The following is a 70921-nucleotide window of genomic DNA, read 5'->3' as shown; positions in this document are numbered from 1 at the left end:
GAGGAAACCGGAGATCTCGGAGAAACCCCACGCGGTCACGGCGAGAACTTACAAACTCCGTACAGAGATGCAGCCGGAGTTAGGATCGAACCGGGGTCTCCAACGCTGTCGCTCTAAGACAGCAACTCTACCGCTGCACCACCGTGGCCGCCCAAAACTTGAAGTTTGCTGATACACCATCATATCTCAATCTGCTAAGTATTAGAAGAAAATAAACTTACCATTAATTTACAAGAATTTCAACTAATCTTGAACTCAGCGATGTGTACTCAGCCTTGAACATTGAAAAGGTGGCCTCTTTGTGGGCAGTTACATCGCATCAGTGGTGGAGTGAGAAGAGTGGAAGTAGCACTGCGTTTTCTCCTCAACGTGAGTTTATGTTGATGTCAAAAACTGAATCTACAACTTCGAGAACCATCGAATTCAAATGTGGATTTTCAGATAAAAGAAAGTTTTGAAACCAAAATGTACTGGATCGCTCACTAATCAAATCTAATTATTTATGTTTGTTTATCTGGTGATTTTAACTGAACAATAATGAACTATGAACGTTAATGAACCTAGAGTATCAAAGAAATCTTTTTGATGCTGGAATCCCAAATGCAACCTAAAATGTGCTGCATACTTGGCTGTTAAATAAAAATGTCCAGGAAGGAACTGCAGATGCTGGTTTAAACCGAAGATAGGTACAACATGCTGGAGTAACTCAGCGGGACTGGCAGCATCTCTGGAAAAAAGGAATTGGTGACGTTTCGGGTCGAGACCTTTCCTCAGTCTGAAGAAGGGTCTCGACCCGAAACGGCAGCCCCTTTCCTTCTCCAGAGATGCTGCCTGTCCCGTTGTGTTACACCAGCATTTTGTGTCTATCTTAAGTAAAAATGCCCCAATGTTTTTTGCAAAACGTTATTACAATATCAAAATGGTTAAAACTGCACAAAGATTTATCTTCCAAACTGCCTTCTAATCTTTAAAACAAATCTAAAGGTAAACATTGTGCGTCCATCTTTGCGATGTGAATAAATAAGAAACGGTTGTGTACACTGAAGATTCCTTGTATTTTCATATCCTAAAATAAATCACTGCTCCCAATTGATCCAGGTTTTTAGTTAGAGTTGGGTGCTTTCTATTTTAGATGGTACACATTCCCTCATCAGAATCGAACAGATTATCCAAGAAGACATCACTCTTCTGACACTTTTCTGATAAGTATTCCTGTCAATAAACGATATGATTACTTATTGAACTGACAGAAAAAAAAGTTCAGAAAAATGTCCCCTGTTTAACCATTTTACTTTATTGGACCAGACCTGGTGATTCAGATCAGAACACATATAATGCTTGTGCCTTAATAATCATCTCATAATCTCACAATTAGAAAAACAAAACACTGCAGATGCCGGAAATGTTCAACAGGCTGGCATAGAAACATGGAAACATAGAAACATAGAAAATATGTGCAGGAGGAGGCAATTCGACCCTTCGAGCCAGCACCGCCATTCATTGTGATCATGGCTGATCGTCCCCTATCAATAACCCGTGTCTGCCTTCTCCCCATGTCCCTTGACTCCACTAGCCCCTAAAGCTCTATCTAACTCTGTCTTAAACTCATCCAGTGATTTGGCCTCCACTGCCCTCTGTGGCAGGGAATTCCATAAATTCACAACTCTCTGGGTGAAAACGTTTTTCTCACCTCAGTCTTGAATGACCACCCCTTTATTCTAAGACTGTGGCCCCTGGTTCTGGACTCGCCCAACATTGGGAACATTTTTCCTGCATTTAGCTTGTCCAGTCCTTTTATAATTTTATTGTTATTGACTTTGATGGGAAATATTGTTAGACTGACTAATTTCTTTTTTGTTATGAATTCACGACAGACCATTTGAATGTTCTTAGTTACAGAGAAAAAGTTGGTTATCAGTTGAATCCGGAAGAATTATGGACTACTGGAATCTAGTTCTGTTGCTGTAGGAAGATAAAGGATTTCCACAGGCTATTTCCAAAGATTATTTTTTGCCTTTCCGAAGTAATTTCCTGGTTGCTCAATAGTATAGTCAATGCTGTAAGTGGTTCTATTATCTCTAGAAGTGCAAATTGATGGGTTTCATAGATTTTTCTTCTTTTTCTATGTGATTGCTTGATCTTTCACGTCTACCTGAGTGAAAATACTACTCGTGTTTTGGAATTGGATCGAAGAGATTATATTCCCTGTGCAATTATTCGTACATGAAGATCAAGCCAACATTTGAACATTCTTATCCTTAGTTAGACTGGATTAGCCATCCCAAATATTTCTTTAGGGTTAGTTGGTTGGATAATGGTTGTGTATTCTAGAGAGAGAGATGGAACATACACTTCTTATCTCCTCATCCAATTTAAACATCCTCTTTTGAATAACATTGGGTTGTACTGCAGTTGCGATAACAACACCCAAATAAAACAAATGTTTTCATTGGTTGATCGTATTAAGCTCTGTGGCTGCTTTGAAAGTAGTGTATTGCTTTGTGGCTCTTACACTAGTTGGAGGCTGATATAAACCAACCCAAATTATGTTTTTATAGCAAAACTGCCAACTCTCTATCCTGTCTCAATGTAGGCTTTAAGGTCACAGTGTTTTTGAATACATTGATTGAGGAAGATGAGTCAATGTATGGGATAGAGATAGAACACTTGGTTGAATGGTGCCGCACCAACAACCCTCTCACTTGAGATTCACAAGACAAAGGAATTAATCATTAACTTCAGGAAAGAGGTTTGCAAGAAAGACTACATAAGTTTTCATTGGGGATGGATGAAGGAGAGAGATAACAGGTCCAAATTCCTGGACGTTAATGTCTCTGATAACCTGTCCTGGGTCTAGTACTTAGATGTAAATATGAAGAAAGCATATCAGTTCCTCTATTTCCTTAGAGGGTTAAAGAGATTTAGCATGCCAGTAAATGCTCTAACAAACTTGTACAGATGTGCTGTATAAAGTATTCTCACTAGTTACATCATGGCCTGGTATGGCAATTGCAATGCCCAGGAATGCAAGATTCTGCAGAGAGTGGTAGACTCAGCTTTTCCATATATTAAAAGCATCAATAAGAGGTCCTGCTTCATGAAGAGCAGCATCTATCATCAAGGTACCCCACCATCTGGGCCATGCCCTGTTTTCACTGCTATTATTGGCAGGAGATACAGATGCATGAAGTCATACACCAATGGATACAGGAACAGCTACTTTCCTGATCCAACCCGCACAGGCCTAACCCTACCTCAACACTATTGACCACCTCTTGCACTACCAATGACAGTTTTATTTCCTACCAGTGTATTATTTTCTACATGTGTTTCACACCAATGTCTTGTATTTTTCTCATTCTTCTTTCCTTGAACAGTATTCTCCATTTAAGAAATGTTATGTTTATTTTATGTATAATTTATGTTTTTATGCCTGTATCTATGTGCTTGTGATGCTGCCTGAAGCAGGATTTTAATTGTACCTCATTGTACTTGTGCATATTAATAATAAATTTGACGACTTCATTTGATTTCATCATTGCATTCTGCATGTTTTTTACAACCAACAACTTGGATTTATCATTGAAAATGTTGAATTGTACCTCAGAGGAGCTTTATCCAAACAGAATCCTGTTAAGTCATGACAAAAGGAGGTTTTACTGCATGGAAAAAAACCCTTAGTCACAGAGTTGGACTTTAGCTGTAATAAAAACAGAATATAATGGAAACACTCAGCATCGGACAGTATCTGTGAAATAAATTGTCAGTTTCTGATCCAGGACCCTTCATCAAATGCTGCCTGATCTGTTGAGTGTTTCTAATATATTCTGTTTTATCTCAGATTTACAACATCCTGTTATGTTTTTTTAACATTTTTTTCAGGCTTTAAGCTATGGTTTTAAATGAGGAAAGAGGTGAAGAACTAGAGAGGTTTCAGATAGATTTTCCAGAGCTTAGGCGATGGCAGCTGAAAGCACTGTCACAAATGGTGAAACATTTATATTTAGGGCTGGCCATGAAGTCCTAATTGGACTGTTACAGATATCTTGATACTTTAGGGTTGTAGATTACCACTTGGATGTGGAGGAATAGGATGGTGGAGAGATCATAGAAACATAGAAACATAGAAAATAGGTGCAGGAGTACGCCATTCGGCCCTTCGAGCCTGCACCGCCATTCAATATGATCATGGCTGGTCATCCAACTCAGTATCCTGTACCTGCCTTCTCTCCATACCCCCTGATCCCTTTAGCCACAAGGGCCACATCTAACTCCCTCTTAAATATAGCTGATCTGAAATTATGGGTGAACAATGTTCATTGCTTTGTTCGCAGCATAGGGCGGCACAGTGGCGCAGCGGTAGAGTTGTTGTCTCACAGTGCCAGAGACCTTGGTTCGATCCTGGCTACAGGTGCTGTCTGTAAGGAGATTGTATGTTCTCCCTGTGACCTGCGTAAGTTTTCCGGTTTCCTCTAAAGACATGGAGGTTTGTAGGTTAATTGGTTTTGGTAAAATTATAACGTTTCCGTGGTGTGTAGGATAGCACCCGTGTACAGGGAGATCACTGGTTGGCGCGGACTCGGTGGGATGAAGAGCCTGTTTCTAAACTGTATCTCTAAAGTCTAAAGTCTAAAATTCTAATGTATCATAGAATAATTTAATGGTTGCAATATAACAACAGGCCATTTAGACCATCAGGTCCATGCCAGCTTTCCACCAGATCAGCCCACCACTTCCACCCTCCCACCAGCTCCATAGCTCTGCAATTTTTTTCCTGCAAGTATTTATACAATTCTCTCTTGAAAGACTTAATGGAACCTATCTCCACCACATCCGCAAAAATGCATTCCAATTTCCAACCACATGCTGCATAAAAGTTGTTTCTCCTCATGTCACTCTCAGATCCCTTCTTCTTTAGTTTAGCCCACCACCAATGGAAACAGGCTCCACATTGCATCCAGAGACCTCATTATTTTATACATATATCTAACACATCTCCATTTTGACTGATCCTCTCTCAAGAAAAATGCCCCTGCCTTCAGGTGGAAGCTTGAAAGCCCCAAAGACCAGAAAGATGAGGAGAGTTACTGGTGATGACAAACTCAGAGAGGGACCAGTGTTAGAGGGACCAGGATATTGCCTCCAGTGCCTTTAAGGTCAGTTGCAGGTGTCGCTCCTCCCCAACCCCCTCCCAAGATACAGAGGCGGTTGGGCGAGGAATGGGACATCGGGTCACGGGCCTGCAGCAGCCTTATCTTACCAGGGTTTACCTGTATCAGAGGCGCTCCAGAATGTCCAACATGTGGACCAGATTTGGCCTTGGACTTTTCTTTGTAAACATCATTAAAATATGGCGACTGTGCATTTGTGGGTTGTGCAAAAGAATTTCACTGTGCTCTGCATATGTGACAATAGAGAACCTTTGAACACTTGAACCATTGAACCATTGAACCCCTCTAATATATCCTTTTAACTGCTGTGCCTCATCTCAGGAACCATTCTCGTAAATCTTTTCTGGACCTTCTCTAATGCCTTCACATCCTTTGTATAATGTGGCAATCAGAGCTGAATGCAATACTGTTTGAGATCGTACCACCATTATGTAAAGGTTCAGCTTTACTTCCTTGCTTATATAATCTATACATTGACAAAACCCACAAGTGCACGTCTTATTATCCATTCACTCAATGTGTGCCCTACTGGTTTCAAACATTGTGCACCTGTACTCCCAATTCCTTCTATGTCTGCCCTCCCTTTTAAAATAGCATCCCTTATCCTATATTTTTTCTCATTCTTTATCTCACATTTCTCTTATTCTGCCTGGTGACTGCCCATTCCATTAATCTGCAATATGTTACTATTATCTTCTCAGTTGAAAAGTGGTGCCTGGGATAACCATGAATCAACGTAAGTCTGCAAGCACAGTGTGATGAATAAAAGGGACTGAGTTTGCAGTAGAGTTTTGGATTACCTCAAAGCTATCTAGGGGTAAATGTGCAAGTCCATCTTCAAGTTTATTGGAAACACAGGAAACTGCAGATGCTGGAATCTGGTGCAAACAAAAAACAATCTACTGGGGAACTCAGCGGGTTGAACAGCATCTGTGCGGAAAAGGAGCTGTCAACAATTCCGGTTGAGAACCTGTGTCAGGACTGATAATGGAGAGGGAAGATGGCCAATATCAAGGAGAGAAGAGGAAGGTTGAGTCAGAGACTGGTGGATGAAAGGTGGACCAAGGAGGAATGTGGGATGATGGGCAGAAAGAGCCAAATGGACTGAGTTTAAGCAGTACATGAGGGAGGTGAAGGTGGATTGACAGGGGTGCTACAAGTGCTAATGTGGGAAGGGAAAGATAATAATGTGCAAGTCCATCTTCAAGTTTGTTGTAAACACAGGAAACTGCAGATGCTGGCTGTGTGCGGTTGGGAATAGAGGGAAGGAACAAAAATGTGGTGCAATGTGTGTGACAAAAAGAGGGAATCACTGAGGCAGTTTACCACTCAGCGGGTAATGAGAAGAAAGTTCATCATCTGTGCTTGAAAGGTGAAGCTGTCAGGGCAATTGCACATGGTTGATGAAAAATAAGCCTGTGGGCTGCAAGGAATACCATTAGATAATTTCTGGAGAGGGAAAAAGATGGTACCCGATATGCAATTCCTGACTGAGTTTTCAGCTTAGTTTATTTTATTTTATTGTCACATGTGCTGAGGTACAGTGAAAAGTTTTTGTTGTGTGTTAACCAGTCAGCAGAAAGACCACACATGTTTACATTTGACCAGTTCAGTGTTTCAGCCGGTTCAACTGAATTGGCTCCCACCTGAACACCTCTTGACTTGGTCTGAATTCAGTCACATTGGGCAGGATCCCACAGGAAGATGGAGTTCATTTGTTGCCTCCATCACACTCAACCAACTGCAGTTGTTTTTTCTTTTGCACGGTCCCAGTGGTGAACATAATGGGATGTTTTAAATTGATCTGTTTGCTGTGCATTCTAGATCTCTGAGGGCTGCTGATTATTTTACCTTGCTTGATGTGAAATTAATTATTATAGGAGATGGCTTAATTAGAGAGAAGTGAAATATTGTCATAAAGTTTCGACTAAATTTATTTGTAAAAATAGAAAATGCATGAACTGCTACAAGGTAGGCAGCAATCTTATTTCTATACATGTTGCCATGCCTGCTGAACAGCTCCAGCACTCTTTGTACTTACTTTCAGATTTAGTCTGTATAATGTTCCTTTTTGTACATGTTTTTCTCTGGTAGTTTTCCATTGGATTTATAATAGATCAGGATGGTATGAGCTGCCTTGAGTCCTACCGGTCACGGTTTGTCTTTTGGTGAATGTTAGGGTTGGACTTGGAATGAAGGTGTTGACTTTCACCACAGCTTCTTGCTGACTTGCTCAGCATTTCCTGCATCTTCTACTTTGGAAAATGTTGCATTTTATCTCCTTCACATTTGACCACGTGGATGGGAAAATTACCAAATTAAGGGCTGCTTTGCTTGATTTTCTTTCTTTCCCGCTTACGTCGCAGCTAAGTATTACAATTTGCTCATGGGTTTCTGATTTTCATTCTTCCACAGTATCTATTTACTTTTTCAAATGCTTGATCCCTCTGTGAGCTCTGTGATTCTGAAGATTAGATCTAAGATATTTTCAAATATACGTTTGAAGCTTTATTGGAGGGATTCTATGACAACCTATCTGTATCAAGACTGAATGCCATGTGTATTCTCAACTCTTCTGACATATTTTCACCATCTAATATTGTATCACCCATCAATTTACTACTGAAATCTTTAATATTAACTCCGTTGTTTGATTGGTACCAAGTACAGTTAAACACTTTGTTTTAAATTCTGAAATTGTGCAGATTAAGGATCGACATGGCATTTAATGTTAATCCCTTGTTACCTAGTGATAGTTAAAGGACATTTCTTAGGCTTTAATACTCTATATGATAAAGGAGCTAGTGCAATACTGTTGCAGAAACTTTAGCAACTAATTATAAAAGTTTAAGACATTATGGCGTGTCTGCAGAAGGAACCTGGAGTTGATGGTGTTCATAATGCATCTCAGATATGGCTGCAATACAAAGATTGTGCTTTTGTTGGGAAAGCTACCAAAGATGTCATAGCAAGTTGCTACATTGCACTCTGTGGGATTGGCATTCTGGTTGTCGATGATTAGGTTAATGCACGTTGATTAAATGAAAATGTTCCTGAATATTTGAGGCTCCTTGAGTTTTCTGCAGCTGCATCCGTTTAGGTTAATGGAGAATATTCCATCACAGTCCTTTCTTTTGCATCGTAGGTGGTGGAGGATCTTTGTGGAATCAAGAATGATTACAAGAGCAGTATTTTATCATATAATAAATGAGGCTGAGTTTCATGAAATAAAGAATATTACCTTGGTTTATTTGTGCTTTGATTTTCCTGTCAAGGTTAAGTGGGATGAACCAGATGTTGTAGCATCAGCCTCTGGTAAATGAAGACTTGGAAAAAATCATGTACAAAATTAAACTCCCGCCACAAGCCCACATTATGCTCTAAAATGTCAATTTTTTCCTGTTTCATTATAATATCAATGTGGCATATGCAGAAAATAAAGAAACATGTTTTATTGATTTGGATCAGCGAAGTGATGTCGGCTAACATTCCCCGCTGTTTGGATATTAGGAGAAAGATATATAGATCATTTAGAAGGAGATTGTAGCCTCGAGTCTATTTGTAAATGATGTTCCTCTGTAGTAACTGGAAGTACTACTGAATGGTTAGGATTTAATAAATTCCAATTTGATAGCCAGAACCTAGATTTAACCATGAAACTAAATGGATTTGGGGTCCATGAAGTATAACTAGACTTTGAACAGCTATGAGAGAGAGGGGGACATTTTATGTTCTGATCTACGTTTTGGAAGGTCCTCCTATTTCAATACACATATATAAAGAACATGGAACTTAGAACAGTACGGCACAGGGACATGCTCTTCAGGCACAATGTCTGTGCGGAACATAATGCCAAGTTAAACTAATCTACTCAGGCTGGATGTGATACATATCCCTCCATTTCCTGCATACCAACATAATGATCTAAAAACCTTTTAAACGCCACTAATGTATCTGCTTCCACCACCACCACTTGCAACGCATTCCAGGCACCCACCACGCTCTATGTAACACCTCTACACATCTTCTTTACATTTTCTTCCTCTGACCTGAAAGCTACACCCTCTAGTCTTTGACATTTCCTCTCTGGGAAAGAGGTTGTGATTGTCTACCCTATTTATGCCTCTCAGAATTTATTGTACTTCAAACACGTCTCCTCCTCAACCTCTGACATTCCTGAAACAACAAAGCCATGTTAGTTCAACTTCTCCTTATAACCAAAATCCTCCAATTCAAGCAGAATACTGCTACAACCTTTCCTGCACCCTCCCCTGAAACCACATACTTCCTGCAATTGGGTAATCAAAACAGCACACAATATTTCAAATGTGGCCAAACCAAAGTTTTATACAGCTGCAACATGACTTTCTGACTCATATTCAATGCCCCGACTGATGCAGTGTATCTCATATACCTTCATCACCGCTTTATCTACCTGTGTTGACACTTTCAGGGAGCTATATCCTACTGTAGCCCTCGTCAGCTTTTTCCACTGTCTGCAGCTCCACCAAATTTGGTATTGTCTACAAACTTACTAATGTACCCATCTACTTTCATGTCCTAGTCATCTATATATACACCATGGGGGAGTATCAAATGCATTATTTTAAAAAATCCATGTAGACAACATTCACTGCCTTGCCCTCATTAATTACCTTTATTGCCAGCTCAAGAAACCCAATCAAGTTAGTAAATCAAGACCTTTTGTAGACAAAGCCACACTGACTATCCCTAATTAACACATTCTCTTCCAAATGTGAGTAAATCCAATCCTGAAGAATCTTCACCAAATAGCTTTGCCTGATAACTTCCTGGATAATATCTACTTCTCTTCTTAAACAAAGTAAAAACATTGGCTACTTTCCAGTCATCTGTGACCCCGCCTGTGTTTAGAGGTAATAGAAAGATCTTCATCAAGGCCCCTCCAATCTCCTTTCTTGCCTCACTCAATAGCCTGGGATAGATCTGATCAGGCCTTAGGGATTTATCATCATGCTTTTCAATGGTTCCAACATCATCTGCTTCTCTATCACACCAAATAATAAAAGGACTGGAAAGAGTGGACGTGGAGAGGATGTTTCCACTAATGGGAGAGTCTAGGACCAAAGTCTCCAAATAATAGATGGAGATTTAGAAAGGTGATAAGGAAGGATTTATTTAGTCAGAGAATGGTGATTCTGTGGAATTCATTGCTGTGGAAGCCAAGTCATTGGGTAATTTTTAAGGCAAAGATTGACAGATTCTTGAATGTACAGGTGTCAGGAGTTATGGGGAGGAGGCAGGTGTATAGGGTTGAGATGGAAAGATAGATCAACCATGATTGAATGGTGAAGTAGACTTGATGGTCCGAATGCCCTAATTCTGCTCCTGTAACTTATGAATTTATGAACTCCAACTTAGTAAACCCACACAGATCTAACTCATCCATGTCCTTTTACTTGGTGAATACAAGTACAAAGTATTAATTTAGTACCTTGTCAACATATTCTGAGTCTCTCCTTTACCCCGATTATAACTGGAAACTGACTAATCAATTGCTTTCAATGGGTTTTGCCGATGTTTAAACTGTAGGTAACTGAAGTTCCGTAATTACAATTAGCTGTATAACTCTTCATTTTATCGAGATGTGTCACTAAGAAATATATGTGCACTGTACAACGCAGTGCCAGTCTTAACGTTAACACATGTGTTAACTCTATATTGCGATTTTTTTTACAAAGAACCAGTTTTGTCATTTTCGGGAGAATCTGAAAATTAACATTTTACTGTGTTTTTATGACATTTATAAAGCCAATGCTCTACTTCGCTCGTCGAGTCGAATGCCATCAGGCACCTTACTTTAATTGAAATTAGATTATTCACTTAAAATAATAATTTTAGAGTGTGTTAAATATTATTAGGCTGAAGATTAAATGACGGATCTCTGTGAAAAACGTTGAAACCAGACTGAAGCATCGCCACAGTCCTTACTGTATCAGTCTTCGCAAACAATCGAGACATAAAAGACCGCAGATGCTGGAATCTTGAGTAAAAAAAACCAAATTGATGGAGGAGTCAGCGGATCAGGTATCTGAGGTCTGCACCGAAAATGCCGTCTGCCTGTTTTCCTGCATATATGCTGCCTGACCGGTCGAGTTCTTCCTACATTTTTTTCCCCGCCAGATATTATATATTTTCTTTGTAAAATTTACCATAACGTGTGCTGGTGATTGGATTGAGATTTAGTTTAATTAAATGCTACAAAGTATGATTTAATGTGTTTCCCTATGAACAAGAATTAGTCTTATAGTGTTTCAATAAACATTTTAGTTAGATTATTTTGCATATAATGAAAATAACAAATCTAGGCCTACTGTAGATTTTTTTTAAATCAAATTACTGCAAGATGTTAAATGATCTCTTCAAAGTTGAGATTGGTTACAAGGAAGTTGGATCAATAATTCAAATTGCGATAATTTAATATTTGCAAGAAAGTGGACCAATTTTTAATTCGAGGTAGTGTTCGGTGCGATCTAGTCAAATTTGAAATCTTGATGTCGTGTGTTTGGTATTGAGCAGACTTTCGTTCGTGTTAAACAAATCGCCATTCATATATTTATATATCATATTAAAATCAAGGTGGGAGCCTATGATCATTAATTGTCAGGTTCACGACGGTGAAAAGCAATTCTGAGATAGGTTACTTGCATGAATCCATACTGGAGTCCTGACATAACAAACTCAAGCACATTTTGCCGACGATGCGCCTTTTCTGTTCAATCCCTGGCCTTCAATGCGGTACATGTCCTGCCAAGTTATTGCCTGCAAAATCTAGACTTGCCAATCACAAAAAAAAAAAACAATTTTTTACCCCCATCCCAAATTTATTTCTTCACAGCAGTATGGAGAGAGGGAATCTTAAAGACTCCGGTAACACGCCTAACATAGGCGGCTTGTTTAATTCATGAAGTGGGTCGGTGGAGGTGCTTCCCGCTGGCAGAAGCACCTGTTCAAGGTTGGCTTCTTGACATTCATTTTCAATTTAAATCCATTTGCAAGCTTTGATTGTGAGTGTGAACCGGTTTGGAAACATTGATTTCGTACTGACTCCGTACTTTTATTTAGCCTTTCAAGCAACCTAAGGAGAGCTTTAATGAGGTCGGAATAGTTGAGCTTAATGAGTAAGTTGAGCCTTTTTGGTTGAACGGAGATGTAGGCTCCTGCTCTTAAAGTTATTATTAAACAAACACAAAACTAAACAGTACAGAGTGGGGCGTTGCAAAATGTTACAACGCTTAATTTCCGCCCATCTCTTGTGTAAACGCACTGACATTTCAGACCACGGTCTTTTGACGATCAATGCAAACGATGAGGAATTTAACTGGATCCGGGCCTTGGGTGTGGGCAGGCCACTGTGTTCATGCTGTAAGTTCGCATAAGGAATGAAGACAGTGTAGGAGGGTATGACAATGAACAATAGGGAATAAATGGCGCTAATAGGGCGAGCGGAATGAAAAGGGATGCGAGGGGAGTAAATAGAGGATTAACGTAGAAAGATCGGTTTGGACGCGGTGGGTCAAAAGGCCTATTTCCTTGCTCTAAGCCTCTAAGAACCTTCGTGACCACAAAAGCGCTTTGCAGCCAATGAAGAAACTTGAATAGTAGACATTGTGATGTGGAATATTCACAGGATGTTCCTTAAAATGTCCATATCAGACGTGACGAGGGAAGGATGGATTTGATCGTACCTGACATCAAGGCAGTCAGTGAAATCCTAAAGCTGTTTGTATATGGTAAGGACGGATTGACTGCGCGCTAGTTGTTAAATGACAAAGTGAACCAAGGGCTTGTTTCATTGACCTTCTTCAGTAGGAATATTCCCCTAATCAGGCATTGCCTGCATTACAATATTCGGAATGCCGTGTTTGTTGTAAACGTCTGTTAACTCGACACATTCTCTTTTTAATGTGATAGCAATTCCAAAAATAGGTCACACATTATTTGGAAACCTGACTCTTGTTCATTCCAAAATAAAGAAACAAAGTCTCCTCAGATTCCTCCTTCTTTAATTGTGTGCAATTTAAATCATCCACTACCTTAGTCTCCCCTTTATATAAAACAAAAACTCGACCCCCGGACAGATATTCCACCAATTAAGCATCCTCGTATTCGCCACACTCGTTATCCGTAACTACATTTTGTTATTATCGCCGAAGGGCGCTGCGGGAAACATTTGTAACTCCGTGAATGGCATGAAAAAAAACTTCCTCTTAATCGAAATACAATAACACACATATATAAGCCATGATAAACATTGCAATACCAAGATATTAAAAATATACAGTGTAAATTACAGCATCCCAGGGGCGAGCTTGTTTTCAAAGTTGTATTGTGTGTTGGAGTACGAAAGGAAAGTCAATTCGTTGCTGTTTGTGGACTTCATCTCGGTTACCTCAACAACTTAGAGAACGTCAAAGTTCTTTTTGATACCGGGTGCTTAAGCAGAAATCTAGATAGTTTCCGCATTTAGCGATCGAGCAAAGCTGAGCAAATTCCTTACACGTGGGTTAAACTATACCTATTAAAATAAATTTGCAAATAATACCAAATATTTTTTATACGTCTTTGTTTAATGTTGAATATCGTTCATTTAGCTCAAAAGCTAATGCTGGTTTTGTCACCTGTTACAGTTTGTACTTTAAAAACGATGTGTTATGTGAAGTGAAATAATCCGATTGTAATGATAACCCATAAAGTAACTTCACATTCAAACCATAAACGTGGTGGTTTCCTCCATTCTGCCAACGATACATATCTCATATAATCATAACATGATAAAACTATTTTAATGTTGTTTTCGGCTGTCACAACTTGCAAACCTTAATATCCTAATGGCGTGTCTGCTGGTAATGCCACGACAGTAGTTCTGAAACTCGCAGCAACCTCAGATACTCACTCGGGTTTGGAAGAAATGGAAACGAAGTTGAACTCGGTGACCCGGGAAGCTAATATTTCTACTGAATGAAATCGGCTATATTTTGCCATGTGCGGCCACGTGAATACAAGTGCTTGCAGCTGACGTTTTAAAGGAATCCCGAATAAGACTTTTATCTAAGGAATAATAATTACTTGTGATGTTCTGAATTCAGCCAGAGTGATTGTCGCAGGGCGGGACTATGTAATGCTTTGCATTTTATCGAGAGCATCATATTAGTGTGTTACCGAGTAGAACTAATATCATTCACCTTCAATTGAAACTAAATAATCTCATTAACATGTACATTGTCACTCACCGGAACTAACTGGTATTGACCATAATATAACAACATTTTGTTTAATTAATGATAAACATTGCACGGTGGCAGTTATACCATGACATCTTAAATGAACTAACATGACAATTTGAGATTGTAATGGAATCCGTGTTTTATTACTTGTCTGTGCAGTACATCGCAATAAAACTGTGGACCCAGGTTTCAGATGGACTGATCAATGTATGATTGATTGATCAGAGAGAACAGTCACTCTGATAAGAACAATCAGCAAATGATTTGGCCACGCTGGATGTGTTACCGATTCTGCAAATAAATCTTACTTTCCATCGAATTCTCAAACAATTCTGTTCAGTTTAATCCCCCCTCCCCCCGCAAAAAAAAAGATTAAAAGCAATGATGTCGCAGTATAGAATTTCTTTTTTTTTAAGCATTCATTTCGGACAGGTTTTTGTTTGTATTTGTTGCAGGTTTTGAAAACCATGGAAAGTTGTAGTTTCTTATTTTAACCGATAGGGGACACCGTTGTACCACGCTCGAAGAGTTGGAACCGCGATCCCCAGTCTAACATACTCAGACACACCAACTTTCAAAACACTTCACATTTCGTGTGCATGTTGGGAAGTTTGGATGTGCTATTGAATGTGTCGGTGCTGAAAAAATATTCAAATCACATTTCCATTAAGGAAATATGTATCCATCGAGGCCAGCGATTAACCGTACTTAACAACTGACAAGATATATCCTATCTGAAGCAGCATAGCATTCACTTGCCTAAATGTTTTTAGAAAGTTGCCAGAATTGTTAGTAAACATTCAGCAATATAGCCGACAGCAGTGCTACTCGCCGAGGCTACCTTCGTAGTGCCCCCACCCAGCAGGAGCACAGCTCTGCTGGAATGTGGAAGTAACTTTTATTTTCTCGAAATAAAATGTCTAACATGTCTGAAAGGTTTACCCTTTGATCCCCTGATTCAGTTTTGCAATTCACAAGCCAGAGTAATTCGCAATATTTTTTTTCGAGAAAATAAACGCTTAGATTTTTCGAGCTGACTAAAATGTTGCGAATTAATCTGGCTCTTGTGAATTGGAAAACTAAATCAGAGGATCAAAGAGAAAACCTTTCAGACATGTTAGAAATGTTCTTCTGTTTCAAATTTGTTTGCAACATATTCAGAGGAACAAATGACAGCAATTGACATATCCCTTGTAAATTAGACTTTCCTCGAAATAGTTTCCATAGCAAATTATTAGCAGCGTCGTTAGCTATCTTTCGAAAATAACCCCTTTATTTTCTGGCAACATTTCTCGGTATTTGGAGCCACACTTTGTTGTGCCTGTGTACATTCGTTCCAGCATTTCATGCAAAATTCTCTCGGTGAATTAAGGATTGGTCGGCAGACCGAGCAAATAACCTGATCTTGTATTAACTCGCACTTTTATTAACGATGCACAAACGTAGATCCTTTTCCCAATCCCTCGAAAGTCAACAATTGCAAATGGATTAATAATTGATTGACTTTCCGTTCTGTTCTTTTTTTTTCTATTGCTTTGGGACTAAGGATAAAAAGTAAATACAGTCATAAACTTTCTAACTGTATAGGGATGATTTTTTTACACATTGTGAAGAAAACTGATTTTTTTTTCCTTTTACTTGTTATGTGCCTGGTTGTTTTTAAATATTAAGCAGATTTTTCACTTGCGGAAGCCATGGATCTAGCGTAACTGGAAATAGAGTGCGATATTCCCCTAATTATTTTCACAAAATTACAAAGAAAAATCTAACGGTACATTTCTATTCATTTCCCAAATGCAGGGAATACTTTAAAATATCAGCAGCATTTTTTGACGCGTTGATCTTTCCTATGACTACAGTATCATTTTTGTTAAACTCCTAATCTTTTTCTCCGCATGTGTACGCGCACCAATGTACCACGCAAGCTACTAATTCCCATCAACATTAAACTTGATTTCCAACTTCAACTACCGAACTCCTATTAAACGATATGCCCATTCCCCCGAGCAGCAATGTCTAAAGCAAACCCCACAGGAACTCGCATGTCAATTGATAGTACTGAAATTTTAAAACAGAAATTATAAATTATATGTACACATCCACAGTAAAAGTACTGTGAAAATCAAAGTCCCAGAAGGGTTGAACCAAAATCCACAGTAGGTTAAAGATTGTATCCCTGAACTGAAATAATTGCAAAGAACTTTCATGACACAAGATTAAAGGAACAGCAATGCATTTGAATATGAAAGGGGGCCGTTGCTGTTGCAAATCTAGGGAACGTTCGTTTACAAGTTATAAAATAGGAAGGGGTTTATTTTTGTTGTTTTATGATTTTAGTCACAATGGTTACCACAAGTTTGGTATTGCTGAGGATTTTTTTAAAGTTGAACGTCGATCAACTCACTCCATTGTCTCTATTATGGACAGCAACTGTACAACTTTGCCTCCAGAATCTAATTTCTAAGTATCACTTCCCTGCTTAAAGCCCTGCGTAACATGTTATTCTTTTGAATCTAATGATATTGGATAATAATTTGAAGGACTTTGGATAACTTTTACTACGCGGAAGTCAAAATACATTGACCTAAATTATTTACCACTCTTATAAGCATTGCCCGGTTTTAACTTGAATACACCGTCATGTTCCTTTCCAGTAAAACATAAGTAGTTTTTATTTACGCGAAGATACTTGTAAACAAGAAAGCCACCAACTTGAACTGATATTTAGTTAACACACTCGGTATTAATTTCCCGCATTTTTGAAAAAAAACAGTGTTTTCTAAAAGAATAACAGTCATCGATAAAATTCAAAGCTCTCTACCTTGTAGAAGGGCCAACGAGAACATCTCCTTGCCCTTGTTGGTTATTTTACAATGTTGTGCGTGAGCTAACTACTTTATAGTAGAAATTTGGACAGAGTAAAAATTATTCTGCAAGGTATTACCAGATAATTTAGTTGCGACATCACGCTCACTGTACGGATAAGATCTGTTTGATCTGCAAAACATTTTACACGGGTGTCTTTTTTCGTTGCATACCCCGTAATTTACACTTTGCGTTGTAATCATTGAGGCACATTGGATCTGTGTAATATACCGGGCCACTTCATTGAATATACAGGAGACATTTCATTGAAAGGTAACAAGTGCCATTTAGAAAAAAAATCTTACGATAACTTTATCGTTAGTTTCGAAAAAAATAAAATTGGATTACATTGCTGAAAATATAGTCACAAAGGCTCCATGGACAACGGTACATGGAGTTTAGATTAAGATAAGAACAATATAAACATATGTACGAATAATTGATCTTATTAAAGTGAAGCTCAATCTCAGGTAACTTTGTTAATATACGTTCTGTTTCCCAAAGTCAATGGCAGTGCAACGTGATACGGGATTTCCTTTAAAACCTCCTTTTCTCTGCGCTCGTTACTTTCTTCCCATTGTAGTCAAAGTTTGACATGAGACATCTCTGTTGTAACGGTGAGAGCACCCTTCACCTTCTTATTGTTTATCTATGTGTCCGAGTGTGCGTGCAACCGTGTGTGTTAAAGTGGTTAAATATGCATGTGTGTCCTTTGCCATGTGAGTGGATGGGTTTTCTATAAGTTTCACTTCTCTCGCTTGTTTGCATCGTCTGTATGCATGTCGGCACATTCCAGCTGTCGTGCACATAGACATAAACTTATTCCTAGTTTATATGTTTTATTTTGCATATATGTGTGTGCGCGTGCGCTTATACCATGCCCATTTTATACCAAGAGTGGATTTCAACTTTTAAAGTATCAATGTGTATTTAAATAACTAAGTCTCTGGCAGGTGGCTGTATGCGCCTTAATGATGTGAACAGGTTCTGCTTTCAACCGTATTATTCTAATTCGAAGTTCGATTAATTGGATAAATGTGAACGTTTGACTCGACGGTACGTTTATTCATGCACAATTTGATTTTTAGTGAAAAAGCATTCTCGGGATTTTATTTAGGACCCCCGCGAGTAACTCCGTAATAGGTTCATTCTATTGCACAGAATGTGTCGGTGTAATCACACGTTTGTGTATTCACAGCCTTATCTAGGATTCGCATCTCGTTATAATTCCGTGCCTTAACTCCTGTATAGGTTAGTTTGAAATTGTAGCTGCAAGCCCTTGCGTTTAACATAGAAGTTTACTAAGGATGTTAGCGTCGTCGCCTTTGTTCGTGCATTAGCACAAATAAGGTTCTAACAGTTCTGACGGAGTTTCGATATAGTTTTGGAGCAAAGCGTGTTGCCGCGCTCTTGATTTGTATCGCTCATCAACTGGGAACAAATAACCCGTTCATACTTTTACTCCTCAAATAAAACGAGCTCTTTAGTCAGACAACAGGTTCGTATTGGTTTCACGGATTTAACCTATTCGGATTTCTTCCCCTGAATATCTGAATTATTCTGGGTCTGGTGCTAAAGACCAGCTGTTTGGGTATTTCATGGACGGGGTCGAAGCGGTTGGGAGAGCAGTTTGAATAGACCGCGATACTTATTTATAGACAGAAGAACGTCGAACAAGTAACCAAGTAACTCGTTGTTCTCAACATGACGTGAGTTCCAAAACACAACACATCGACCGGTACCGGCACCACAATATCGCAAGTTATAATATCTAAAATATATCTCCGCTAGAGGTTTGTAACGGTTAAAAGGGGTTATTCCCGTTCAAACGTGTTATCCTGCTTTAATAAACCACATTGTAGTTTTATAACAATGAACTGTGTATTGTTACTGCATAGAAGTAAAATATTCTTGCAAACATCCTCAAACTATGATTTTGCTTTAGATTTGACGGTGCCTGGCCGTGTTCATCGTGCCAACATGTTTCCAATAACAAATGTCCAATATTTGATGTACTGGCAGCTACAATTCTGGATGTTACTCCTCCCCCCTCCCCCCCCCCCACCCCCCCACCCCCCCCCCATCCCTACCCTCTTCCCATGCGCCCTCCATCCACCCCCACACCCACCCACACAAACCGCTGAGGAAGAGCCCGGAAACATCCCAACTTCTATACTCAATTGTTATATGGTTATATTATATTATCATCAACTTTTAGACAGAGTGGGGCTTGATTTCGAAATCCCCCCCTCACCCTCCTCCCGTTCACCACTCCCCACACTACACACTCTCTCACACACACAGACACACCCACGGGCGAGCATTTCATTTTGCATCAATTTTCTATTTCAAGGACAAAATATAGTACGTTTTTAGGGAATTGCATATTGACATTCAACCATTCATTTGGAACTGAAAATAATTCAGGTTCATCATACTCATGATGAAAGCGAACAAGACAGGGCAAATATCGTGGTGTAATAGCTGTATTGAAATCCAGCTGACTATACTAACGGTTTAGGAATACACATCTTTTGCACAATCTGCCCTTGAAGTCTAAAATAATTTCTTCCATTCTATCCGAGAGAATCTAAAGCATGTCAAAACGTGGATGGAAGTAACATTTAATATTATTTTGTAGTTGGCTTTAGAGCGCCTGCGACTGCCGTTGCGGAGGTTATGGGATTTGGGGGTGGATTGGTTGGAGCACGGTGTTTTCAAACAGTCTGTAAAATCAAATTACTGGATCGATTACCGGAGCCTAATTCAATAATTCATTTTAATAGTGAAATACGTCCGAAACTTCCCTCAGCGTTAGATCTATGAGCTAATCCGATTACTCCGGCTCTCTGCATTTACGGCTTCATTTCACCTCTTGGTATGAAACTAATTTAAAAGTGGGCATAAGGAAAATGGGACGAAATTCGGCGAAAGCGATCGCGTTCAACGTTTTCTATAGATTGCACAACTTTAAAGTTACGATTGCATTTACCCTAAGAACTGAAGATAATTTAGAAACTCATAAACAAGTATACCATTTTTAATTTTGTATGTATGGATATACGGCATTTACTAAATGTTGTTATTATTTGATATTTGTTATGGTTTACTCGTTTACATATACCGTAGAGTGCAATAACACAACATATTTCTAGTATATAAAATCTACAACCTCAGAACCACAAAATAATTTAACCTGCTGCATGGATGTTAGCACTTCGCTAATGTAGTTACCACTTTCCTGAAGTTTAGCATGGAATTCGGTATACAGCAAAATTATATTAAAAAGGGAAAAGACACCTCTCCATTGCCAATTAGTTTTTCCCAAATAATCAGCATATTGGATTGTTAACATTTCGTGTCAATGGTAATTTATGAGAAGGGATAAGTTGGTTATAGATGTAAATGATCTGACTTCGAAACCAGCAAACGGGGTAAACGCCGCCAGGTAAAATCGAACTGCTCTGGAAGGAAAGGGTTCGTTGATCACCATCCTATCTGAGACACTGGCCAACAGAGGGCAGTCACGCTCCTTCCTGATCAAGCAGAGGCAACTATTGAACAATGCTCCCAGATCTATAGTCAAATAAAACATTTCACCCGATCAGCACGTTTGTGGTCAGAAAACACTTCTTCTTTCTGTCAAATTTCTCTTTGTATTGATAAGATAATTTAGCTGAATATATTCTGTACGCGTGTAACATTGACTACAACGTGGAGGTGAACTGGTCTACACCCAGCTTTTAACTCTAAAAACAAAGCTGATTTGTCAAATATTGTACCCAATTCAAAAAATAAGACGCTGCTAGCCAAAATTTAAAATGTAGGTGTGTGGATTTATATTTAAAAGATCATCAGAGAAACCGATCGGTTTTGCATTGCGAGAGACGAAACACGTGCAGAATAATTGATTCTATTTGAAACTGGCCACTGTGACATATTAGTTGAAATGTCTTAAAGAATATCTAGATTGGTAAGAGATATATATATATATATATATATCATTATATATACATAATGTATGCAGATCAATTTTAACCATTATATATTTACGCATCTGCATCATTATTATTAATTATAATTAAAATGATATGTAAGATATCCTAAAATAGGTTAACATTTATAATTCAAAAGAACGATTTAGTAATAAGAACATAGATGTGTGCGCGTCACATAGACCAATGTAAGGTGTAATGGTACAAATAAATCTCTCCACGCGCACAAAAAAAATAAAAAAATGCAGTACGGAATAAAGATTGTTTTAAAACAATGTATTTCTGTTTCTAGGAGTGTTTCTTCATATCTATTGAGATGATCTTGAAACGATTGTTGTGTTTATAGATGTGAATATTATACTTATTGTCTCATTAGAATAATACTGTAGTCCTGATACCGGTTTAGTGGATAAACTATCCGTTCCCACCATCCGCTCAGAAAATATAATTTCCCCACAAAACCACCACATAAGACTTCAAGGTTGTGCGATCGCTTGTTTTATGTAAGTAATAAAATATTACTTTAACATAAATATATAAGGGACTCTGCGTTGCTTCGTTTATCTTCACAAGACACATTGAAATGTACCAAAAACAATCTTTTCAAGAGAAGGGTGGGGAGGGGGGAAAGCATAACGGAAAAAAATTACATCCCACATATAACATCTAATCAATTAAAGCTACAGAAGAAACAGTTTCCAAAACTTCTTTTAAAGAAATAAATACATTGAGGCAGGCCACGTGAAAATGATATTAAAATTCCCTGGGCAGCATTATGGAAAAATGTATACAAGGAAAAAAAATCATTCAGATATTGTTCATCTTCTTCAGTTCAAAAGACAAATTTATGCAACATATATACATAGTGGTATAAGATGTGCATGGGTAACCGCTCTCCATAAACCTATGCGAAAAGGTTCTAACAAAGTACTCCACGTTCAACTTCATTTCACTAAACGAACAGACACAAAATTCAGTTTGTGTCTCAGGATTATTTCTGCCTGTACCAACCTACCTGACCTGGTGTTTTTTTTTTACATTTTTAAATGTTTCTCTAACACTTACTAAATTTTATTGTCTTTAGGAATCGCTATAACTGCGGTTAAATTACAATCATATCACCACATCAAAATATCTCAAATATGTACACACCTTTTCTAGAATTTTGAATGTTTGGATATGTTCTTTGTAAGAAAGCGCAATATACTGATACGTTTTAAAGGTCTTTTTTGTTTCATTTTACCCGACTGTGGATTGTTTTATGTTAGATTGTAGACGCACGTTTAATAAGTACAATGTTTTATACTGCAATATATTCTTTCGAAAAAATGTGGCAGGAACTACAACATTTTGACTCTGAAATTTTATTTATTCATTATTGTACAGTGCTAATTCGGAGGCGTAAAGACGCTAGCTAGCATATTTGTAATAGTCCTCTCGTATAAAAGGTATTGCATTTCTTGCCACCGGAATTAGTTTTTTTTTATTAAACATGGGGATAAAACTTTAGTCGGTGATCTGTAATACTTTATAGCGCCTGAAATGTATCGATTTATCGTTCATTTATTTCCTTCTTTGTGTCTGTTAATTGATCCTGTTTGCTATTTCGCAGCTCCCAACTTCAGTTCCCGGAGAGAACTGTATGGTTGGAGCTGAGCCCCTCTCTGTCTGATTGACACAGCCTATTTTCTCCTCACATACACTGCCTTTCGACTTGTACAATTCAGCGCCCGGGAGAAATGTCTCCCACTCTGGTGGGATTTTCTTTGAAGCAAACCCGCAAGTGTCTCGAACGGTGGCGAGTCCCGGAGAGCAGTGTATTGGAATTTCCCTTTCTCCTCCCTATACCTTTTTCTTGCAGCAATCAAAACTGCAGCTCGTGGCCAAATCCTCTTCTGCTTTCCCATACGCGTGCCACACACACACATTCACACACACTCACTCACTCTCTCTCTCACACACACACACACACACTCACTCTCACACACTCACACACACTCACACTCACTCACTCACTCACACACACACACACACACACACACACACACACACACACACACACACACACACACACACACACACACACACACACACCAAAATACACACCACACATACGCGCACACACACACAACCCTTTGCTCCTGCCTGTCACAGTGGATCTATACATTAAGAATTATAGCAGCCTTTCTGGTCCCATTCTATCCTAGGCAGTTTTGTGTCTCTTCGCCACAGTTTTGTAAAGGTATGTATATCAGTGCCTCTGTTATTATTTATATACTCACTCCATTTGCCCGCCAGCTCCATCTGTACAGGTCAAAACACACCATTAACATGTGCTATCGCAACGATAGTCCGGTGTTTTAAGCTGTTCGTTAAGAAAAGAACAAATAAAAGGAACAAAAGATGTGAAGGGGAGAGCATTCACTGTACAGAAGTCTGAACCCCATGGTGTGACGGCGGGGTGTCCCTCGCCCCATATACATCCTCGGCTCCGGGGTGTGCTCCTCCGGGAGGAGTCATTCGTTTCTCTTTTTGTCTTCTGTTACAAAACCAAACCCTGACCACCTCTTTCTCCAGCTGCAGACTGTCCGCCAGAGAAGTGATCTCCGGGGCCGAGGGCTTCGGGCACTTCAAAAAATGGCTCTCCAAAGCTCCCTTGACGCTCACCTCGATCGAGGTCCTCTTTTTCCTCTTTCTGCCTTGGGCAGCGATTTTGTCGATGCTGGTGGGGCTTCCGGACGACGAGTCGGCCTCCTCCAGCCACTTGTTCAACAAGGGTTTGAGTTTGCACATGTTTTTAAAGCTCAGCTGAAGCGCTTCGAACCTGCAGATGGTAGTCTGCGAGAAGACATTGCCGTAGAGCGTCCCAAGAGCTAGTCCCACGTCGGCTTGGGTAAATCCTAGCTTGATCCTCCTCTGTTTGAACTGCTTGGCGAACTGTTCCAAGTCGTCCGAGGTAGGGGTGTCCTCGTCCGAGTGCTCGTGACCCTGATGCTGGTGGTGCTGCTGCTGCTGCTGGTGGTGCTGCTGCTGCTGCTGCTGATGTTGCTGTTGGTGATGTTGACCGTGGTCCCCGTGGTGATGCTCCTCGTGGGCTTCCCTCAGCCCATGGTGCATGCCTTGGGTCGATGCCGGGTTGATCATGCCATTGACCGTGAAGCCCGGCTGCGAGTAGATGAGACTTTGGCCGTTGGATGCCATGCTGGGGATGTGGGGTGAGGTGGTGTTGCCCCATGCACCGTGGTGGTTGCCGTGCTGGTGCACCATGTGAGGCGGCCGGTGGTGCAAAGTGCCCCCACTGTGGAGTTCGTCCCTCCCCGTTTGCACCGTGGGCTTGATGTCTTGCTGGCCGAGGGGACTGGCCGCCACGCCGGCCGACCACGGAGATCCCTCGGCGTGTGAGAGAGCGGTTAACCATTGGTGAGCGTGGCTGAGAGGGTGCCCATTGCTTTGCATGTAATCATTCTGGACCAGTTTCTGTGCATCCCTGTAGGCTGTCCCTTGTTGCATGCTCCCCGGCTCGGCGGCGTGCACGATGGAGTTGGAGGTGAGGATATTGCCGCTCGTAATGTAATGATTTGATGCTGTGGTCGCCATGACTTGCTGAGCCGGAGTGATCTGACTTGTTAAACGAGCCGAGCCTTTGACAACTTGCACCGAGCTCGGATCATTGGCAGCAGCGCCGAGCTAGGAAAAGCCGACGCTGTGTACGCGCCGGCCCCGGGCCTCCCATTGGCTGCTCGCCGCATGATTGATGTGAGCTGCCATGGCAACCCCGGCCAGGGAGCAGCATCCCCGGCATGCGATTGGTGGGCGGGCGGGCCCGGTGGGGGATTTCTTTCATTGCTCTCTGGACCCGGGGCAACCACGCAGAAGGAGGCAAAGGGGGAAGCGCAGGGGAGGAGAGAGAAACACACAGAGAGCAAGGAAACTAAATAGCTGCTGCTCTCCCAAAGAGGAATCAAAACAAAAGCAGCAAAGTGAACAGCCCGGGAGCTCCGGCGCCGTGTGCAGTTATTACACAGCTTTGCAAGTGTTATAACTCCGTGCAAATGGGAAATGTAGCATATCTGGGTCGAAAAGGGGGATGCAAGTGTATGAAATACTTCGAAGCAATAGGAACGCGGTAGAAAATGACTTGGAGGAAGGTGCCAAACATCTCCAGGGGCCCCTGCCGTTGTTGTTTCCAGAGTTGTTGCCTTGTTGGGTTAAAGGAAAAATATCTTCACAAGTGATCTTTGCTTCTTTCTACTCTTCTACTTTCTTGCATCGCGTTTCGCTCGCACTGTAAAGTAAGACAAGCGACTCCAGCATGCACCTCCACAGGCTTCCCCACACATATCAACTATTTAAGCACTTTTTCCCAGCAATCAGACCCATCCATTTTCTCCACAGTTGCTGTCTGACCGGCTGGGTTACTGCAGCACTTAGTGCTTATCTCCTTTATTTTACCCCAGGTTACTTGACTTAAGTTTTCACGTCACAGTGACCAGCTTGTTATATTGGGACAGACGATCCGACTCTAAAACAATTCGCCGCTGTAAGGGCTCCGCCGGAAAAATCCAAACCTGCTAATTCCGGGTCTTTAAACTCAAACACATACCAAATCTAGTGCAAAGTATTCTCCGTCCCATACACACTTGTTCGCGCACCTTAACGTGAGAGCGGAGGCGGCCTTCGCTGTTGCTGTGTGTCAACCTCGATTTACTACCTTGCCCCTTCCTGCGGCGGGGAGCGTCCGAAGTTTGCCCGTCTCGGAGAGGGTGGCGATTCGCATTCCGCCAGCATTAAGTGCTCAAGGGAATGTGTGCGTTCCCCAGTCTCCCCCCTCCCCCGCCCCTTCCCGCAGCTGGACTCACAAGGATCGGGTCTGAGAACGGGACTTGAAATGGTTACTAGATCCACATTAACATCAGCCACAAACAGCAATCCGGTGCGCCCGCTTTAGGGTGAGGGTAGCGGACAGTCCGGGGAGCAGCATCCTCCAGCCTCGCCGTCCGCTTGTGGACAGTGGAGTCCATTATGGTTTGAACAGAAATGCAGCCCAATCCTTTGCTAAATTCATCCGATTTAGCCGACCACGTCCAGGGCATTCCCCCCGGCCGGGCACCGTGTCGGGCATAAAGCCGGGCGACTCCGCGGATTGTTCTCAGGCCGTTCTGCAAAGGGTTGCGCCGGAATCGGCGAGTGCTTGGATCACACTTCGCCAGTGACAGAACAGGCAGGCGCTACTTTGGAGCGCTCCCGAGGAAGACACCGATGCCGCGCCATACACTAACACTTGCACTTTCAATTACACCGTTGAACACTTCCCATTTCCGGTGTAATTAGGTTTACCAATGACACTCCCGAGCTGTCACACTTTTTGTATTGTAATCAGAGGCAGTGATGCTGAACCTGAGCGAGACTCAATGGGATAACACAGGACTCCGTTCTGCTGGGGGATTTGGACTAGTCTTTCTGCTTTGTCCACCCCGCCCCCATATATATCCAGTGTAAACCTGGAGCAAAGACCAAATCCCATCTAAACAGTGAGTGGGGGAAATATAACACCTTTGAGGTAATATGACTGTAACTTAAACTGTCTCATAGACGTGGGCATGCATTTTTTGTTTGTATTGCTCCCTGACTTAGGCTCAGTGCATTTATTAATCTTAGACACTAAACGAAGATTTGCAAGTGAGGCAAAAGCGTTTCACTGTATCTCGGTACACGTGACAATAATAAACCTGAACCCAAAACTAAAGGGGCGGGGATGAATTGATACAACGGCGTCAGCGTAGCTATGCTGCTTTCCAATGATGTTAAAGTGCAGCCGATCGGGACGTCCTTACCTATCATGTTGGCGGCTTCGAGGGAACGGTCTCAAGCTACGTGGCGCCCCCTCCCTCCCCCTCCCACCATCACCTCTTCACCCCGCGTGGAATTAACCAAACGCTCAGACAGGGGGATTCTTCCAACGACTCTTTAGCCTACCAGGAATTGATTGAAATGCCATGGGTGGGGGGGGGGGGGGGGGGGGGGGAGCTTCTGTCCTCAAGAAACTGCACTGATCTCAAGGCTGGGAGCGGAATAGCATGCAGGTGACGCTCTCACCTGTGCAGGAGACTTTTACACTTCCAACTCGCCGGTGTCACAGGGCTGCTTCATGCTGGCACCTGTCTGGAATAGCTAGCTACCATAGTTTAATCTGGACACGGGATTAAACAATAATGGGAGCTATTCAGCGGTATACACACAACCGAAATGATAAATACTCGTTTAACATCTGACGATAGGACTAGACTGAAATATATGTTTATCTTGTGCTTTTCCATTCAACCCCCCCCCCCCCAAAAATATATTTCTAAACTCCTTTCTACATGGGCTTGCACTGTGATAATATATACGGTGCTGGACTTCGTGTTCGACTTTACCAGGCTGATACGAACCTGCAGGATCATAAATCCGAGACTGTACCTTGGGAGTTAGGAAGGTGGAACCTGTGTGAGAAATAGAACCTGTAATCTCAGGCCTTCGCAATGGGTTTTTGTAAAAACATCCAAGCAGCCTGTTTGACTAGCTGGGAATTTAGCAAACCTTGTTTGGAACCTTTTTAATGCTAAGTAGTGAGATGGTGCCTCTATTTGCTTTCTTTTAACATAAAGAATTAGCTGCCTGCAGCGAGGAGCTCTGTGCGTGTGTCCGAGCATATATTTGCAGCGCCTCTTTGTTCCTCAACTCAGTGTGTGGTGGGGCCGTCACTATAACTCGGGGCTGCAGCTGTGCACCGCACCATTTAGATAATGATTTGAGTATAAAGGAAGTAATACAAAAGCATCCTAAATCTGACACCGAGTGTGAGACCAAGTCTGAACATGAGACCAAAACTTGCTCCTGCCAAACCCGCCCAGATCTGAAAACGGAATATGAGTTTGAAACGGGGGCACCAATAAATGTGAGTTAGCAGTTGGGCCGAATGCGTTCGATATCAAACTTCTTAGCTCCACATCCGTTTAATCCATAAACTCGGTTATCTAGTTAAATGCTCATAAGATCATAAGTGATAGGAGAAGAATTGGGCCATTCGGCCCATCAAGTCTCCGCCATTCAATCATGGTTGATCTATCTCTCCTTCCTAACCACATTCTCCTTCCTTCTCCCCATAACCCCATAGTTGATTTACTGTCATGTATTTTGATTACAACAACATCACTCGTTATTCTCTGCGGTTTTATAAAGTGACTCTAAATGCTAGAAACAAGAAACTGCAGAGGCTGGTTACCAAATAAAAAACAGACACAGCGTGCTGGAGTAACACATGAGTTTCTCTACGATTTTATATTCCTTTAAATCCTAGACATTTGACTCGATTCGCTGCAAATGAGCGTGGCAGAAGGAAATGGCCCCTTCCTGAATGGCACGGGTTGCAAAGTCAGAATTTAAAATCCGTATTGGCAGATCAATGAAAGTTAATGTCCTCGGAGAAAGTTCACTGCTACCGTCTAGAGGAGAAGGTGTGCAGGAAGCTGCACAGAAACTCCGTGGTTTACCAGTGTGTATTTACAGCTTGGTTACATTGAACTGTTGGAGTCAATTGGGCAAAACCCGGGAGAGAACAGAGAGAACGCAGAAACGTTTCTTCATCAAGATTACCAAGAGCCTTCAATCTAATAGCAGGAGTTTAGGATACATGGAGAATTCGCATCTGCAAATTCAACGTTTGTTGATGAAACTTGCGAACATGGCCGAGATTCGTTTTTTAAATTGAAGAAGCCAAATATGCACAAAGAGAGTAATCTATAAATGAAATGAATTGAACTTTATGTTGCTACCAATTTATAGCGGCGGAAAATGTGATTTAAATGATCCACCCTTTTATTAAATTTGCAGACGTGGATATCTCTGACGGGCCTAACATTTATTGTCCAGCCTAAGAGTTTTGAGAAGATTGCTGCTGTCCTTCGCACTGTGGTACTGGGTGGGAGTCAAAGCTCAACAGCACAAATGGTGGAATATTTCCAAGTCAGATAACAAACTAATTGCGGGAGAACATATATTAGTGGTGGTGTTCCCATGTGTCTGAGGCTCTTGTTCGTCGTGACGGTAAAGGTCGTGGGTTCTGGTGGTGCTGTCAGACTAGTGGGCGTGAGTAAGTGGAAATATACTGGAAGCTACTGTGCATCAGTGGTGGAGGAGATGAATGTTTAAGATGGTGGACAGCATGCCAGTCGAGTGGGCTGCTGTCATGGATGGAGTTGAGTTTCACCAGTGTTGCTGACTGTCTACCATCTTTGGACTATTTTTCCTTCCAATCATTGGACTTGAGGGTCTGAACTATAGGGAGAGGTTGAGTTCATAAATTCATGTTCATAAGTGATAGGAGCAGAATTAGGCCATTCAGCCCATCAAGTCTACTCTGCAGTCCAATCATGGCTGATCTATCTTTCCCTCTTAAAACCATTCTCCCCATAACCCTTGACGCCTGTACTAATCATTAATCTCTGCCTTCAAAATATCAATTGATGACCTCCACAGCTTTCTGTGGCAATGAATTAGACAAATTCATCACCCTCTCACTAAATAAATGTCCCCTCATCTCCTTCCTAAATGAACATCCTTTAATTCTGCCTATGACATCAGGTCCTAGACTCTCCCTCAAGTGGAAGCATCCTCTCCACATCCACTCTATCCAGGCCTTTTGCTATTCGATGCAAGCCTTTCACTATTCACTGGGGCTATATTCCTTGGAGTGCAGGAGGATAAGGAGTGATCTTACAGAGGTGTATAAAATCATGAGAGGAATAAATCGTGTAGTTGCACAGAGTCTCTTGCCCAGAATAAGGGAATTGAGGTCCAGAAGACATAGGTTTAAGTTGAAGGGGAAAAGATTTAATAGGAATCTGAGGGGTAACACACAAAGGATGGTGGGTGTATAGAAAGGTTTGCCAGAGGAGGTAGCTGAGGCAGGGACTATCGCAACAACTAGACAGATACATGTATACGATAAGTTTTAGAGGCTATGAGCCAAATGCAGGCAGGTGGGACTAATGTAGCTGGGACATGTTGGCCAGTGTGGGCAAGTTGGGCTGAAGAGCCTATTTCCACTCAGTATGAATCTATAACTCCATGACACGGATGCAACATCAAACATCTTGACTTCTCCACTCACATTACCCAGTCCAATCTCACCCACTCTGATCACACAGCCTTCTGCTCACTCAGCACCAATCCCAACAGTAATATTAACCCTGCCAATAAGGGAGGTACTGGTGCTGTCTGCCAGGCTAACCGCTAGTGTGCTGAGGCCAGCTGCCAGCTTTCAAACTTCTCCTCATACCTAAGCCCACTGACAATCACCGGGCCATCATCTCCGAGGTTGTTTCTGATCTCATCACCTCTGGCAATCTCCAATCCACCGCCTCCAACCTTATTGTTCACCAAGCCCCTCATCACCTGCTGCTATCTCCTTCCCAATATCCACAAACAGGATTGCCCTTGCATACACATTGTTTGTGCCTGCTCCTGACCCTCAGAATTCATCTCCAAATAACTTGATTCCATCCTATCCATTCTTGTCCAGTCCCATCCCACCTACATTGAGATCCCTTACGCCCTTCAACTACTCAATAACTTTCAATTTCTAGACCCCCCACTGCCTCAACATTTACGAGAGACATTCAGCCCATTTACACTCCATCCCCCACCAGGTTGGTCTCAAGACCTTCCGGTTCTTCCTTGAACATGGGCTCAATCAATTTCCTCCTACAAACACTATCCTCTGCCTGATTGAACTTGTCCTCACCCTGGAAAACTTCCCTTTTCAATCCTCTCACTTCTCCAAGTTATAGGTGTAGCCATGGGCACTCACATGGGCCCCAACAATGCCTGCCTTTTTGTTGGTTACATTGAACAGTTCTTGTTCCAAATGTACACCAGCACCATCGCACAGCTCATTCTCCCCTACATCGATGACTACATCGGAGGAGAATCCTGCACCAGGGAAAAACGTATTGATTTCCTTAACTTTACTGCTAACTTCCAACTTGCTCACAAATTAATTTGGACTATCTTTTACAGCTCGTCCTCCTTTTTTGAACTCTCTGTCTCCATCACAGGTGACAGACTCATGTCTACTGCAGACCTATCGAATCCCACAGCTATCTGGACAACACCTCCTCCCACCCTTTCTCTTGTAAAGACACTATCTCCTACTCTCAATTTCTCAATTTCCATCGCATCTATTCCCAAGATAAGGCTTTCCATTCCAGGATAGCCAAGATGTTCTCTTTCATTAGTAAACATGGTTTTGCATCTGCTGTCATAGATGGTTCCCTCACCTGTATCTCCTCTGTGGATGTAGTTCTGCTCTCGATCCCCCTTACAACAGTTGGAACAATGATAAAACCATTTAAAAAAGCCTATTAAAAAAATAAACTCTTGCCCGAATCCATCTAGTATCTCCCAGGTTATGTCCTGCCCACTTCTCTTCCAGCTTTCTTCCACCCCCCACCCCCTTCCACCACCACCAGTCAGAAGAAAGGCCCCAATCCGAAACATCACCTATCCACGTTTTCTAGAAATGCTGCCTGATCCACAGAGTTACTCCAGCACTTTGTGTTGTCCTCACTATTCAGCTATTTATTTAATTATAGTCATAGTCACACAGTGTGGAACAAACAGGCCCTTTGGCCTAACTTGCCCACACCGGCCTACGTGTCCCAGATACTCTAGTCCCACCTGCCCGCATTTGGCCCATATCCCTCCAAACCTGTCCTATCCATGTACCTGTCTAACTGTTTTGTAAATGTTGGGATAGTCCATGCCTCAACCACCTTATCTGGGAGCTTGTTCCGTACACCTACCGCCCTTTGTGTGACAAAGTTACCTCTCAAATTCCTTTTAAATCTTTTCCCCTTCACCTGAAACCTATGTCCACTGGTCCTCGATTCACCTACTCTGGCCAAGAGTGTCTGTGCATCTACCTGATCTATTCCTCTCTAGATTTTACACGCCTTTATAAGTTCAGTGTTTGTATCAGGGCTAAAATGGGGTCTGAAGTTGAGGTTGTCAAACCTAAAACCAATTAGTGGTGAGCAAGTTTATAAAAGTAAATGACATTGTTGTCCATTCACATTGTTGATGACATACATATTGATTGAAAAAATTTGATTCAAAAAGCATCAGAACAACCAAGGCATAAGATAGAACCTTCCTACGGAATACTGTGTTCACATTCCTGTTGTGCTGTTGCGAGTAAAAATGTGATTGTTCTCTTTCGGGACATAGGATAATAAAGCACTCTTGACACTTGACTCCAGTGCTGACCTGGTGTACCAACATATACACACATCTTTTGTTACTCAATGTTACAGACAACAATTAGCTCATTGTGTGCTGGGATCAGTTCAATGTGCAATCTTCAGCAAAAGTAGTTGACATTTACTTGGAATGAGCAGGTGAATGTGAATGGAACTGCTAAATGCTTTTGCTAATTCGGATGGATTTCCAAACATGATGGGTCCTTCCGTGCACCCATTTAGGGTGATTCACTTTCAGCTATTTGGAAATTGCATACCTGCAGACTGGCTGTTCAATTAATGTCGATTGCATATCATTCTTGCTCACCAGAATCCAAAGAGTTCAACTGGACAATTAGAAATCATATTTTAGCAGCTACAGAATTAAGGACCAGTAATCTATTTGACCAAATTGAGGCTGCATTAGAGTTTTGCTGTTTGACTAGCTGAATCATCCATATATGACTTCAGAATGAAGGGACAGAAGTTTAGGGGTAATATGAGGGGGAACTTCTTTACTCAGAGAGTGGTAGTGGTGTGGAATGAGCTTCCAGTGGAAGTGGTGGAGGCAGGTTCATTGGTATCATTTAAAAATAAATTGGATAGGCATATGGATGAGAAGGGAATGGAGGGTTATGGTATGAGTGCAGGCAGGTGGGACTAAGGGGAAAAAAAATTTGTTCGGCACGGACTTGTAGGGCCGAGATGGCCTGTTTCCGTGCTGTAATTGTTATATGGTTATATGGTTATATGGTTATATCTTTCTTCAGTTTATAGCTATACTCGCACAATCGCACTTTCTTTCAATCGCACAATCATTTTTTGTTAGAATCATAGAGTCATACAGCATGGAAGCAGGTTCTTTGATCCAACCTACTTGTGCTGACCAAGCCACCCCATCTACACATGCCAATGCTTGGTCCATATCCCTCAAATATTTTCTTATCCATGTACCTGTCCAAATGCCTTTCAAATACTGTTATAGTACCTGCATCAACTACTTCCTCTGGCAGCCTGTTCCATATATCCACCTCCCTCCATGCGAGAAAGGTGCACTCAGGTTCCTATTAAATCTTGCCCACATCAGTTAAAGCCTATGTCCCCTGGTTTTTGATTCCCCTGCTCCGGGTACAAGACTCAGATCGGTAAAGGTTTATTTGTAGACTTCTTTATTGTACCTCCTATATTTAGGCTTAGTTTAGTTTAGTTTCGTTTAGTTTAGTTTAGTTTAATTTCACTGACCTGCGATCCCCGCACGTTAACACTACCCTACACACAAGGGACAATTTTTTACATTTCATACCAAACTAATTAACCTACAAACCTTTAGAGGATGGGAGGAAACCGAAGATCTCGGAGAAAACCCACGCAGATCATGAATATGAAACACCATACAGACAAGCACCTATAGTCAGGACTGAACCTGGTTCATTGGCGCTGTAAGGAAGTAGCTTAACCGCTGTGCCACCGTAACGCCCAACTGTAATAGAATGAAACAAAATAGATCTACACCATTAATATGTATTACAAAATAAAATGGTAAACTGAGCCCTATGGAATCCCATTGATAATAACCTACTAGTGACCAAACATCTGTCAACCATTATCTTTATCTTACTACCGCACAGCCAGTTTTGGAACCAATTTGCTCTGGATGTTTTTCACTTACCTGCCTCAGGGGATTTTGCCAAAAGCCTTTCTGAAATTGCTGTATTCTTCTTCTTAAGCAGTGCCTTGGATGAAGGGTGACTTATTCAATTCCCCACTCTGTGGGTACTGAGGTGACTTATGAAGTTACTATGGAAATGAAGAATCTTCCTCAGTGGTCATGAGCCATAATTGAGACTCGATGGGCCGAATGACCTCATTCTGCTCCAATGTCTTATGAACTTATGTGCCAGAGATTCCCAGGACTAGAGAAGATGGTGCACTTCTTCCAGGAGCATTTGTGTACATCTTTGAATGTTTTTGTTTGTTTCCTGGTAATGTTTTTGCATGCTAAAAGTTTTCTGAGGAAACCTTTCTTTTGCACCTTACTTCATCGCGGGAGGTCTAGATGCTTCAGTCCCTATTTGTTTGTGGAAGCATATTCACCCTGTGCTATTAAACCCACTTCCTAAATGCCCCCCATTGATTTAGCTTCAAGCGGCAGTTTCTACTCCACTTATTCTAAATGATGACTCAAAATCATCCTTACCCCATTACAAATCTTTCCTTCTGTTGCATATATACACTAAATATAACTGTAATATGATCACTACCATGTGGAAGCTCTCCTACTGATACTCCTTCTCCTTGGAGACAAAAGGAGCTGCAGATGTTCTATGGATCAAAAGGTAGTCTGCCAACAAGCCACAGCTCCGCGCGGCCATGCCCAGAAACAGGCCTGGCTCACTGCTGCAGTACCGTGAACCAGCCCGGACAGGGTGCCGCTGAGCCCGGCCTCTGCTCGCCTTGTGGTCCGGAGAGGAGGGGGTCGCACCAGCTGAGGAAGGCAGTGTGAGGCCTGCTGGAGGCCCTGCACCAGCTGAGGAAGGCAGTGCTGGAAGCCCTGCATCAACCTTGAACTTGACCCTATGGGTCCCGGTGAGCCACAGTTTAATCCCCACCGCAAGCCGGCTGGTGGAATCGAGGAGCCTTCTTCAGTCTAAATCACGCCTTGTACATTCTCATGCAAGTTGTTGATATGGATGACAAGCAGCAATATGGCCAGCATCATACTCTGAGGTTAGGCAGGACAGGACTTTATTCCGTGAACCACAGGAAGCTCAGGGGGTGATCTTATAGAGGTGTTTAAAATCATGAACAGATTGGAAAGATGAATGCCCAGTATTTTTCCCAGGATAGGGTTATCAAGAACTCGAGAGCATATGTTTAAAGTAAGAAGGGACATATGGAATAGGAACCTGAGGGCCAACTCTTTCATACAGAAGTTGGTGGGTCTATGGATTCAGCTGCCAGATGAAATAGTTGAGATAGGTACAGTAACAACATTTAAAAACCATTTTCACAGATACATGGACAAGAAAGGTTTAGAGGGATATGGAGCAGGCATGGACAATCAGACCAGGTATGATGGGACGTCTTCGTCGATATGGATCAGGGGGCTTGTTTCCATCCTGTATGACTCTGAAACTTTGACTCTGTATTAGCCCTTTTTACAGTTGCAATTTTTTTTTTAACCACCATTGCATCTGCTTTTTTTAAATTATCCCTTCCTGTCTTATCTGAACACCCAGAAACCAGAAATGTTAGACCAGCCCTGCCCCTATTTAAGACACATTTCCTAAACAAATATAATATTGTGCATTCATTTGTCTCCCAGTGTTCTCAGCTCATTTGCCTTGTTGATTATATTGATGGTACTTAGGTATTTACCTTTATGCACAGCCTGTTAAGGAGAGAGAGAGACAGAGAGAGGAATAAAGACACAAGGAGGGGGAGAGAGGGATGTTGGAGAGAAAGAAAAGGCAGAGCATGAAAAATGAGAGGGAGAGAGAGGATGGAGAGGAAAGGAAAGGGAGAGGATAACATGAAAATGAGATAGAGGGAGAAACCTTTGTATTTCAAATTCTCATGAATTATCTGTCATATTTTTCCCGTTCTGCTTTTATTCTTTCGGAATCTTTGCTCTGCTTTCCTCTGTCAAACAGGTTTAAACTCTTCCCAAGAACACCAGGAAACCCACCATTTGAATAATGGCTCCAGCTCTGTTGAGGTGTAAATCGTCTGGTCTGTTCTCCAGAAATTCTCCAGTCTCCATTATACTGAATGTATCCACCCATATCAGACATCCAGCCCCTTTCTGATTGAACTCTCCCGAGCTATGAGGAGACTGCATCCCAAATTTACCATTCTTCACAAACCACAAATTAAAAAAAATGACTGCAACAACATTAGTTGTGTCTCCATCTCCAAAATCCAGATCATGGGTTTCTCCAGCTGATCACTATTTCTAGCCAGGTATCTAATTAAGCAGATGATATGTGTAGGAAAGAACTGCAGATGCTGGTTTAAATCGAAGGTAGACACAAAATGCTGGAGTAACTCGGCAGGACAGACAGCATCTCTGGAGGTTCCCAGTTCTCCCACCAGTGTTACGGTCTCCACCTACATTCTATATCTGTCCTGCCCACTCCCCTGACATTTGTCTGAAGAAGAAAAATAAATAAATAAATAAATAAATAAAAATAAATTGGAGAGGCATATGGATGAGAAGGGAATGGAGGGTTATGGTATGAGTGCAGGCAGGTGGGACTAAGGGAAAAAAAGTTGTTTCCGTGCTGTAATTGTTATATGTTATATGGTTATAAGGGTCTCGACCTGAAATGTCACCCACTCCTCTCCAGAGATGCTGCCTGTCCCGCTGAGTTACTCCAGCATTTTGTGTCTAAGCAGATGATACACATAATTCCTGCAAATGAAAGCAGCCCACTGGATTATCAATTTTAATTCCTGCAAGTGAAAGGTAAAAGGTTAAGAAAATACCACTCCGAAACTACATTAAATAAATACATATTAAAAATGAAATGTCCTTGTTATTCACTGCATTCTGTGCTCAATGGACACTGCGTTCAAAGGCCACCACACGCTGTGCTCAAAACTTAACTGTACTCTCCTACAATCTTTCATCCTTCTCTAGGCATTCTGAGATAAGCAACAATAACATGTCATGTTGATGGTTAAAGTTCCAAACCTTCAATAGAAGCCATTCATCTACCTGCATCCCAATCATTTCATGGGTTCAAATTCTTGCACCAAATGTGAAAATGAAACAAGCTCATCTGTATTTGAATGGTATGAGATGAGGTGACTGTTTATGCCATAACTAACATTCATATTGTAACAAAGGAAGGGTGGACCAAAAACATTATAATTCAAGTTGCAGAACATATTTATCTTCTAAAGGAAATTCTAACAATGGCAAGTGTGTAATATGAATGCAGGAGTACAGGAAAATAGGAGCAGGCATCATCCATCAGGCTAGGTTAACCTATGATGAGTGTTTGTCAGCACTTGTGCCTGTACTCACCGGAGTTTAGAAGAATGAGGGGGGACCTCATTGAAACGTACAGAATAGTGAAAGGCTTGGATAGAGTGGATGTGGAGAGGATGTTTCCACTATTGCGAGAGTCTACAACTAGAGGTCATAGCCTCAGAATTAAAGGATGTTCTTTTAGGAAGTAGATGAGGAGGAATTTATTTAGTCAGAGAGTGGTGAATCTGTGGATTTTTTTGCCACAGAGGCTGTGGAGGCCATCAGTGGATATTTTAAGGCAGAGATAGATAGATTCTTGATTAGTGCAGGTGTCAGAGGGTTATGAGAAGAAGGCAGGAGAATGGGGTTAGGAGGGAGAGATAGATCAGTCATGATTGAATGGCAGAGTAGACTTGATGGGCCGATAGGCGTAATTCTACTCCTATCACTTATGACCTTATGACCTTCAAACCTTCCCTGCCATTCACTATGATCATGGCTGATTTACATTTGCCACACTTTGTCTTCAGTGCTCCCATACTCCATAACTCTCAATTCCATGATCTTGTAAACATTTACCTAACTCTGCCTTAAATGATATGGTCATATAGTTCGAGGAACTTCCCATGCATTGCTGAATCATGGATACAGAGAATCCATGTAAAATTTCTACAATTGACGTAAATGAAAGCAAGCACAATGGAGACCACAAACATCTGCAGATGTTGATATCCTGAGAAAAACACAAAGTGCTGGAACGAAAACTCACTGAATGAGGCAGCAACAATGTTTTGGGATTAGCACAATGATAGCAGTGAAGATTTTTTAATTTGTGAAGTACTTGGCAATGCAAAGTATGAAAGCACTCAAAAACTTTTCTCAACAAAGAGAATTAAAGGAACATACAAAGAGGAATAATGCAAAGAATGGTGAGGTTGACTTGAACATTTACTTGATGCGTGCCCCTCATGATCATGATACATCTCAGTATGGTCACCCTCAGCCTGACACAGAACATTTCACACTCCTGAACAAAATACTCTACTGTAGAAATACAGAAACACAGATGATTCTTGTTTAACTCAATTTGCAAGGAAAGATGAAGGAAGGCAGTTAAAATAAAGCAAGCATCATAACGCAAGCTGCAAGAAGAAGAGATTCAGTTTGTTAAATAGTGTCTGTATGCTGAGAATTAGTTTTGTTTTTTTAGTTTGGAAATACAGCACAGTAACAGGCCATTCGTCCCATCGAGTCCACGCCGGCCAGTGATCCCCGTGCACCAATACTATCTTACACACACTAGGGATAATTTACAATTTTACCAAGCCAATTAGCCTACAAACCTGTATGTCTTTGGAGCATGGGAGGAAACCGGAGCACCCGGTGAAAACCCATGTGGTCACAGGGAGAACTCCTTAGAGACAGCACATGTAGTCAGGATCAAACCTGGGTCTCTGGTGCTGTAAGGCAGCAACTCTTCTGCTGTGCCACCGTGTCGCCCTATCTCCTGGCAGATTGGAGATGACAAGATTCCATACATCTGGACAATAGTGTAGGTATATGATTTGAATACTTATATTATAAAGAGTTGGATAAATTCATGTCAACAGCTTAATCGTTGTGTGTGACATTGTGGAGAATAACACAGAAGATTGTGAAGCTGTGCATGTTCCTGAAGTGAATCCCATGTCTTCATAAAGGGTAAGTGTTTAGTACTTCTTTCAAAAGGCAAGATGACTAATCTGGAGAAAAATATTCTCCACCAACACCTGATGAATCTGCAAGTTCAACACAAGAAGCTTTAATACTGCATCCAAGGCCAGGCGTGTGCTAAAGCCCATGACTGGGGTAGTAGTGAGTCTGACATTAAATCGATATTGAGAATAGGATTATATTACAGATAGAATTAATCTGACATTAAACCTGATATTGATATTATGCCTGAAATTAAAACAAGGACAGGTATGGTGAGCAGGATTAACTGAAAGTCTGATAGTGAGAATGAAATGACACCAAAATATGAGGTTCAGATTAAACCAGAAAATGATTTTGGATCTACGATTTACTTAAATCTAAAATGGAGATTGAAAACTGACAGTGAACGTAAAATTAAAGTAGAGCCTTGACGAGAGACTTAGTTAAAGTAAAGATTAAGCGTAAAACTGTTAACATGGAAGATTGAAAATGATGAAAAGGAGTCTAAAACTAATCAAACTGAAGCCTGTTGGAGAATAAACTAGAGACTGATAGTAAAATTGAGATTAATCCAGTGATCAATAATCAGTTAGAGACAGATTGTGAGAATGAGATTTATGAGGAAATTGACAGTGATATTTAAACTAAGTCATTGCTTGATAGTGAAACTGTGATTAAACCTCAGAGTGGGATTGAGACTAAAGTTTTACCAGAGCCTAATATGGAGGATACAATGATAGCGAGTCGGACATTAAATTAGAGGCTCAGAGTGAGATTAAATTTAAACATAATTGTAAGACTAAAGTTAATAAACAATCTAATATTGAGGCTGAGGGAGAACCATGGTCTGAATCTAAAATTGAAGGTAAAACAGTGATTGACTTGCAGACATTAGGGACGTAACAAGACTCGGGTGAAACCAGAGCCAGACACTGAAACTGTTAAAATTGGTCTGATAATGAGAAATTCAATGGAATTTGATATGAATTTGAGTGGGCACCAGAGAATTGCAACCCCGGATTCATGGCAAGGTCTCGGTTCTACACATGGTCCCTTCCACAGTTAAATCGGAAGGCATCAACGTTTATGGACAGGACTTCTAATTGTCGTTTAAACCCTGGGGCCGGCATGTGGATCTGCGGAAATTAAGCAATGTTGCCTCTCACCGCTGGGACGATGATGTCCATGGGTTGCTCCATGGAACTTTGGCTTTCCAACAGGCGTCGTACCAGTCTTCAAGACAAGGTTCAAGGCGAGACTCCTGTCTTCAGGAAGCTGTTGAACAGAGAGAACTCGTAGCCTGGGACAATTGTTCAGCGCTGAAATTGGAGCAACTCAAGCAACTCATACGGAGAACTCTGTCGTCTAAAATGCGCCGCCACAGCTTCGAAGGGGGTGAACTTGTAGACCATGGAGCGCTGTCGGACGCCGGATGAGGCGCTTACCCGCAATCATTAGCAAATTGAGTGATTATTTTAATATTTCCTTTTCACAAGCATCCCTATTTGATTATGTAAGAAGGGGTTGTCCTAGCCAATATCCCAGTGGGGTTATTACCGGTGCTCTCCCCATCCTTATCTCTGCTGCCCTCATTACCAAACTCCCAAGCTTGGAATACTTCAATTCTCACTCGGATTCACAACCGATATAATTTTACTTTATTTTACGTTTGGAAACAAATCTCGATATTCTCTTCTCCAGCGAGAACGTTTCTCCGTGTCGTACCCATTCTGCCATCTCCATGCAGGTATCTTTTTGGCATCAAAACGGAGTTGATTTGTAAATTAATCGTCTTTGATTTGAACCAGGATTTCAGAGTGAGGCTGAGATTAATCTGGAGATCGACAGTGCGTTAGATTAAGATGGGAGTTTGATGCTGAGACAGAGATTAAACAAAAGATCGGCAATTAAAAAATGATTACATTGGGCACGTTGACACATTCGGGGCAAACCAGATTCATGGAGCGAGATTAAAATTACACCGAAAATCTCGAATAAAATTGAGATTAAATCAATTTGATGGTGACTGTGAGATTATACCAGAGATATAAGTATGGGTGTAATCCGTTGCTTGTTTGCAAACCGGAGAATGTCTAACCCCGATATTCAGATTGAGATTACTGGTGAGTTCTGGGATTACTGAGCCTGTGATTAAAACAGATGGAACTGCTGAGGTTAGAGTGGTGTCTTTGCCTGAGGAGTTTACCAGCAACGGGTCCCTGCAAATTGCTTCTATTTTTCGAAGTGGCTGAAAGGTCAGGGTTGTCTTATACTCGCCATTCCGTACAGTACAGGTAAATGGGTCTTCGGGTCATTGGACAGCGCGAGTCATCGACCTACATGCTATAACTCGGGTGCATGGATGTTTTTTATTTCTACCTCAAACGCCACGAGTGAAGTGCCACGAAGTATTGCATGTATTGGACGAAAGGCAGCCACTCGTGGTGCTGCAATCTTGGCAATGAACGTGAAACGAAAGCTACGAATACATCAACATTAAAGACTCTGTGCGCGGGATATTCCTGCTTGTTACGCGGTTTACGTGGCGAACAAAATCCGTGATAGACACAAAATCATGGAGTAAATCTGCGGGTCAGGTAGCATTTCTGGAGAGAAGGAATAGGTGACGTTTCGAGTCGGGAAGAAGTCGGGGTATGTAGAACATATCCATTTATTTTCAGCGATGTCGTCTGACCCGCTAAGTTCAGTATTTTGTGTGCATCTTTGGTATAAACCAGAATCTGAAGTTCATATTTAGAACTAAATTCGTGTGTACTTCTATAGGAGACACACAATGCTGGAGCAAATCAGCGGGTCAGGCAGCATCTCTTGAGAAAAGGGCTAAGCGACGTTTCGGGTCGAGACCCTTCTTCAGATTCATCTTCGGTGTAAACCAACATCTGCAGTTCGTTCCTACACGATACTTCTGTAGGGATCGCTGTTGTGCCCTGTTAACTGAGTCAATTCTAAGTGACCAGAATGGTGACACCAGGAACTGCACTCCACAGCATGTGGTATGTTAGGTGTCAGTAGATGGCACACCGGCAAACAAAGCGTAAAATGCACTGGCCAGGTAATATTCTGCCGAAAGTGGGCAGAATGTCCCCTGTAAATGGTGTGTGGTGGTACGGAATGTAGCGTGCAGCGGGATCAACTTGATTACATTTCGCTCTCCTTTCCTCCATCGTCTGCCCTTTTCTTTACCACAAAGATTCGGAAACTGTCAGTGAGCCTGGGACCAAACCACCTAGAATTAGGATTTATGTAAAAAAAAAGACTGCACGCTTAATCAAAACACAATGGGCTGGAGACACTCAGCGGGTCAGACAGCATATGTGAAGGGAATGGATGGGCGACGTTTCGAGTCGGGGTCCTGTTGATTACGTCTACGGTAGGTGAGGCTCGTAGCTGCGGGAGCGATCAAGGTTCCTGTATTTGCATTTTCTTCTGTCTCCACAGTACACTTAATTCCGATTTAGAATAAGCAAGTTCGGTATTCCGACTGCGCATGTCCAGGTCACAGGTCACTAGTGTGATGTACGTTCTCGGCAGCTGAGCTGCTTCGTGTGTACAGACCTGCATTTCATCCGGAGTCAGGGTTGAAGCAGGGTCTCCAGTGCAGCAAGCGATGTTGAATTGCTACTGGACCGTCCCATCAATTATATTTTACCCATTCATGTACATCTAAAGAACCTGCGTATGTTCTATTTATCCCAATACACGGCCCATTTGTATGCTTGATTTGGATATTTGTAGGACCAAATAAAAACATTTGCACATGGATATAGGCACTATGGACTTCAGACGCTGATTTACAATACAAGCCACGAAGTGTTGGAATAATGGGCCTGTCCCACTTAGGCGATTTTTCAGCGGACTGCCGGCGACTGTCAAGTTGCTGGCTGTCGCCTTAAAAAATGGCAACTGGAACAGCGACTGTCAGAGTGGAACACACACACACACACAAATGCATCGCTCCCTTCACCAGCCCATTATGCAGGCGGTGGACAGGGCAAGCAGGGGGAGCACTGTCTAAAATAAATCACACGGTGCAAAGCCAAGGTGAAACAGACACACACCGCCATGAACAGGAAGGTTGGCGCTGTAAAAAGATGGCTAAAGCACAGTATATGATAGGTCCTTTAAAAGAGGGGGGAGGGGGGGGGGGGGGGAGAAGGGGAGAGAAGGAGTGGAGACAACTTTTAAGAAGCTAGAGATACACGGCTGTGAAGGTCGGCAGACATTTAACATTACCGATCGGTTATCGTTGGTTCTGAAAACTACTGCTTACCTTTTTCCCCCCAATGAGCCAAATAAATTCACTGGTCAGTACCGGCTACAACCTACGAGAACCTCCGAGATTCTTCGACCTCCTGGAAACCCATTAGAACCTCGTGGCGACCCACCTACGGCTCGAGAATTCTCGCTACTATCCATGGCGGCTTCATTCTAGTCTCCGCTAATTTTTCAACATTTAAAAATTCATGGCGACCATAATGAGGCCGCGACTCATTCCCAGAATGTGGGAACTCCTCATGACCATGAAGGCACCTCCCCGGCAACCACCTGTGAACATGTGGCGACCATGTGGCGACCATGTGCATAGTCTCCTGTAGCCGCCTAAAAAATCGCCTGAGTGTGACAGGCCCATGACTCAGCGGGTCAGGCAGCATCTCCAGAGAACGTGACGAGGTGACGTTTCTTCTTCAGACTAATTGTAGATGGTGGGCTCATGTTGTCGACATCCAAGTGGTGAGCCCTGTCAACTGACCTCAGTCAGGTGAACGACAACAAACAGAGACAGCAGCAGTGCCGCAGCTTGGCACCAACCAAGTGCCCTTTTTAGGGCGGGCACCTATGGATGTCGAACCAGATGGCATCACCCTGCTGCAGACTTCTGATGCCTCAAACGCAAGAAGAAGATTGTAGTTGAGGGGGTGGGGGGTGGGGGGGAAGAGTTGGAAAAGAAGTGGAGGCTGGACAAAACCAGACAAGTGATTAGTGGATACAGTTGGGGGGGGAGAGGGGGGTTTGATTGAGAGATGGGTGAATAAAGGGTAGAGATGGGAAGAAGAGCATGAGATAATGGGGGGAAGAGGCATAACTAGTGAGGCTAGGTGACGGGGTAAGGGGCTGGAGGTATGAGTGGGGAGTGGGAAGCGGGAAGGGGGTGGAATATTGTTTTATTTTCAAGAGACTTAGAGTTAGATTTATCTCTTAGGGCCAAGGGAATCAATGGATATGGGGGGAAAAGCCGCAACGGGATACTGATTTTGGATGATCAGCCATGATCATATTGAATGGCGGTGCTGGCTCGAAAGGCCGAATGGCCTACTCCTGCACCTATTTTCTACGTTTCTGATTTGTGAGAAATGGTGGCATATTCAGATGGGGCACAGGCAAGAGAGGGGAAAAGGGGAAGAGGCATAACTAGTGACCTTCAACTAGTTACCTGAAATTGGATACTGTAGTGCGTGGGTCTCAAAATGAGGCAAGTAGTCTGAAGTTTGAGAAGCACTATACTTTAATTCCTCCCGGTTCAGGGGAAGACGAAACCAGGAAAAGATGGCACCCAAACCCTGCCTTTTATACCCTCCGGCTAAGGACCGCCTCCGGACTGCGCCACTCCTGTGCCGAGGGGTTCGGCAGCATAATGGCACGACCCTTAGGAGCCGCCACAATACTTCTATTTTCATGCCATTGGGTTGCATACTATCCAAGCGATGAGGTGCTGCGTTTTCAGTTTGTGCCTGGCCTCACCCTGGCAATGGAGGAGGAGGGTACGGGAATGGGAAGAGGAATTAAAATAGTAGGCAATAGAGCGGTGGAGGATGCAGGGTGATCTTAGACGTGTACAAAATCGTCAGAGGAGATGATTGGGTAAACGCAGAGCCTCCTGCCCAGAGTAGGGGAATCGAGAACAAGAGAACAGGTTTATGGTGAGATGAGAAAGATTTAATAGGAATCTGAGGGGTAACTTTTTTACACAAAGGGTGGTGGGTGTATTCAGCGAGCAGCCAGATAATGGTCGTTGAGGCAGGTGCTATCGCAAAGTTTCAGAAACATTTGGACAGGTACATGGATAGGATAGTTTTAGAGGGATATGGCCTAAACGCAGGCAGATGGGGCTATTATAGATGGGACATGTTGGACGGTGTGGGCAAGTTGGGCCGTTGAGCCTGTTTCCACGCAATTGGACTCAATAATGCATTTCGCAATTGGAATCATTTCATTTCATTTCATAACTATACAACGAGGAAATACAGTAGGCTTTGGCGGAGGGAGTGCAGGTGTTCGGCGAAACGGCGAAACGGTTATGATAGGCACACGTGCAATCCCTTATGATATCTTATTCCTTGGAGTCCGGGCGCGTAATACAGCGGCCGAGTGAGGTACAGCCTCGGCTAGAGCAGGTTGTAGGGTATTGCAGCCGTACAGACAGAGTTTGGTGTATTCGCTTCAGTTCAGCCCCCAGAGCAGCTGTTCAAATACAAGGCTACAAACTGTGACGTGACAGGGGTTTTAAAAAGGCCCCAAACCTTTGAACTGCACAGTGATCTGTGAGGTAGTCCGCGTCTTTCCGATGCAGGAAGTTTCTCAGCTGGTTTATTTAAGAGCCTTCTGTCCTCGTTTAAACACATCCGCAGGCAATAGAGAGTGAACAGCAAAATCAGAAAATAAGACTACCTCCTCGGGCAACCGCTTAGCAGGTTTTGATCATCTTTAACATTAATGCATTTACTTTATTTGTGATAATTTATCGACTAAAATACTGTCTCCGTATACGTACTTTTATTTTTTTTTAATTTCTCTCTTTTTAGACAATATGACGACAGGAATGAATCAAGCAAGAATCTTAAAGATATAATGATAAAGTGGCCAGTTTCACATTGACTGTCGTTTCAACGCGTCCATATGATATTCTTATGCAGGAAGGACTGCAGACGCTGATGTACACCAAAGATAGACACAAAATGTTCGAGTAACTCAGCGGGTCAGGAGAAAGGGAATTGGTGACGTTTCGGGTCAAGACCCTTCTTCAGACTTCTCTCCAGAGATGCTGCCCGATCCGCCGAGTTACTCCAGCATTTTGTGTCTATCGATCTACCTTTGATTTTCTTGCCTGAATTAATACATTATTTTTCAAAATGCAATTATATGGTGCATTTTAAACAAAGTTTATCGGCGTCTGTTATCGTATTCATTTCCCGTAATGCACATAACTAGCAGCTATGCAAAGCCACGCATTCGGTGCATTGGCAACACACACCCGTTTGGGAAAGTGCATTTGCAATCTACTCCTAGTTACATCACAGACAGACAGATGCTTACAAAGCGTCAAACCGGAAGTGCCGAACCAGACTCTTATTAGACTTGTCCCAATTGGTCTCCCTGGAAGAATAGACCAGTACGTTTTCATGTCAGTCCCAACCTTTACTCGAATTCTCCTGAAGTAGTTTCTTATGCATTGCACAGATCTTGTACACTCAGACTCGGAATTAATTATGTAATTGATACAAAAACTAGTTACTTACATCTGTCGCCCCCGTCACTCCACCCGCCTCGTGGAAAATAGAAAGAGAATCTAATGAAATGCCAAACCGATGTTCGGCAAATTAGCGAGAGCATTTAAATTCCTGCAGCGGGGCAGTCAGATTTGCATTGTGTGCTGACGTAATGACTGTTTTGAACGGCTTTATTGCACATATGTCTGTTTCATTCAGTGCACAGGCTCAACATATTCTTAAGTAAGTCGATTTTTTATTTCCAAGTGGGGTTTCGAAAATAAATCTGATTAAAAAAAACAACAATGAAACGTACTGATATCAGTGTTGAATTGTTATTGCGTTTTCTCATGCAGCCTTTAAACCACAAATCACTTTCCCGTACTACCTACACGTTATGAATGGAAATCCGAGCCTGGGCAATGCCCCACTTGAAAAGCCTTTTCATTGATGATGTCATTCCATCCAATAGTTTGCATTGACCCATGCAGGAGCTGTCTGCTTAGGCCGATAGAATGGAGATGATTGCTTTTCGGATGCTATATTCAATTAAATAAACATTGTAGACACCAAAGATAACTTTATTTTTCGAGCCCCAAGGTAACTTCCCCGATTCCGCGGCACATTACTAGTTGTACCGAGACTTTTCATGGCAATTCTTAACATAGTGAACTTCGTGCCGTTTTAGCTTTTCCGGTGTGTGTCAGAGATGGTGAGTTTTCACAAACCCAAGCATTATCTTGTTCTCATTCGTCTCCTACTTTTCACAGCTCATCCAAACAGACCATCTGCGATTAACAAACCTTCACAAACCGACCCTCTTTCAACTCGGACTGCAATCGCTTGTGTTATTTAGTTTACTTGAATGGCCATCCTATTACAGACATTCACATTCCACAGTCTGAAGAAGGGTTTCGGCACGAACCGTTGCCCATTTCCTTCGCTCCATAGATGCTGCTGCACCCGCTGAGTTTCTCCAGCATTTTTGTGTACCTTCACATTCCCTACGCTGTCTAATGAAGTGTTCCGACCCGAAACGTCGCCTATCCATGTCCTCCAGAGAGGCTGCCAGACCCGTTGAATTACTCCAACACTTTGTGTTCTATGTAAGATTATAGCACCTGCAGTTCCTTCTGTTTCCTTATCGTTACTTATCGTAGACCCCTCACTCCCACGACCCCCCCCCCCCCCCCCCCCCCCCCCCCCCCAAACCCCTTTCTCTGCAATTGTTTGATTCGGAATTCCCCCGGGGTAACATCGTCGACCTACAACTTGGTGGACCCTGTATCCTTCTCCACAGCTGCTGCCTGACCAGCTGAATGTTTTCTAGTGCTTCTGTTGTTATTTCGGCACCTGCAAATCTGTCTTTCAATTCATTCAGTTGCTGTACACTGACACATTTTTTAAATATAACTCTATTTGCAAAATGTATATAACACACTCTGTGAATCTCGAAAAGTGTGATGTATTTTACTCCCTCCCCCCCCCCCCCCCCCCCCCCCCTTTTTTTTGCCTGAGCTAGATGGTGCAGCAATTTGAGAAATAAATGTAACAGATGCGTCTCTTTCTGGGCTCCCGCAGCATGTCCCATTGTGCCGAGAAAGTGCATTTTTGACGAGACGCTCGGCGTTGCTATAGTGAAGAGCAGAACTGAAGTAACAAAGCTCACACTGAAGCTGTGTTTGGGTGTCCTCGCACATCTGAAGGCTTCTTTTAAACTCTTGGAAGTGGGCGAGCCTCAGCCAAAATAAAAGTCCAGCTCAGAGAGCGGGGGCGGCGATACCGTTTCGCTCTCGGCCAATGGGCGAAATATCAACACAGTAAATGATTAAAAATAAACACACCGGCCCGACTTCATGCGTGGAACGAGCTCGCTGCATGTCGATTAATCAGTCGCAATGTCTTAAGTATTAACACAAATCTATTGCCGAGTCCGCGAGGGGAAAGGCAACCTCTGACAATGACAATCAATAATAAATAATATTCTTCGTGACAAAGGCAGATTTACTTTTAGGTTCTGCTGTAAAGATGCATTCAATGCCACCACTTTTGGTGCGTGGTGTGCGTTTTTAATACTGATTGACGTTATATCGTTCTTTCGGTTTCTCGAGGAGCAAACACCGAATCAAGAAAATCCCAACTTTAACTTTGCCCCCACGATAAAGCAAGGAATCAAGTAACAAGTCGCCTTTGCTTCGTGATGGAAAAGGCTCTGCTTTTAACTCGTGCAGTCTGATGACTAAAAACTTCTGCGTTAAACCTCGGGACTCTTATTTTGCAATGGAGATGCAATTAGCTTTGTATTGCAACTCTATGAAAGCTTGTACAAAATAAGTAACCACTGTGGAAGAAGCTCTAGCGGCGCATTAAACAGAAATAAAAAAATATATACCATATAAAACAGAAAGCAGGCAATAGAGGCCTTCAACTTAAAGATGTTTCAAAGTGCAGAAGCGATGGTTGCGAGCAGCATATCTATGGCTTCAAAATGACTTAACGGTTAGTTCTTTTTATACCATAATGAAATAGTAATGAGAAAAACACTGACCTTGTGATCAATCAGGAGTATCTTTCTATCTATCTATCTATCTATCTATCTATCTATCTATCTATCTATCTATCTATCTATCTATCTATCTATCTATCTATCTATCTATCTATCTATCTATCTATCTATCTATCTATCTATCTATTTCATATATGATTTTTAGATAAACAATTGACAATAATGGGGTTGGAGAGACAGCCTCGATAGCGGAATTGCCCCAATTAACTGATAGATAACATTCATTCAATGATATATTCTAGTAATTCATTGCTCTAACTTTTACTTACTGTTTGTAGATATTAGAGTTATATTGCCCCAAGTACATTGTATTATTTGTAATGGAAATAGAGTGTCGTGCTGAAAACTACATTTGGCTTTTTAAAAACAAATCTTGTTTCTTAAAGTATGGATATAAATATATTATGTTGTTTAATTCCTTAATATTGGCGTGGTGAAGGAAAGACTGGCGAAAACAATAATGAACTGCTTTATTTTCTCCTGGTAAAAGTAAGATCAGGAGCAACAATAAATATGTGCAAAGTAATTGATTCCAGAAACAAAGTACGTCACAGGCTGCACCGTGACGGGCTGGAAATGCAAAAATCTTGGGAAAATCTCGTCCAAATGAAGAGAACATTTACTCTAATTAGATCATAATTATCAGAGTCACAAAATAGACGCGGAGGCTTCAACATTACGTGTTGGAAGAAAAGAAAAACACATTATTTTAATAGTTTGATATGCAAACTATGGAACATTCAATTACATGGCTTAATAATGCATACATGATGCGATCTAGTTATTTGTATGGGGAGGGTTGCAATAATTCACTCTGAGGCCCACCGTGTTCACACATAAAATAACATCTATTGGTATGGATCATGATTTCCTGCCAAACTACATTTAAGAGAATACAAATCAATGAAAGATAATTTGGGCGTAAAATTAACGGTAATTATTTGACCTGCTCGCTACAAAGATTAAAATTCTTACGCCCTAATTAGATAACATTTCCAGATGCATCGACCAATTTATCATTCAATTTGCATATTTCTATTCCGACTTTGTAGAACTAGTTAAATGTCATTTTTTTTTTAAACGGGTGCTTGGCAAGTGAAAAAAAAACTAGTTGGCAGGACTGACGGTCACGTACAGCGCAGAGACAGACACGTGCAGACAAACACCATGACCAGCGGAACAGAGACGAGTCGGCAGAGGCGCAAGGTCCTGTACTTCCGCGCCAGACACCGGCCATATGGGTTCAAAGTTGTTTGTATTGTCCCTATTACCGACACAAACCAGTTTTAAACTTCAGGGCGACGTGTCCACACATTCAAACTGCTCTTTTTTTTTCTTCCCTTTGCCATTGTCATTGGCAATTCGATTGAAACTGTTCACTGCCGACCATCAGGAATAGTTTTTTATGAATCTTAAATGTAATCACGTCTCCAGATAATAAATACCAATTTATACTTTTTTTTTGTTTAAATGGGGGCACTGTCCAGAATGAATCAATTTACTATTTTGACGCCCTCCAAGGATATTCGGGGCAAGAAATATTATTTAATGCGAAATTAGCGTGTTAATGGCAGTAATAAACTGATAGAGACCAGCGCAGGATAAACTGTAAGCTAGTTCTGGAGCGCTTTCAATCGAGCCTTTTTAAAGATAAGATCGTGCACGATTTAAAATAGTTGTTATGGAAGTATTGTTGATAATGGATAGTGAAGTGTTCGAGATTCAACTAGAAATACCTTGATCACAGCAAAAACATTGAGTTGAGTTCAGGGCCTTAAATGAGCTATCCAGCATGGTTCTTTTTTAATCAAATTATTAAGTACCGGGCATCTAATCTGTCGTTTCTAACATGACCCCACTTCCCTCGTCTTTTCTCGCCGCTGCGTAGGTTGATGTTGCAGATGGTTGTTTGGACATCTGTGCCTTTGGTTCCATGTAAACTTTTCCAATTATAGAAGCAACAATACTCAACGATACTATCTAACTGTTATAATAGAGGAATGAAAAAAGCTGGTAAATATACAGAGACTGTGAAAATGTTAAATATTAAGATCTGGTTTATTGCAATTCCCGCCATTGTCTGGTAGAGACGGGGAATAAAAGCTACCGGGTAAGTTACATTCGAGACATAATTTCTCTAAAAAAACTTGGCGAATTAAGTTTTTGCTTTAAAAAAAGACCATAGATTTATCTCTACCTTATTGTCTGTATTGTACAAGTCTGTGAAATCCGTTTGAGAGATACAGCGGTTGAGAACTAAGTTACTTATATCACGTTACCGGCCCTTGACGTATTTAAAAGTGAGATAATTCCGCAGCTTTGAAAGTGCGGCTCGGGGAGCCTAACTTTCCGGCGGGCGAGTGCAAGTGCCTGACGTCACGCAGTCAGTCTGAACGCCTTTCTGTCTCAGGACAATTTCATCTCTGTCTCGCCCACTCTACCTGACTGCCTCTCTTTTCACCAATTCCCCGCTCTCTCGCCTCCCCCCCTCGCCTTGCTAGCTCGCGTGTTCGCCTGTTACCCAGTGTTGCGGGTCTGTTTCTATCTTTCAAGTTAGAAGTGTCTCAATTTTCTTTATCCATTTCCCACCTTTCTTTTCATTTTCTCTTTGTCTCTCTGATTTCAGAGAAAGTCTCCCCCTCCTAACCCTGAATCGTTATCGGTAGTTTATGTTTTGTTTTTACTACACTTCGCGTAAATTTCCCAAACAAAATCCCTGACAATGATAGGAACGGTTTTCAATCAGTTTTTTTTCCTGTGCAACGTCCTTTTTTCATTTCCCACTCGCAGTTTTATTTAACCATATTCTCTTGTTCCGCCTCTTTCTGCTGATACATCGCACCGTGCTCCTCTCTGGTAGTATCACGTTTCTATATTTTCTCTTTCTCTCTGTCAAGAGCTAACAGCCACCAACACACAGGCGCCCCCCAAAAACGTAGGTCTTAAGTCATAAAGGATGTGGTTTGCTTATATTAGGTGACGAGGGCGCACATTTGAATGGTAGATGTGAATAATTTGTAAAGAAGTAACTCAAGCTGATTGATAGGCGACTGCCTCTACAGCCAGTCACGTAACCGCGCATGTTATTTCCCTGTGTTATAGTCAGCACGATATCGTGTAAATTATTGTCATCACGGTCTTTTTAAAATGAAGTCCCAGATTTGGGCGTGGAAAATTGTTATGTGAGAAGCGTCCTGAAATCAGAACTGACTTTGAAATAAGAACATGTGCTTTAATATTCTTTAGTGCCACACTCCTTCACATGTTTTCAACCGAGTTGAGAACTCTTTCTCGGTAAAAAAAAATAATGTCGAACATAGCCAAGTATTTTGGTAGGCAGCGTATAGAAAGGCGCTGACCTAGTGCGAGCAAATTGCTCATTTACTTTAGAGTAAATGAGCAAAAAGGTAGGCATGGGCTTAGTGGGCCGAAGGACCCGTTTCTGTAATGTATAACCTGTACGACTCAATGACTATGTACTACCTGAAGCGATTCCTATATAAGATGTTGGGATGGTGCGGATCTTTGCGGCATCAAAACAATAAATAACACATTTAATATGTCATTTACAGTGATTTATTGTCATTTTTACAACCGTCCACGACACCCTTTGAATGCTCAGATCCTCAATCTCACTGCGTGTGCAGCGGGGAAACATAATTCTGCTCTGGCTGCGAATCCCAGCCAGGTCCAAAGGGCAGAGCGATTATCAGGGAATAAAACAAAGTTTCTTCAGCCATTTTCTTGCCTTTCCATCTTCGTTTATTCTTATCATTAAACGAACTGAGCGAAAGAGCTAATAAATATTTCCAACAAAAATGTGTTTACCAAGCACGTTACAACCATTTGAGATAGTTTACTTTTAATGTGAAAACTCCGCGAGCCTAAATAAACCCCCCCCCCCCCCCCCGAAATATGTTTGAATTATCTATTTGTAACGAGGTCAGATACTGAAGATGATTACTGCACGAATAGAAGGACCAGATAGCAATGGATATGATTTTCTTTCCATGCTACTCTAATATTGAAGAACAGTTTATATATGATCTCATAGATTTAATGTAACTTAGTTAAGTTTGCGCAGTATTCATCAGCCTTGCTATAATTGGATTGAGACAGGCTTATCTAATATTACTATTCTGGGATAAGGTATGATATTGTAATCGTATGACCCCTAACTTGAGCCCCAGTAAATTAGGACACGCGTGTCAGTTTTTTAAATTCTCATGGGGAATCGGAAACCATAAAGGCAGTCAGCTATAGGCTGCGTGTATATAACCAGCCAACTTAAATTGATCAAAGATGCACTCGTGCCAATAGCTGCGGGGTGGGTCCAGCTGATTACAATACATTAAAACGATATAAATAAAGCTTTGCCGTTCCATTTCCCCTCAGCGACTTGGCCTTGGTGTAAAGTGGGACGTTCCTATTTACGCAGCCATAATGAACATCAATAGGTTTATTTCCACCCAGATTAGTTTATATTTAGAATATATGTATATACATCACGCATGTCAGTTTGTGTGTGTACGTGTGTGTGTGTGTGTGAGGGAGAGACAGTCTCCATTAATATAACATTAGCCAATCCTACCCTCCTACACTCAGAGACTTGGGTTCCGAATTTATTTGGTAATTATCCCTCAAGTGTCACTTTTTATTTTATTATATACACACTGAGAAGGCCTCAGTGGGTATTGCTAACGTTAACCTGATTGTTTCATTTTTAAACTCAAATAAAAGAGAATATCTTTTATTGCTTCAAGTGGCTCCTCTAAAGTTATTCTGGCTCTGAGAATAAATGCCAATTGTATAGAAATGGGGCATAAGTAATAGTATATATATTGACATTATGTAACACTGCAGGTTGGAATATTTCCTCCGAGAATTATGATTGGATTTTTATATGATATATACATATTACATCCTTTTATATAATGCAAATGAAAATCTGTCGTTTTGAATTCAGGGCCAACGTTAGCAATGTATTTAGATAAAATCACAAAAGACAAAGAGCTGCGAGTCAAACAAATATCTAAACTAATGTGAAGGGCTTCATATCGGAGCACATCTACCGTTGTCTTCTTCAGTTTATTTCTGCGTTGTTTGTAGTTCTGACCAGTTGGAAGAAACGTTTATAACAGTGTGCCTACCAACCAGTCCGGGACTCGTCTAAAGGGATACAATACCCTGGAGACACAGAATACTACAGATGCTGGGACCTTAATCCAAAATAACAAACAGACTGACGGATGAACTAAGGCAGCATCTGTGGAGGGAAATGGACAGACGACGTTTCGAGTCGGACCCTTCTTAGTCTGAAGAATGGTCCCGACCCGAAATGTCGCCTATCCATTACCCTTTACAGATGCGGCCAAACCTGATAAGTTTCTCTCTCAGTCTGTATTTCTTTTGGACACATTAACATGCTCCGCAACAACCCAAAAAAATCACCTTCACGTTGCACGTTTGAATGCTGCAACACCTGTCAGTATTTTCAAAAAATAACTCCTGCTTTTAGCTTTAAAAAAAATGCAGAACGAGCAGGCCAGTGGAATAAAGTCAAATGCTTTGATTTGACCAGCCAGATGTAAGATTTGAGGCAAGTCGCAAAAATATTAACATAAATTTACAGAATACGAGGGAGAATGTGGAGCAAAATGTGCATTTTTACATCTTAAGGAAAATTGTCTGATCTGATTTGTAAGAAAGGCGTACTTTGTGGATCTGTAAACTTTCCCAGTTCTGTGCACTGACAGCTCGCCTGTGAAAAAGCTGCGTGCGATTTTTGTTGCAGGTTCCTGCATTAACTCTTTCCAGGCCAGTGGATATTAGCAACATTTTCTACAGTTTTCATCACAGCAAATCGAAGAGCCGGATTTAGGGGACTTTGTACCATTTCTAATGATTGGTTCGTGAGGTAGAGTTGAGGCGGGATACTGAAACACAGAGCCAGTTGAGAGATTTGCTTTGTATTTGCTTGACATAGTTTTAGACCATATCTTTATAATTAATCTGCACAAGCAGCGTGTTAACAAAACATCGGCCGGCACCGGTATTGCCTCAATATTCACGCGTTGTTTTCGTCTATACATCATAGAGCTACATTAAATAAAACACAGTGTGTTTGGCTGGAATTACGGCCACGTGAATTCAAACTTCTTTCTAATTTTAAAAAAGTTTGGAAATTGCGACTAAAATTAATTTATCGGTGCAAAACAACTTATTTTAATATCTGGATAGGAAGGAACTGCAGATGCTGGTTTAAATCCTAGACAGACACAAAACGTCGGAGTAACTCAGCGGGACAGGCAGCATCTCTGGAACAAAGGAATGGGTGACGTTCGGGTCTGAGGAAGGGTCTCGACCCGAAACCTCACCCATTCCTTCGCTCCAGAGATACTGCCTGGCCTGTTGACTTTCTCCAGCATTTTGGGTCTGTCATATTTTAGAATATGCTCTCCGGGTAAATCCATTCATAGTACATGCAGTTGATATAAATGAAAATAAAACTAAGGGTTAAAGCAGAGTGTCGTTAATGTAATTATATTCAGTGAATACTGAAGAATATTGCACGTGATAATGTGCAGTTTTAAAAATGTACTGTTAAAGGAAATTTCTTCAAAATATTATTCCAAGCTTTTCTTTTGTTTTAGATTTGGAGACTTCCGTGGAAACAGCGTTTGCAATGCATTTGCTTTATTTGTGGTGGCATTTGTGGGGATATAATTTAGTCGCGAAAAGTGAACTATGTTTGTAATAAAAAATTACGAGTTTTTTTTAACCATCTGTGAAATTAAATTATGACATTTCATTTCAAACATCTTCTTGTTCAAATGTGGCTGTGTGAATAATTTCGTAATGAATGATAGATATACCATCGGTACTACAGCCGTCACTGTGCATGAGACCCTACATTTTCTCCCGGTGCTATTTGCGGCCCGTGCATGAGATAAAGGTAGTTTTCCCTCTTGTTATCCATGTGATAATTATTGCCCAAATCCCAGTGAGTTGTGGGTTGTGTTGCTCTCTCTGACAGGCAGATCCTCTCCCTGGGGATGCGCACATGGCGAGCACTGAGCTCCATAGAATTCCATTAATCACAGTCTCGCTTCTCCAAAGCTCCCAAATGCACAGATAATTATAAATCCAGGGGAAATTGGATTGACAAACTCTACAAAACCTGATTAATCTGTGTTTCGGGACTGAAGAGTAAACAGAAATTCCCTCGGATTACAGGACACTCGCTGAAAAAGACAGAATTTCCGTCCAACTTTTAATCTACAGAGGAATTGTGTTTCGATGTATATTTATGCTACATTTTGTGAAGTGGAGATCCCCCCCCCCCACCCCCCCCCCCCCCCCCCCATAAAGTAACCACTTCGTAAAGATCGTGGCATTGAACTGGAGGGTGGAGGAGGGGGCAGACCCGTTGGGAGAATGTATCCTGCATTCCGAATAACATCCCACATAACCGAAGTCTCACAAATATCAATCATTAAATATTAAACGTGACAAAACGTATTAAATGAGCTGGTGTAGACATAAGCAGCCGAATAACTATGTTTGAACTCAGCAGAAGGACAATGTCAATTATCGAAACGCGGTGACATCGCTAACCTTCTATCTGTGCTTCGTTTCACTGCTCGTTTTTGGATGTAAAGGAAGAGATACAACCACCCAAAAAAAAAAAAACCTAGTGCAAAATATAGCACGCCTGGTGGCGATGGGCCAAATGGCCTTCTTCGGTGCCTTCCATTGCTGTGATTCCAACTTTCTCCAGACGCGCTTCGGTGGTAGCCATGGAGTTCCAGGCGTTTGTTCAGTAACACTATTGTCATCATTTAGCCTCGTCGTAAAGCGGCTTAATTTGCTGACTATGATCTAAGGTTGTGAACACTTGGAAGACTTGAAACATGCACTGCTGTTAACCAATCTAAAGACTGAGGTGCAAGGTGCACCCTATAAATCACTTTGTCCCGTTGGTGATGGGACTTTATGACTCTCGCTCTATATTCGCCAATTTTCTATCACCAGAAGTAGCCCGTGTTCAACGTCTCCCACCTAAATGAATAAAAAACAAGGTAAAATAGACTGAGTAACATAAAGTACAGCCAATGTACATGTTAACACAGAGGGACAAGTACAACAACAGTACAAGGGAAATTTTGTTTCGAATGGAAGACAACTTTTAATTTTATAATTTGAATTTACATGCGGTAATGCCTGCTGCAATTAACGTCAGAACATTGTCATTGTTCTGCTATCGGTGCATGTGGCAATTAAACACTCTTGACTCTTTGCAGAGGACAATTAGTAATGTTGATTATTTTAGGTACAAATCGCTGTTGTTGGTCTGGAGTAATAAACTAGGCAGAGTTCATTCATTTAGCTGGGCCAAGTTCACTGATGCAAACGCCGTTCGTCATTGTAGATTACGTACAATGATATGCGATTTCGCCATATATATATATTTTAGGTTGCAACCCTTTTCATGAGTGGGGATGTAGTGAAGCTTGCACACGGGATTCTCATTCTCGTTGGTTTGTTCCAGTGGCCGTGGGCCCAGAGTGAAAGCACCGTTCTTGCCCCAGTCATCTCCGCAGTAAAGAGACAACATCCGACCAGAGCCGGTGCTACAAATACAGTCACATCATTTGGGTCTCTCGAAACACAGCTTCTTCCGTCATTCAGCGGCGATGCTTATCTTAAGCTTGAAGCTTCGCCAATGCGGCTACCCTGCCTCTTAAGCCATTCAGACAGGATCTAGCGACCTTTGGCGAGAAACATGAAACCCAGAGTGTGAACACTCATTGAGATATTATAATGCAATTAGCTTGCATAAAAAAAGGCTTGTTAAGTTAACCTCACCCCTTTGATTTGTGAGCGGGCTGAACAATAACAGTGGCGATCTTACTTGGAGACTGAGGATTGCAGCTTCCACTTTACTTCGGGCTATTTCGGGATTTGTTTTATAAACGCGAATAAAAACCTATTCCTTTTGGTGGTCTTGGAAATGTCCTCTTTCACTAAGCATAGGGATTCCACAATAAGCGGCCTCTGTTTAGTATTGTAAACAATACATTCTTAATAACTTCGCAGAAAAAAACCACACGGACACAGCACTCCATTCGCTGTCCCATCCTGAGAAATGTGGGAGTTTACAGGCTGCTAGTAACTAGTTTGTGCCCCCCCCCCCCCCCCCCCCCCCGCGTTTCAACTTGTCCCTCCCGTGCAGCTTCCATCAACGTTTTCCCTGCGGACCCTCCCAACCCAATAAAACTTCCAGAAGTTCGGATCATCTGTTTTTGGGTTGCTGTGTTCATAACACAAAACTGCATCGAATCAAAAAAAGTTATCCATGTTCCAATCTCAAATATGGCGTCGGCGAGAAGTAATTTGATTCCATTATAATCAAAATAAAGGCAAATCAAACCACTGTGAAATTAAGTGGTGGTGGTGATCTTCATCACAGAAACATCTCCGAAAAAGAGTTCAAGTGGAAGACACAAGGTAGGCTACACGTGGTTTCATGAAGAATATCCCACTCGGATTTTAAGAATAATGGAATATTAGAATTGCTTCTTACAAGGAAATAACGCTTCAATTATCTATGCAAAAGAGAAACGTCTTCATATCCCATAACTCAACAGTCTCAACATAACTCAACACCAAGACATTCAGATGAGAACGGAGGGGTCATTTAGGACGACGGGGCTTTTCGGGAGGAGAATTCGGGAGCAAGTTTGCCGGTTAGCTCAGTGTGTTTAAAGGTTTTGGCAATGCTTCGGGTGTTAAGAGCCACCCAACTTGTTTGTACTTGACTATCAGCCGTTGCTGTACAAAGCCTCTTTTCTTCTGCCCTTGGGAGCGATCCAGGAGAGTGTCGATCCCTTGACCCCGGAGCCATCATTAAGGAAAATGTTCATCTCACATCCTCACTTCCAAATGAACTTCAGCTATTGCTCAGCTCACTGACCCGAAATGTCTAACGGACTACAGAAGGTTGGAAAAATTAAAAGACACATTCTTCCCTATTTCCCTCACATAACTTATACTGTGTTTCAAGTAATTAAGGGATCTTAAGGTGGACTCTATGAGCATGAATCATATACAAGGGGCAAACAACCCCCATAATACATGGTATGCTGGCATCCTCAATGAAAAAGATCATAGTCTTTTTAAAATTGCAGCGCGATTTTGATTTGTTTTCTCACCAAAACAAGAAAATATCTCTCACAATACAAAATAAACTATTATGCATACTGTTATATTTTTGAATTTTTTAATTTAATTTAATTTTTGAACTTAAATACTATTTTGAGCATTCTTTGTATATTTAACTCTTAGCAAATTGAGTTGTACTGGAGCCTGTGAGCATCTGAAGATTGTAAACACCAGACAATGGGATGGGAGAGAATGTGGGCCTGACCCCTTTACTTGCTTGACGTTTGTGAATATTACAGGTGTACATCCAGGCCTCGCATGCCTCGTCAACTGCTGTACGGAGTACTGTCACAGGGTCACAGGAGCCCAGGGTGCCCAAAGAAACGGTTCAAAGACTGCATCAAGGACAACCTCCAGCACACAGGCCTAGCCCCAAAAGAACTGGAAACCTGTGTCAGTGACAGGATTGGCTGGCGTACAACCATTAAGAGGGAGGTCAGCAGTTTCGAAGATAATTACCGAAGCCGACTTGTTAGTGCCAGAGACACTAAGAGCTGCAACCATAAATCCCCCCCACAGCGACCTTCATGTGCCCCCACTGTTCCCGCTTGTGTGGTTCGCGCATTGGACCCGTGAGCCGCACTCGATCCCAAAAGACATGAGACTGCACAACCATGCTCTACGATGGGCCACCACCACAGACTAGCAAAGGAGTATTGGTGAACAGTCTATATTCCTTTTGGGTAGCTTATGCACTAACAGTATGAAAATTGAATTCCCCAATTTTAAATAATTAACCAACAGACACACTCACCTCCCCCTCCCCCTATCCTTGTCTCTGTTCCCTGTGACCCACCTGGATGCACATCCATTTTTTCCCACAAACTCGCCCCCAGCCCCCATTCCCCTTCCTCTCATCCCTTTCCACATATAACTCTTTCCTCTGACCACATTTCATGTCTCTTCTCTTCTTATGTCATAGCCTTTGTCCAACCATCTGCCAATCAAACCCCCATACCCCTCACCTGTATGCACCTATCCACCCTGGCTTTGTCCTGCCCTACCTCTCTTCCAGCTCCCCCCCTCGCCCCCTGCTTCAATCATCAGAAGAAGGATCCTGAACGGAAGAATCACCTATTTATGTCCTCCGAAGATGCTGTCTGACCTGCTGAGTTACTCCAGAACTTTATGTCTTGTGATATATTGATGAAGGCATTCTTAAAGTGTCCAAGGTACTATTAGGATTTCAAAGCAATGATGACCAATTGGTCGTACACAAAAAAGCTGGAGAAACTCAGCGGGTGCAGCAGCATCTATGGAGCGAAGGAAATAGGTAACGTTTCGGGCCGAAACCCTTCTTCAGACCAATTGGTCTGTAGGTAGATAATGACCAATTGGTCTGTAGGTAGATAATATTTTAGAGAGGCTTAAATGGAATCTTAACAAAAAATCATATCAGTGAATATGATTAGTGTAGTATAGGGCCATATAGTGAAACGCCTAGATAGAGTGGATGTGGTGAGGATGGTTCCACTAATGGGAGAGTTTAGGACCAGAGGCCATAGCTTCAGAGTAAAATAACGTACCTGTCAAAAGGAAATGAGGAGGAATTTCTTTATTTCCTTTATTTAGGTGGTGAATCTGTATAATTCTTTGCCATAGACGACTGTGGAGGCCAAGTCACTGGATATTTTTAAGGCGCAGTTTGACAGATTCTGAATAAGGGTGTCACGGGTTATGGAGGGAAGGCAGAATAATGCGGTTGAGAGGGAAAGATAGATCAGCCATGATAGAATGATGGAATAGACTTGATGGGCCGAATCACATAATTCTGCTCTTATAAATTCTGAACTTATGAAACTATTAAATTCAAATTCAGCCAAGAATGTTGTGCAAGTGCAAATTCACCAATTTGGCTAAGTTCAGGCATGCACTTGGCCACCATGTTGAAGGTGCTGAAAGGGACAGTCAGTTTTTCACATCCTGAACTGAAGGAAATATGGATCAGATGCAGGCAAAGGATATTACTTTAACCTGGCTTCATGTTCGACATGGACCTTGTGTGTTGAAGAGCCTTTTCATGTGCTGTACTGTTCTATGTTCTGTGTTCCCAGTCAAACAATGGCATTAAATAGATAAAAGTGTGGGGAAAATGTTGCATAATTTAGCATTCTTGGTGCAAAACATCTTGCACCGAAAATACTTATTATGAATTAAAATGCATAGGCACAAATTGTGTAAATTACGGTATGTTCACTGACCTTCCTCATTCCCCACATATGAACTCTGCACCAGAAGCCCTAGTTTAGTTTAGAGATACATCGTGGAGATACACCCTTCGGCCCATCAAGTCCTTGCTGACCACTGATCCCCGCGCATACACACACTGGGGACAACTTACAATTATACCAAGCCAATTAGCTGACAAATTTGTATGTCTTTGGAGTGTGGGAGGAAATGGGAGATTCTGGAGAAAACCCACACAGGTCACGGGGAGAACGTATAAACATCGTACAGACAAGCACCCATATTCAGGATGGATCGTGGGCCTCTGGCGCAGTGAGGCCGTGCTGCCCAGTGACAACTATCAACTGTGGAGCTGTTGATAGAAATGGAGTAATGGAGTTGAGTGGCAAAATGTGTTGGAAGGAACTGCAGGCGCTGGTTTGTACTGAAGATAGAGACAAAATGCTGGAGTAACTCAGGTGGGTCGGTCGACACCTCTGGAGAAAAGGAATAGGTGATGTTTCAGGTCGGAACCCTTCTTCGGACAAAGTATCGGATAACTGACCTTAACTGATGATGCTGAGAATTATTATGTACATGAAAATAGGGAAAGATGGAGGAATGGAGCACCAGAGCACATTACAGATGAACATACATAACCTTTGCAGGTGTGAGATTATTTTCTCAAGGAAAGACCATCATCAGCTCAATTTGAATTGAATTGAATGGAATTGAATAATGCTGCATGGAAACAGGCTCTTTGGCTCACCATGTCCACGCCAACCATGGAATATCTATTCACACTAGTTTTATGTTATCCACTACCGACACACTAGTTTCACATCCACTCCTGAGTTTGTTATTTGGATACTTAGCCTATTTAAAAAAATATCCTTTTCTTACGAAATTGAATCTACAGGACCTTCTTAATGGGAAAGTAGTGGGCAGAAAGACATGTCATGCATGGTTTGAAGAGCAAAAACTTGTAGTTTACATTGCCCAAATTGAAACAAGGTGTACAGGGTTGCTTATTGGTTACAATCTGAGGAGTATGATGATGCTACTGATTATGATATGCCAATGTACCAGCTAGCAACTAATCTTCTCCATAAAGACTTGGTCTATTGCTAGAAATTGTAATTTATTTACCTGTCTGTTACGGACTTACAGCATATAATACAATAATATTAAAGTTCTGATCTTGAGAATATCACATTTTTGAATTTTCAAGGCAGTCTGGGTGTTTATTACTATTTCCGTCACAACGGTCAATTTTGTAATTAACTTCAATTAGGTAACTAACTAATTATATGCTTTAATTTCTGGTCATCCAAGTAAGATGTTTTATATTTGTTTCAGAATGCTTCAATCTATATTAACTGAACATTTCATTCTCTTGATTTTTAAGAAAGTTATGGGCTTTTGATTGTCCTCGATCACAGCTTTTGTGTTAATTCAATGGAAAAGCAATAGGGAACAAGATGATAATTTCTGAGTATGAAAGTGGCCATTACTTTTTTAATACTGAAGATATGAAAGTGAACTAGGTATCAAATTAAACTTCTTTTTATGCTTTATCTGATGGGATAAATTGCAGACTTGATTTTTTAAATCTAAAAATGTTGTAACATTGCTACTCTGGTTGCTGATTCCCCTAATCTGAGTAAACGACTCGGTGCATCTACCTCATCTGTTCAAAAACTGTTAAAGCTTCACTATTTGGAAACATAAGCCATGTGCTACTGACCACGTGACAGAATGGACATAGTGACAGATACATTCAACTTAGTTAACACCATTCACGATGGAGCAGTTCATTTGACCATAGTCCAGTTTCCCAGTCACTGATCAACAGATTGCTGTGCAGAAAATCACTAACAGCATTGCAGCAAAACCCTTCCAAGTCACAGAATGTTCTGACTTGGGCACTTTTGTTATTGGTCCCTTGTCTCTCTGTCAGTGTGCTTGAATCCAATATCATTATCTGAGCATCATCACCATAAGCAGTTTAAAAAGTATGGCCAACACCAAGCTTCTGTCACAATTTGGGACGGGCAATAGGCGTTCATCCATTAAAACATGTAAAGGGCATTAAAGATATAATAACTGATATCACTGTGGAGATGGACCGCACATTGCTGATACTGAGGGAGGAGGGTCTTGTTTTAACGGACTCATAAGTTCATGTTCACAAGTGATAGGAGCAGAATTAGGCCATTCGGCCCTTCACATCTACTCCGCCATTGAATTTTGACTGATCTATCTTTCCCTCTTAACCCCATGCTCCTGCCTCCTCTGATGAGTAAATTTACACATTAAATAACAACAATAATTCAATGGGTTTCCAAGCCTGTAGCACATTGACATTTTTAATGTTCCTATCACCTATGCAAAAACATATTTTCGTACAACTCACGTGATGTTTTGCACAAAGATACCATTTGCTAGCTTTTTTGTTTGTACGTTCACAGGTGAACACTTCAATGCATTCTATTTTTTATCATGGAAACCTCTTCAGGCAAATTGAAGGCGTTTGAAGAAGAGGAGGTACAGGATCCCGAAAGCTCATCGAAGCAGGAGTGTATGTAAGCATTTGGGAGAATTAATCATCACACCAGAGCAGAAATCTCAGGGAATGTACAGACAGGATAATATTTTCATCTGCATAGTCACTAGCTATCATTCTAGATAATATTTATAACATCCAGGAGTTATCTCCAAGGCCATTTGACTGTCAGGAACCAGAATCTCAAGGTTTCAAGGTCAATTTATTGTCACATGTATCAATTAAGGTACAGTTGCTCATCCACGCTAACATAGAGAAATAACAAAATGCACATTTTCTAGGTACAGGCACAAACATGACTAGGCCCTATGCAATCTGGTTATATTATGGTAGTATTTATCTGTGCTATGCCAATTTAACAATGTAAAATAAAAACAAATAATGTTGGATGCATTCAGCAGGTTAAGCAGGTATAAACATTTCCTCAGAAGTTCAGTTTAGTTTACAAAATATATTACAAATGAACAGCATATAGGAAGGAAGATACAGAAGAAAGAGCATATGTCTGTACCATATAATTATGCATCAATACAAGGTGGGAATAAAGCAGAGAATGATTAATGGAACTAAACTGGAAATCAGGAACTGGTTAAAGAGCAAGGTGGTAGGCTCAGGAGACAAAAGACGATGTATCAGGATGTATCAGGAATAACTAAAACAAATACTATGTGGACCATCAGTCTGAAGAAGAGCCTTGACCCGAAACATCACCTATTTCTTTACTCCAGAGATGCTTGTCTTTTGTGTCCATCTTCTGCTTAAACCAGCATCTGCAGTTCCTTCCTCCAGTATGTGCTCCTTCCTACACTATTAACTCTTGCATCTGATACTCAGAGTAACAGAAGAATAGAAACAGGCCTTTCAGCTCTTTGATCCCATCCATAGTTCAGTTGGCTCATGGTTGAACTGAACATTAGCTTACATTCCTGAACAGGATCTGTACTCTATGAATCTTAATTTTGAGATTTACAATTGAAATTGAGTTGAGTTTAGTGAGTTTAGTTTATCCATACATACATATAGTGTACATTGACATACCCATGATATGTTTTTAGGGGGGAGAGTTCCAGACTTTCACCAATGAATTGGTTTCTGACATCCTCGCTGAACAGCCCTTCTTGTTTTAAGATTATATATCCTTATTCTGGATTCTCATAGAGTGACAGAGTCATAGTGATACAGTGTGGAAACTGACCCTTTGGCCCAACGTGCCCAGGCTGGCCAACATGTCCCAGCTATATTAGTCCCGCCTGCCTGCGTTTGGCCCATATCCCTCCAAACCCGTCCTATCCATCTACCTGTTTCTTAAACGTAGGGAGGATAATCCCTGCCTCAACTACCTCCTCTGGCAGCTCATTCCATACACCCACCACCCTTTGTGTGAAAAAGATAGCCCTCGGATTCCTCTTAAATCTTTTCCTCCCATGTTAAATTCGGTCCTCTCGACTAAGTGTTTTTGTTGATAGTTTTTCTCTACTACAAATACAATTTAAACCCATGTTCTCTGGTCCTCGATTCACCTATCCTGGGCAAGAGATGCTGTGCATCTACCCTATCTCATGTCCAAGATAATTATTTTTCTCTATTTAGCTTGTCTACTATTAATCATTGTTAATAGTCTTTAATATTCTATGTTCACAGGAATGCATGCCTTGTCTATGACTCTTGGAACTAGACGTGTTTCACCGACAGAATACAACCTGCCACTCTGCCAAGGCAATCTCCCCAAGATGTGGCTCCCAAAGCTGAATGCAGCATTCCAGAGGGTCTATATTGAGCTCTGTCAAGCTGTAATATAACTTTGCCCTTCCCCAAGTCCACCCTTTGCATTTTAGTCCTCTTGAAATAAAGGCTATGTTTATATTAAATGCTAGCTAACTTTGTTAACTATTAAAGTTTACTTTGGTACAATCTTTTGAGGATTTCTGAGTTTGGATTCTTTGTTGAGCTTCATTTGCTAACTTCTTGCCATTCAGAAACTATCAGATTTTGAATGGTGGGATGATCTTGTACTTCCCCACATTAAGCACCACTCTTTGTTCATTAAATGATCCACCGGAAGGTTGATATAAGAAACTGAAGATAGGATCTGTAGACATGATTTTATGTAATAGCCGAGCAGGCTGGAAGGGCCAAATGGTCTTCCCCTGCTTCTGTTATCTATATTTCAATGCTTCCACTTTCAACCCAACTTTTGCAACTTAAAATTCGGTACTCTCGACTAAGTGTTTTTGTTGATAGTTTTTCTCTACTATTATAAATAATACAAATACAATTTTCAGTTTCATAAGTGATGTCATCTGATTTCTCCTTAAAATATTTCACTGGTTCCTGACTTTTCTGAATTGCATTATTAGAGTCCAAAGTAACCACCTCTCCCACCATTTACTATTGGAATCCATTAGTCTAATTTACTCCTGAAATAACACTAAGGCCACCACAATCGAAGTCACGAGCAATAGATTGTAAAGCTGTCTATTGTATTACCCTACATTGGCGAAGGACTGTTGGCATCCTCAGAGGAATGGTGCGGACAGCTATTTTCAGCTTTCTATGCCATTAGTTAGGATGTTTCCTCTCCCATGTTACAGTGAGAGTTTGGGATGGCCCTACAGACCTTCAGGTATGTAGTCATTGGGTAACAGTCCATTAAAGCCGTTGAATATTTTCTTAAAATATCCCCATTCCATTATTTGCCATAAATCAGTGAAAATTGTAACAGTGACGTGTGAGCCCGTCTCACAGGACAAATTCAGGCATATATCCTCCCATTGTCTGACAGGCAGGCTGAACACCAGTGGAAGATTAAAATAGACAAAGAATTAAAACACAACTGTGAAAGGCACCAACAGACATATGTGGCAATTAAATCACAAAGATGCTTTTCAAATGCCGGGTAACACATGGCTCAGGAGGTTGTTCACTTTTGTGAAATTTCAGTGATATATAGATTAAAAAGTGAGGGTCTAACTCAAATCCCAATAAATACCCACAGTGACAATTTTCATTTTAATTTTCTTACTTGTCTGCCATAACCTTGGTGAAAACCACAGAAAGATAGAGAGTGAGTGGGATAACTGGAAAATTCACTCCCCCCCCTTCTCTACTCCTCCCCCAAGGCATTCAACTGATCGAGTCCCATGTCAGCACTTTCTGGTACTAAGTGCTGTTTTTCTGTACAATTTATAATGTAATATGTCCTGTTTTTACAAATAGGGAGAATATAGATTTTCAAGCTGGATTCTACAGATCCCAGGAGGTCGGTGGGGGAACTCAGGGGTCTAATAAGTCCTTAGATTTTTGAATGCATTAGGCTGAATATACCATATATATTGATAATTGCATCTCAAGAACTATATTTCATACTTTGTCCCGGACCTATTGATTTACTGACACATCATTTCTGTTGCTATTTCCTGATAACTATTTCCTGTAATGATAAAACAATTTTCCTTTGGCTGACACTGTCCTCCGCAGGATGCCACTGTGTTCCTGAGAATGTGTCAATACTTGCATAGGAAGTGAGAATTCCACCGTAAAGGCAGTTTTACTTTAGACTTTAGAGATACAGCACAGAAGCAGGCCCTTCGACCCACTGAGTCCACGTCGACCAGCGATTACCCCATACATTAGCACTATCCACACACTATGGACAATTTATAATCTTACTGAAGCCAATAAACCTACAAACCTGTATGTGACAGGAAACCAGAGTACCCAGTGAAAACCCACGCAGTCACAGGAAGAATGTACAAACTCCGTACAGACAGATTTATTTATCCCAGTATTTTAACAGGCTTAAATATGCTTAGTATCTTTAAAAATCCTCAGCAATCATTTTATGTTTCCCTCCACTGTTTCTTTGAAAGTAATTTATATTATCCTTCTTCAACATGTCTTAGGGAACTATAAATCCCGGATTGATGAGGAGATGGTAGTGACCCCCTAGCTGGAGCTCAGCAGGGGATTGCAGGAGCTACTTATAAAGGTAAGAAGGGTCTCAACCCAAACATCACCCATTCCTTTTCTCCAGAGATGCTGTCTGACCCGTTGAATCTTCTCCAGCTTCACGTGTCTATCTAATTAATAGTCACCATTCATGTTAGGTTCCACTCATTTCAGGATTGAAGTCAGCTAAGGACAGGAATAATTCCTATACAAATTCTGGATGAGGAGATTTCATAAGGAATTCCCAAAAGTTTAACCTATAGAATATGAGAAGTACATTGTTAAAGCTACAAATGTGCTGAATCTATAATAGTTCATATTCTAAATATAATAGTTCATATTCATATAAATATTCGGATAATTTACAACTTTTACCAAAGCCAATTAACCTATAAACATGTAGGGCTTTGGAGTGTGGACGGAAATCGGAGTGTGGACGCCTGGGGTAAACCCACAACATCACAGGGAGAACGTACAAACTCTGTACAGACAGCAGCTGTAGCCAGGTCTCTGGTGGTGTAAAACAGCAACTTTATTGCTGCACCACTGTGCTGCGCTTTGAGATTCAGTTTAGTTTAGTTTAGTTTATTATGGTCACGTCTACTGAGGTACCGTGAAAGTATTTTGTTGCGTGCTATTCAGTCAAAGAAAAGACGATACATGATTACGATCAAGCTGTCCACATGGCCTGCCGCCAGGAGCTCCAAATACCCACAGTGGACAGAGTGCTTGTTCTCGATAAAGTGGTTGACTAGTCTGCGTTTTGTGTCATTGATATAGAGGAAGCCATATCGAGAGCACTGAATGCAATAGATGAGGTTGGAGGAGGTGCAGGTCTCATCTGGATGGTCTCTGGTGGGGTGGTGGAGAAGGAGTAGGGACAGGTGTGATTGTAGTGGCCATTTGGCCTGTTTTGCATGTCATTGATGATGGCATGTGCCTTTAAATTTTAGACTGCCCGTTATATTGTGCGTGGGATTTATGACGTGTTTTTGGGCATGTTTGAAGCTAAGATGCTTGTGCAGAAGTTTAGTTTTTAGTGTAGTTTGGAGAGCACAGGAAGAAGGTTAACCCTTCGACCATGCGGGAGCACGCGGGCCACATGCCAGATCATGCCAGTGTTACGGAGACACGAGGAGTTTTCTAATGTTTAAAGTAATAAGCTGGAGTTCGATGAAGATTGCAGTAACGTTGGAAGAAATTTGGATATCTTATTGTTTTCTATCAACAATGAAGCATTTATTCATCAAAAGACTGTGTTTTTAAGCCATATCTGTGGTCTCTGGGAGCCAGCTCGTATGTGTATCGAAAGATATTCCCCTTATCCCTGTGCATCCTTTTAGTGGCTAGAGAGTTAATTTCTCGAAAGATATGAAAATCTGCCGCTACAGTGATATATTTTACTGTTAATGGGAACGTGGGTGTGGAGGGCATACGTCCATATGTTTGGGGGGAGATGAATGAACCAGGGAGTCACGAAGAGAAAGAAGTGTTGCAATGGTGGAGAGTGTGCGAGATATCTCAGATTTAGGTGGGAAGGGGTCGGCTGAGGCAGGGCAAGGTAGTGTCGGTGTTTTGTGGGGGAAGAGCAGGCCGATACAATGAACCTATCAGGGCACTTCGCAACCTCCAATGGCGGTTCTTTTCTTCCTACTGGCTACTTTCCCTCGAGTCTTGCATGCTAGATAAATGGTCTTGACCTGAAACAATAACTATTCATTTCCATCCACAGATGCTGTCTGAACCATTGAGTAATTCCAGCTACTCTCCCTATTTTGCTCTGCAGAGTTAGGATCCCCAGTGCGTTGCCAGGGGATTTCAGTAACCCTGTTGCACTACAGGTGGTGTTCAGCGATTGAATGGTGGAAGAAGCAGTGCTTTCTGATCTTCGCCTAACTACCTGGGAGCAGATGTTCTTTCTTTCTTTGGAACTGATGGCTCCAGCAAGGTGGATTATCTAGAAATGTTCTATTATAATCATGGCTACAGAATGTTTTTATGGAAGTGCATGTAGAAAGAAGATTTGAAATATGTTTCACAGATTAATGACATTGTAATTTCTGATTTGAACTCCTGTTGGCATCATTCTATTAGTTTTCTTTCACCTCCCCCCCCCCCCCCCCCCCCCCCCCCCCCCCCCCCCCCCCCCCCCCCCCCCACCACTCCTGCCTGCATGTCTGAAGAAGAGTCCCAAGCCCAAAACGTTACCTGTCCATGTTCTCCAGGGGTCTTTCCTGACCTGTTTTGTTACTCCAGCATTTTGTGTCTTTCTCTGTTACCACTATGTAGGCAAAGAAGAAGTTCAATGCCTTGAGTTTTATAATAGACACATTAACACATCTCACTTGAAAATTTAAGAATGCATATTTTGCAATGGAATACCACGAGGCTGCTGTAACAAGAAGGAAGAAATCAAAATTGCGTGCTATCTTTGTCAGAGACACCAGCCAAACATGAACTGTTAATGTGCATGCGTTCCAATGATTTCTGTTTATTGACTGCAATCAACTGCCTTTCCAACAAGGTCACTAGTATTAATGCAATAGCCTTGACACACATTTAAATAACTATTGACAGAATGTCCCTGTAGAATTATTGCAATGTATGAACCCATGTTATGTGTCATCCGAGCCCATAATTATAAAATTTGCTCGAGCAACAGAAAAGAGATATTTTGACTACGAGGAACAGAACACA

The 70921-nt window shown here is 41.6% G+C and overlaps 1 protein-coding gene and 1 long non-coding RNA gene across 2 annotated transcripts; one reads left to right on the top strand and one right to left on the bottom strand.

The window, feature by feature from the left end:
• Positions 1-21778: 21778 nt before the first annotated feature.
• pou3f2b (POU class 3 homeobox 2b) lies at positions 21779-26109 on the bottom strand. The gene has a single exon (XM_055635861.1). The coding sequence runs from the start codon at positions 24892-24894 to the stop codon at positions 23719-23721; it is 1176 nt and encodes a 391-aa protein (XP_055491836.1). The 5' UTR covers positions 24895-26109; the 3' UTR covers positions 21779-23718.
• A 22369-nt stretch (positions 26110-48478) lies between these two features.
• LOC129697377 (uncharacterized) lies at positions 48479-66217 on the top strand. The gene is made up of 3 exons (XR_008723509.1): positions 48479-49253; positions 64182-64295; positions 65918-66217. It is a non-coding gene; the product is annotated as an uncharacterized LOC129697377 (long non-coding RNA).
• Positions 66218-70921: the final 4704 nt, after the last annotated feature.

This window comes from Leucoraja erinacea, chromosome 5 (assembly GCF_028641065.1).
Source record: "Leucoraja erinacea ecotype New England chromosome 5, Leri_hhj_1, whole genome shotgun sequence".
Lineage (NCBI taxonomy): Eukaryota > Metazoa > Chordata > Chondrichthyes > Rajiformes > Rajidae > Leucoraja > Leucoraja erinaceus.
Note: the sequence above shows the minus strand (reverse complement) of the source record. Positions and strands in the feature narration are given on the sequence as shown.

Coding starts and splice junctions, on each gene's coding strand:
- pou3f2b (XM_055635861.1), bottom strand. CDS start 24,894: ATGGCGACCACAGCATCAAATCATTACATTACGAGCGGCAATATCCTC.